The 72,089-nt window shown below is 38.4% G+C and overlaps 1 long non-coding RNA gene across 1 annotated transcript; it reads left to right on the top strand.

Moving 5' to 3' along the window:
* Positions 1–366: 366 nt before the first annotated feature.
* LOC135328294 (uncharacterized) lies at positions 367–32,533 on the top strand. The gene is made up of 5 exons (XR_010389111.1): positions 367–663; positions 9,995–10,072; positions 13,178–13,259; positions 16,263–16,327; positions 32,155–32,533. It is a non-coding gene; the product is annotated as an uncharacterized LOC135328294 (long non-coding RNA).
* The last annotated feature ends 39,556 nt before the right edge of the window (positions 32,534–72,089 follow it).

A 72,089-nucleotide genomic window follows, 5' to 3' on the forward strand; every position in this document is an offset into this window, starting at 1 on the left:
GATTTGACTTTGCGAATCCTACTAAAGCTAATGGAGGCTGTACATCTCATGTACATTGCACTGGAAATTTGTCCCCAAACGTCCTTTGTGTGCACGTCGTTTCCTCTTGAAGTCCCCAAAATCGCACGGTGCGTGCCTGCCTGAGTTCAGATCGCCCTGAATGCTGCACTGCCGCTTTGTCCCATTGTGGCACGGGCTGTTCCCCTGCCATCCAGAAACTGCTTTAGTGCTGTGCTGGTGCTTTTAATTGTCAGTCTCCCGGTGCTTGTGAATAGAGCATATATACAGATGCGCTGCCACAGTCAATGCAGCTCTGACAGACAAAGTGTGCTATTGTGATATAGGACAGGTGGCAGGTACAAAATCTGTGAATACAGGATTTCTCCTCTGTACACATCCTCGCACAGAAAAAGAGAGAGACCGGGCAGCACATTTCCCTCCAACAACCCCGTGAAGATAAAAAAAATCATAGTTTCTATCAAGGGGTCGTAATTCCAACTAAATACACAGGAGCAAAATAAACAACGCATGCCTAAAATACTCAGTTCCAGTGTAAACAGTACAAATGGGCAGGATATGTGTCTCTGAAGAACAAACGTGCAAGAACCAGGCCAGACCTCCCGTGTTTTAATCTGAACCCCGGAGCAGAAGGGCTACGTGGCGGTAAGCACACCGCGGTGGGATAAGCTGCGGCTGCTCCCTCGCCCGCGGCGCCGGGAGCGGGGTGCGAGGGCAGGGAGCCGGGGCCACGGCAGAGCGGCGGTGCCATGGCGCACCAGCGGGCAGGGGCGTTCTGCTGCCTGCAGGTCAGCGCCCGCAGGGCTCCCAGTCTTCACAGGGCTAATAAAGGATTGCTGTACCAGCCTTACTGCTTCTATGCCTTTTATTTCCACGTATATCTTTTGATGCTGTGAATTAAAATTAATCCCATGAATAATATGCATACAGTACTTTGAAACAGTTACATACGCTATCCTGTATCTGTGTTGTCCTACTATCTAAGGCTATCCAGATACTTTATTGCCCCCCAATTTTATTTCAGAGGATACCAGGAAATCTTAGCTTTGTGGTTAAAGAAAGCCTTTCCACGGGAAGTCTGAGTGCCCTCAGAGGGCTTGTATTTTCAGTAATTTCAAGTTACAGCATTCCTGCCTAGCATTTACTATTTCAAACCACTTTTACTAAAAGTTAATATGTATAGTAGTCCCAATATTACTGCAATCAGCTTTTTTTTATTTCAGAAAGAATATTGTAATTTATATTTGAAGAATGTTATTGATACCTAAACAGTTCTACCGATGTTGGTAGGGTCCCTGACCTAAAGTGCATGTCTAACTACTCATACAATTTTTGCTTAAGCAAATATTTTTTTCACAGTCAGGCAACACTTAATCTAACCGACATTTACTCAGATCAATATATTTTAATTGAAACTAATGGCAGATAGCTTAAACCAACAGATTTTTCACTGAACTAAGTACATTAAATCAATACATTGCTAAAAATTGCTATATCTTGTATAAAAGGTATTTTTTTCTTAGCTAAATTCATTTTATTGAAACACATGCATATTAACAGTAATCAAAATACTGATATTTAGACACTGCACTGATGACATCAGTACATTTAGAAAATTATAGACAAGTGTACACAAACAAGCTATATAACAGAAAGGGCTAATTTGCTGAAAGTTAAAGAAAAAGGAGGCTGTGGGTTGATTTCTTCTCTCTGCTACAAGCTATTCATTGAATCTTGGGCAAAGCACTTAGATGAGTAATTTAGGCCTGGATTCCTCCCAGCTAACATCACAAATGTAAGTGAGCACCTCTCTGTTTAGTCCTGCTCTCTGTACAATAGCCTGTTAGAGGTGATTCTCTTTACATTGATTATTCAGGGAGCTTACAACAACTAATGTGGCTATTTCAATGAAGTATTTAAAACTAGGTGAAACCTATCATTCGTGGCTGCACCTGCAAAGTCCGTGGATATAAGAGAGAATCAGACGCCTAGCTATCTGTTGAACTCAGCACACCTCTATCTCTTCATAGTTCAGGTTGTCTCAGGTGGAATGAGGGCAGTAGTACTTTTACAACTCTTATTCTCTTTGACTGTAAGCTTTTGGGCCAGGGGCTCTGTGCTGGGACAACACATCACAACAGGGCCTCAGTCACATATATCATAATAGCAAGCTGACTGCAAAGACACAATTGGAAGAACTGGTGGCTTAGTGAGAAATCAGTGGCATTTACACATCTGGTACATCCATATTTTCAGCAGGAGATACACAAGAGCTGAGATACCACTGTGTATATAAGTTAAAGCACAAAGACAACTGGGTGGGGTGGAGGCTGGTACACGGTCATCCTTTTCCTTATTCAGTCACAATTACAGCATATTTGGACAACTAATTGCATGCCCAAGTTTAGTGGATGAATTTGTAGGTGTAATTATGATTTATTGAAATGCATTGTGTTTGCAGTGTTTGGCTCTGTGTTTCCATCTGACAGAGAAATTTTCTTTCTCACTCCCCTTGTGTTAACTTCACATGCAAAATGCAAAAGATAACCATAACCAATACAAGCAAGTATGTTAGAGCATTGCAGAAATAGCAGCTGAACTGCAATATTCGTCCTGCAACCACATCTAAGAGAGTCCCTGGGCTGGGGTGGGACCCTGGTGACCTCAGTCAAAACCCAGGCAGTCCCAAGGGCTACCCTTGGTTACAGAATCACATTATGGGAGGCAGATCTGCTGCTAAAATATCATTTGTTGGAAATGTTATTTGCCTTTGAAAAAGCAACCTCCATTTTTCAATGAGGCACTTTCCAGAAGACAAAGAATCCTCTGCAACTGCTCCAAATACTTTGCAAAATTGTTCCCTCATCTTTTCACATGAAGAGAGAGCAGAAGCTGCTGAGCCAATGTCATTTCTTAAACAGGAGCAACACCATGCCTACATACCACAGAGAAAATGTTTCTTCCTTTGCTTCCCGTAGTTCCCTAGTATCCAGCTGAAAGACCTGAGCTAAGCACCAAGGAGAGGATTTATCCTTTAAGAAGAATCTTAGAGGATGCTTTAGACAATATAAGGCTTTGTTTTTATTTGATAAACCTTCTAAAAGGAAGCTCTTTCAACTTCTGAAGTGGTTGCCAGGACTCCCTGTCCCATGAGAAGGCAAGGTGGCAGGCACATGACATATGGGCAGGATTTTATGAATCCTGCAAAGAGGTTAGAGAGTCTGTCTCACTTTCAAAGAGATGCCACTGTGTTTATAAGATGGCCTGTACCAAGGGAGAATCGAACTGCAACATGCAGCCCTTACATTCTGTAGTAGTTTGCTTTAATTAAAAGTAGAGATGTTCCTAAATAGAACTCCACATCAGGACATTGTCTTTTGTGATCCAGCCTTTCCTGATACACTGTTCAGATTTCTGCACACTTTAGAGCCCTCATTATTTAGCAAGACCTTAGACCGTATCCTTTAAACAAGTAGCAATATCCATTTAACAAACAGGTTCCTTCTCAACTCAACAGTCAAGTGCCATTACCTATTTAACGAGTAAGTTAATTGAGATGTTGCACACAGCACATTCCTCTTATATGTTCAATTAATTCCTCACAACTGGCCCAGACTTGCTGCCCTTCAAATAATTGTGTAGAGATTTAGAAAAGGTAGTATATTTAGCCAGAAGATGAAAGGGAGGGAGAGATGACTAGTCTCTTTCTCATTAGTCTTTGTAAAATACTTTTCATATAGGACAATTCTATACGTTACCTTGTATAACATACCCCCTCTGTCTGAGCATGTGGGTATCTCATTCACCCACATGCAATTTGCAACTACTTGTCAACTGTAACAATTAATTACAGCTGTGGCATGTCGATATTTGTACAAAGCCTTGGGGTATAACATAATTTCAGAGTTTATTAATTATTACTAACAGATAGCAGTGCTTTTGCTGACCTGATATTGTGGGATTGTACGGTATCTTTTACTTTTAAGGCAGTCTGTAAGATACAAACTCACAACCCCGCATATAACTTACTCTGGCTCATTGGCTGGCCCCAAACAAGGGTTGAAAAGGGAAAAGTCTTGCTAGCACAGAACATCAGGGCTTTTTAATTACACTATTATGTGGTATAAGGTGGGCTGGTGAGATGACCTACAGGGGGAAGTCAGCAATTTTGAGTGAGTACCAGCATATTTTTACGTTTGCTTCCTTCAGCCTTCTATTCTCTTTCAAATGGATCAAGCTCCCTTTCTTTGGATCTTTAGCTTTTGTCCATTAGTACATCCCCAAAGACTATTTTGTCAAACAAAGGAAAACACTTTAAAGACGATTTTAAGTTCTTTTGAGAGTTAAAGCCAATGCTTTGTTTATGTATAGTGATTATTTACTGAGTTAGCACTCCCAAAAGGCAAATCTGGGTAGATACCAGAAAAATGCTTTAGATAATTGCTACTTGGTTTGATCTCCTGGTATTTTGTGGTATTTTATGCAGTCTTAATGGCATCCACCTGAGATTCTCTGGGTACAAAAATGTTTTAAACCATGGTCCCTAATAAATTGTGAGGGAGTGATTTTCAAATCCCCATAGTAAGGAGCTCTGCTGAAAATATGCTTATGTCCAGGCTGCAGTTCTTGATAACATAATAAGAAATGGCTACACAAAACTCACAGCCATAAGAAAGATTAGGCAAAGAGATCATGATCAGGGTAAGCCTAGATCCTACAATGAGCAAATGTTTCCATTTAGTCTCTTTTCTACTTATTGTATTTTGAAAATTAGTAGATAACTTGCTGTGTGATACTTATCAAAATTTTCTTAGTTTATGTTCTCAGATTTTTACTAAGAACTGATTCTCTCTCTAAATATTGTTACCTTTAAAAACTGTAAGAAGATCACCTTGGTTGACCTTCTTTAGCACCTCTATTTGAAGGACACCTTTTAAAGGGTATTTGTTGATAGACCTTTTTTTTTTTTCTCTTGGATTTATAAAATGTTGATGAGGATAAAGCCACATCTAAAAACTCAAAGGTCCAATAAGAAGTAACTCTTTTATTTTGAACAGATAAGTATCAACCAAGAAAACGTCAAGGGCCACAACTCCAATCATTAAAAAATGTATAATTTTCATTTTTTTTCTGTCCAAGACATTAAAATATTGTCAGCTCCTGCAAGATGCAGAAAAACTGCAGGGTAACCGGTATTTTGAGATCTGATGGACAAGGAAGAGTAACTACACTTCTGAGATGTTTTTAATATGAACAATGCTGGGATAGCGCATTAGACTGTTTTGACACCAAACTGATGCTATCGGTGATTTTTCATTACTCCACACTCTACACGCCTCTTTCTGAAACAGTGCTGACCACACAGCTTGGTATAATCGAGAAGCTGAGCTCTATTTCCATTTGATATTTTCCCTGCCAATTCAATGTTAATATTCACATACAATAGACTGAGATAATAATACAAAAACTATATTACTCTCTAAAATATCCTTTGCTGTCTAAATCCATTGTACTGCTTGGGAGCTAGTTGGTTAATTATTAAAACAATATCTAAAAATAATCAACTTCCAGAAAATCAGCAGGCCAAATTCTCCTCTCATTCATCCCCACACAGCACCACAACATATTCCAGTGTGTGAGGGCAGATTATAGAAAACAGTGTCAAATTATTACTTTTCAATAGTGGATAATTCATGTATGGGTTGTAGGAAGCAGCCTAACTGCTTTACAGATAGCCATTACATCCCTTACCCTCTCTTTATCTCGTCCTTTACCTGCCAGCTACAAGCACAGTATTTGTTATAGGAAGACCAAGGTATCCTTGCAAGATCTCTTTCATCTCTCATTGTAGATAGGTCTGGCAAAGAAAGAGTAACACATTATTTTTACACAAAGACAACTGTCAGATTATTTCCCCAGTGGCCAATCACCCTGCAGGGGACAGCTTCATCTATATTGTACCTGCTTAACATACTTCATTAACTCTGTCAATTACCAGCTACCTCAGCACCTTTGGTGTTGGCATTACACAATTTATTCTTTCCATGTCCCAAGCAGTACCATTCCAAGAGCCCCCTTCGCAATGCAAGCAGGGGGATATTAATCTTAAAAATGTATATTAGGGACAATTAAAATAGATTTTCAAGGTGGTTTATGGCTTGTTTTTCAATGGTGCTCAGCACCTACTACTATCATTGAATCTAGAATATATGGGAAAGCCGTTCTAAAAAACAGACATATGTCTATTAGGGGTGACTATATTTTTCTGTGACAGAGACTTTTTGGAGAAGCTTTCAGTGTCAAAGTACAGCAGACAACTTTTCTAACTTACCATTTTCTTTTAAGCTAAACTTGAAAGCTAAAGAAATAGAGCCTTAACTTTAGTCATTTTATTGAGGCTTCCAGGTTAGCAGCATGGTGTATTTACTCTGGGGTCCTTCTAGAGGCGTTACAGAAAGACGTGCCCTTCCAAAGAGAAATGCAGCTGGCCTAAGCACTGAGTGGGAGGTTGCTTAGATCCACTGACTGTGTGAGACATGCTACATCTATCTGCAGAGCCTCCATTAAGTGCCTTTTCTGTAAGTGCAGCACTTGGAATATCCTTGTCAGAAGCAGGACTTTTGGTTTTATGGGAAGAGCTAGCGAGTGGCTGCAGGTGGCCAACAGGTAGCTTCAGGTGGCTGCAATGGCCAACAGAAAGGTGGGTTTGGGTGAGGAGCTGAAATTTGGGGCTGGAAGTGAGGTGACATTAAGGCTGGGACCCCAAACTCAGGACTAGGTGCTCGGTGGGGAAAAAGGACTTCGGAGTGCTAGGGCAGCAAAGAGGCAAGGAGGCTATGGAGGGAGAAGGGGGAAAACCAGGAGGAGCGTTTGGCTGTGCTAGCACATGTCAGCGCAAGTAATTCTCTGCTTCAGTATTAATCTCTGTTTATGCAGTTGATGTCTGTGAATGAGCTTGGTTCACAAGAGGAAGGAACTTGGGGGAGCACCAGTGGGTAAGAAGGCCCCTCTAACAACAGGGTAATTGTGGGGAAAGAACAGATTTACAGGACTGCTGCCTGCCTCCCTGCCTGATCCTCTTTTTTTGCTGCCTGGAATGCCATGGGCTTCTTCAAAGGATACTTTTGCAACTGAGAAACCTGTATTTTCATAAAAAAAACCCTCAAACAGTAAATGACCTAATGCCTGTTACAAAGACACCTGATTAAAGCAAATTCAACAGACAGTTTAGAGCAGACTAGCATCAAACATTCTGAAAGGGAATAGATGAACCAAGAAAATTGAAAGTCAATAGAAATCATAAATACCTCCTGATTACGTGGCGTTTTCCCAGTCACTTTTCAAAAGAAGCCAGGAACATGTGATCTCTCTGCCCCTGCTCTAATTAGGCTGAAAGGCGAATCCTTCAAAAGAGGGAGGTATTGCTTGCAGTTACCCACTCCAGTTGTAGAGTCTGTTGCTAAGTTGCAGGTTTTTGCATGCTTCAGCTTTCTAAATAAATGCTCCTTACAACTGATTATATTATTGCTTCTGCTGTTCTCTTCATGAGTGTGTTTCTTTTTTTTTTCCTACCCACATCAGTGTATTTCCTTTGACTGTAGATGCTGCGTACTTCTGCAGGTATTGATCAGAGTAGTTTCTCTGATCAGTCTGAGAGCAAATGGCATTACCTGTAATCTTTCCCCATGCTATGGCACTGTAGAATATATTTCAGTACACCAGTTAGCTTTACAATACCATAATCCCATATTAAGAAACAGCAGATACCTATTGCCATATGCTACATTTGTACCTGCACTACCATTCAATACACCCCGGGGGGCATTATGGCATTCCAAGTACAGCTAAAATGCGAATATAGCTTAAACACATGAGGAAAAGAGTCTACATAGATGGGATCATCTCTGCAATAACTGTACATTCCTGAACACATCCTTACTTAATAATACTGCTCAGATTTCTTTTGGTATTAGTAGGACAATCATTTAAAGAGAACTCTCTAATTGCAATAAAAATAAAAGCTTGTAATTCTCTGATGTGCCTATAACTTGAATTTTTGAATTAGTCCAGGGGGGCTTCGGGAATTGCAGTACCCTGTGAACTAGTTCCACTTCTGAAAAAGCTGTTTGTTCATAGCCAGGTGTGGTACTATTTTTTTCCTTAAATAAAAATGAACACTGTGCAAACACCGGCTGACTCCTTTTTAATCTGTCAGCACATTCTTTACATCTGTGCATAAACATTATTATCACAAACTCAGAGTGTTACTGCAAAAATTATCGGAGTCCTCAAAATGTACTCTCTGCAGCTTCCATTGGAATACAACTTTAATGCATTAATGTGAAAACAAGCAAGCTTTAGGAGGGAAAAATAGGCTTTTCATTTTCACAGAAGATTAGCCAAGATTTCCTTCATATGTATGCGCTGGGTAAATATTTCATATTTAATACAATTTTGTCTTCTGACATATAGTTGGCCTTGATAACATTTTCCACTGTATTCACTTAAAATATTAACTGTTGATGAAAAGACCCAGTCTGATGGAGAAGAATACAGGATATGGCATATCTTCAAAGATTTTTAAAGATTAGCTTGTAATAATGGAACCTCTAGTTGAGGCTCTATCTGTGCGTCTGTTTGCAGGAAAAAAATACAGTCATCTTTTTCACGTTTATAGAGATGACCTTTTATGTTACAGTACAATGCTTGGAAGCACAGTTATTTTTAATTGTCTTATATGCCTGCTGAGACCATTCTGCACGTCAGTTCGTTATGTGTAGCACTGAGTCACATAGGTTTGGTCAATGAATCTTTTGGTGATTTGGTATTTATGTTAAAGTCTGAACAGGAGTTGTGGAAGCATTGTGTTTTGGGTTTTGCTGGGGTTTTTTCCCCCCCTTTTTTTTACTGTCAGTCTAGCTGTATACCTAATGAGGTGACAGAAAGAATTAAAAATGACAGACTGTTTTGGCTGCAGTGGGGCCATCTGAGATATATTTTCCTATAATACAGCTCAATAAACCCAGCTTGTGCAAAGCCCTCTCTCCGCATGTGATTCATTGCTGCAGTGAGGGTACTGGTGGCGGTTTAAAGAAGAGATGGTGGTGGGCTGGGCAGCAGGGAGCACGGACTGCTGTCAGGCGGCAGCACTGGCGGCTGCCCAGGGCTGGCCCGGCCACAAAGCCCCGCTCCCTAAAATACCTAATTAGAAGTTGCATGTGTTGGCTAACGCACATGTATTCCTGGCCAAACACCTTGTAAAACTGTAGCTTTCCATCCTCAATGCTCATGGAAGTGTGGCTGCACCTTCTCCAAGCCTGGAGGCAGAGGAGGCATGGTGGCAGGAGCAGCGGTCGCGGGGACTGGCGTTCGGCTCCCCGTCTGCAGTAATAAACGTCTCAACATCCACGTGCCATTTCGCTGCTGCATGTCTGGTGCAACAATAAAACATATCAGAAGAGATTCCTCAGGACAGGCTGGCTAACTACAGGTGTTAGATTGATAGCTGGTATAATTAAGAAAAAAGATCTGTCATTTCACAGACCGTGCAGAATAAATTCCAGATATCTGTGCGTAATCTTTCAAAGTACCTTTATCTCCAGAGCCAGTGAGGGTGACCACAGAATACCCCAAACTCAATTATGTACTTTCTGATTATCATATTTTTATTTCTCAAGACACAGGGCTAATAAGAAAGATCAAAAAATGTTTGAACCAGAGTAATTTCAAATGTCAAGAACTACTTATTCTTACAACAAGCTCCCAGGTCTTGACAATGTAAGCTGTTGTCTGTTTGGTTTGATTTCTCTTGGGGAGTAGAAATGAGGGACTGGGGGATTTAAAGTGACTTTGTACTGTGGAATCAACATATGCTTTTGAGACCTGCATTTGACACTGGCTTTGAGGTGGTTTGTTATGTTTCTTTTTCTTTTTTTTTTGGAGTGTGTTGAGGTTTTTTTTCCTTTTCTTTTTCCAGAGAGGAACCTGCAGAGGCATTGCAGTCTATTACCACTGAGTTTCTATTTAGTCCTTTGGATCAGAAGAATTTAAACAGGTAAGAGTCTGCAGGAAGGAGGAATCCAAAAGACAAAATTCACCTCAGAAATTTACTTTAGGAGAGAAAGTAATTTTGCCAACAATATGAGTAATGAAAAGGGAGGGAGAAGAAATGGATTTCTCTGCAACAGAAAATAAAAGATAAACTTCCATTTTCCAAAATGATTCTTTGAAAAAGGATTCAGAGGGTGCCCGTTTTTGTTCTTTTTACATTTCTTTGTGTTCAAGGAGCAGTACATGTATGGATGTTGAGGAAAAAATCGTGCTTCTCCACAGATGTTGTTCTGCATGTATAACTTCCTACAAGGGAGGAAACAGCTTGAGCCTGAAGGTCTCTAGTTTTTGACTACGAGGCATAAGGCTACCATTGTGGTCTGCTTTTTCAAGATGCTGAGAAGCCATAAATACAGTTGAAGTCAGGGGGAGCCACGTGTAGTAAGCGCTGTCAAAAATCAGATGCTACATCTGAGGCGGGATGAGGGCAGTGGTTCAGTTCCTCGCTCTCCTGCTGGCTAATCAAGGGAAGAAGTGGGAAGAAGCTGAGCGCTCCATCCTCCCACCCAGGGCAAAGTACTGCAGCAGTCAGCAAGAGGAAGGAGCTAATTAAAAGTCAAAACTCTGTAATGAGAAAGGTAGCCTTGTTCCCATTAGGACTTTGATGGAAAAGAGAAAGTGAAAATAATTTCTTTTAGATCTTATCCCTAGGCTGATAGTTCAACCTGCTAGTTATTTGGGTCTTGGACAAACTCGCCAAGTAAAAAAGATGGAAAAATATTGCAAGTAATCATGCAAAGTACAATTCTGAGGATAGCTTCAAGAGAACAAAACAAAACTCTTTTCACCGAGATCACTCATGTTAGTTTTCTGTGTGGGTTTTTTTTTTTTTTTTTTTTTTTTTTGTCCTAATTATCAGCGCCAAGCAGGAATCACAGATTAGACACTATTGCAGCTATTTTAAAGTTTAGCTTATTGAAACCTGTTCTTTTCAATGAAGCTGTTCAGAACAAACTCAGCTTTTAGATTCTCCAGTATATTGCTTGTAGTAGCCTAAAAGGAATGAAGCAGATGTGGATAATTCCTCCTGGGACCAAGACCATTGCAAGGAGTTTAGAGACTCACATGCGCACATTAAATTAGTCCAGCATTTGAAGGTGGGATGGAAGGGCTCTGTTTCTTGATTAGGCAAAAAATTGCTGTTCAGGTTTTTTTCCTAAAACTCTTTCTGGATTTAAGAGTCCTTTTCTCATTGTGAAAATGTCATTTGGATTGCCTTATGTCATTTGAAAATCGCTATGCTTTTAGGCAATTACAATCCTGGGCATTTAGATTAAACTTTCATCAAGAAAGACAAAGGCTGCATGAAGGCAAGCAGGGAGTCTGGGCTGTGCCTCCCAGCAGGGTGGCGTCCCAGGAAAAGTATTTCGTGACAGGTGACCATAGTCTGCCTGGCAGTTTGTAAGGGATGGAGAGATGGAAGGATCAAAAAAAGAGGGGCATATACTTTGAGAGCTCTTTGTTTTAATCTAAGTCTAGCCTACATTAGGTTTAGTAAGAAGGGCCTAGGAAAGAAAAGAAGTTAAAAGAGGAGAAGAGAAAGACAGGCAGAGAGAAAAATACACTGAGACATGTTGGAAAAGAGCAGAAAATATGAGGATGGCAACTAGACCTTATCCAAAAAAAGAAAGCAAGCATAGCAAGTTGTGAAGTGCTACAAAATAGGATACAAGGAAGGCAGACAGCAAAAATGTGAATTACCAGAATTTTTACGTGATTCAATGTGCACCCATGCATGTATATGTGTGTAATCTCTTCACAAACATAAAATGCCTACATTTAGTCCAAAAATGCAAATACATATCTTCAAGAAGCTATAGTAAACTGAATGCTAATCTCATCTGCGCTTGTGCTGTGAGAGAGTAATGCTTAGTCTATATTAGCAATTACAGCAGACAAAACAGACAAAAGAGTGGATCTGTAGAGCAAACCGGTAGGCATTTGAGAGCCATTGACAGCATTATACGCATTTCAGGCAGTTTGGTTTGGGAAAAGTGCCAGTCTAGCCCTGTGGACCAAATGCCCATTAGGGGCTGCAGCCCGTGAGGTGTGCTTATGGGGTGCATCTTCCTGCTTGGTTTACTACAAAGGAGGCCAGATTGCGTGATCCAGGCCCCCTCCGTGTTGTAAACAGAGGCACAGTGAGTGGGAGTGACAGAAAGACTCAAATGCTAATGCAGACTAGCTGCAAGAAGTCGAACAAGCATTCTGCATCCTTTCCCTGGTGCAGCTTGTATAGCTGTCAGTAAAACCAAAATCTGATGGTTTTGTACAGAGCTATTTTATGTATAAACAGGGCAGATTTTGAAACCTAGTCAGGATCCTACATTATGCTTGTATAGCGAACTAAGAGTCCGAAAGGTTAGTGCATTATTAATGACATAGTGGAAGTGCTCTAGAATCAGCTTTCATCTAAATAAAGGTGGAGATGTTTATCTGTACCCTTTGCATTCATTGTTGTCTGAGTGCACAGTGCTTCCTGTTGGTATGTATGTTATTGATTTGCTGACTAATCTTTTTATCTGATCATTATAGATTGTAACTCTCAGTCCGTAACCTTTAGACATAGTGATATTGTGGCTAAATAAAACCCAGATGCAAAATAATTAACAAGTTCCCATACTGATATATCCTTTCTGCAAATAGTTTAAGCAAATCTCATATTTGACAACTAGAAGCAGTATTTTTAGAGGAAAGTGTAAATAGAAGATGAATATACAATCTTTAGTTCCTTAATATAAATTACTCAAGAAGAAATAGTAAGTTGCCTTGGGGAAATCAACAGCTTCTTCAATTGGATTGCTTCTGTCACTGCATGGACACAGTCTTGTTTGATGTCCTCCTACCATTTGTCTTGTATGGAGTCTTTTATCTAAATCCAAAGCAATGCAGTCATCACTACTGCAATTCAATAATGGCTCCACAGGAGCTGTCATCCACAGTTTGCTATTCATCTTGTAAAGCCTTTGAGTTTTCAAAGTACCCACTAAGGTTGGTATTTCAATGCTGTGGACAGATCACTTAAGGTTCTTTTGTATTTTCAAAACAGGTCTAAATTGAGGATGAGCAGATATTGAAATGCCCCACTTATTGTGCCTGGGTGCCAAAGGAGGCCATGGAAGTGTCAAAAGGTAATTAGATAGTCAGACCCACGTCCCAGCCGAAAATGTGTAACTTTGTGGGCTTGAATCGCACTTTGACTCAATACTGGCATTGCCTGTGGGAATGAGCCCCCTGAAACAAGGGGAAAATACGCAAAGGGATGGAAAAAAAAAAGGGAATTATCCACAAGCAGCCCCAGGAAGTGAAAAATTACTATGTGATAACAACATGAAGTCTAAAGCATAGAGAGAACTTACATCATTTCTACTCAAATCTAAGATGCTCTTTATTCCGTTTGATATAGATTTAGAAAGCAGAGGTCATTTTGGATTTGTAGGTTAGTGGCAATCCTGAAGGAGTTCACATTTATCATGAGTCAAGAGTGTGGACATAGGCAACTGCTTAACAAGGTGATTTTTTTTTCTTTCATTTTTTTGAGGTAAATCCCTATGAACATTCTTACTATGTTATTTTACCTTGCCCAGCCTGAACATGTGTTTTAGTTGTTTGCTTTTGGGCACCCACCTGTGATAACTTAATAGTGACAGCTAGCCTGGGTAGGGAAGCAATATTCTTACCTGAGCTCAACTTTGGCCAGGGTACTTAATTTATATGTATAATTTTCTTATGGGGTGTACCATGCTTTCCTCAGTCTACCCTAGTTTGGAGTGTTACCTGAAAAAAATGGCCTCTGCGGGGATGCTTCATTTCGGTATGCTGGGATCTTTGCTTCCTCTGCCAGCACCAATGCAACATCAAATCCATCTTTATCAAAAAGCAAACAAAAATATTTTAGCTTTTAAAATTTCCTAAATTCAACCCTATGAATTTACGAGACTGCCTTAGATTCAGGGTTCTTTGGCACAACTACTGTTTGTCTTTCCATGTTGCCTTTTTAGGGACAAGTAGCACAAATTACTTCATGGTTTCTTAGAATACGTACTGGCCTGAAGTAGTCTGCATGAGGGAACATGGTCATATAGAAGACTTGCATTTTCCATACTCTTTGGTACAGAACAGATGCACAGATGGATGGCTCAGAGGTAGCATCGTGAGCTATTGAACAGGTCCGACCTTTGCAGTCCTATTTAAAAGGCTTCAGCAGCCTCATGCTGTCACAGAAATCTTCATACTCTTGTCAGAGTCCTATATTGATCTGGATGGATCCTGCGTGGCTCTGTAGATGTTGCTCAGAGCGGGGAGGATTTCTTAACACAATGGAAATACAGCTCTGCTCTGCGTCTGTATTTTGTTGTCTTTCCTTCCTGAGCTAAATTGTACCAATTTCCCTGCCCAGAGCTCGTTGCAGTGGCAGAGCTATGACTCACCTGGTAGTTTCTAAGACATCCAGGCATTCCCCTCTAAATCTCTTCATCCCCTTCAGCCTATTTTTAAATGCTTGGCCTCTGTTCTTAAGTGCTAGTATTGAACGAAATGTAAATATAGTGCAACCTCCGGTTTTAACCTTGGCCCTTTCTTATTCTAGTTAAATGTAATAAAAAGAGAGGTAACATGAAGATGTATATTCTTTTTTTTTTAAAGATGTTTATAATTCTTTAAAATACATGAGTCAGCTAAGCATTTGAAAGTAAAATATAGATATAAAATTATTCAGACGGGGTGATATAGAATTTAAATTGAGCATATTTTAGCAGCACTGGGAAACCTTACCCCAGAGCTAATAATGTAATAGATCTATCTCACCAACAACTTGGAAGTTGCAACAGAGTTTTATCCACAAAGGAGAGTTCTCTGGCCTACTTTATTAAATACCTTAGAGGACTTTGCCTGTAAGACTACATTTGAACAATGCAATTTATTAAAATCTCTGTTCTTATTTTTCATGCTTAAATTTTAGGCATTTTCTAAGAAAAAACATATAAACAAATGCAAGAGGATAAATAAACATCATTCAATAAATGTGTAGTGAAACAGGCATACAGGGAAAACATCCTATAGCTTATTTCCAACATCTCTTGTTTAGTCATACATACGCATCTGTCTCTATTGCCTGGGTGCTTCAGAGAAGCTGTGTTCTTGATTAAGAGTTTTTTTCAAGTAGAGCTGAGAAAATAATCGAAAAATGACCCATTAAATACAGTCCTAATAAAAAAAAAAGACTGAAGCAAATAGAAAAACTCTTATTTCTTTATAAATGGAATTCATTTCAACTTTAACAAATCTTAATGCACTGAGTACAGATTACAAATCATAGCAAAAAGATACAGACACAGGTTGAAGCTACATCATCTCGCAATTCACTTGGGATGAACACTTCCATATTTTGGTGACCCTCATACAACAATACTCTACAGTAACATACCATTGTTGTATGTAAAAGTATTTAAATATATCCACCGAATAGGATTTTCCATGATGTAAAAATAGCAGAATTCAATATAATGATAATATTAATTACCAGTTATAGCTGGAGTTTCTGCTTAGATTCAGTTATGTGTTCTAGAGTTTGACTTGGAGTTTTAATGTAATTCTTTTTGATCTGAGAAGTTTAAGTTCATTCCATTCAGTGGGAGCTATCAGATATCCAACAACAATAACTATTATTAATACTTTTAAACTAGGCCATTTATGTAAGTACTACTGTGTGGTGTTAGAGCCTAACTGTAGGCAGCCATTTTTGCAAAGGGTGTTAAGAATATCACAAAAACATTTTATTTACAGACACATGCCCTTCCCAAATGCTGCTGGCCTGCAAAGTTCAAAGAAAGCAAATTGACACAACTAAAAAATGTAGCAGGCTAATCGCAGGGAATGAGAGGAGGAAATTCATACCACTTATTAGGCAATACCAAAATCAAGGTACAGACATCTAAATTGTCACAACGAAAATATCTAATTAACCTGTAACTCATTCCCAGTATATGGAGAGGTGCTAATGTGATAAAGGACTCTGCCATGAAAAAGAAATGAAACAGATGAAATTTCCACAAGCCTATTGTCATAAGCAATCCAATTTAGAAAAAGAGAGAAAGGTATTTGCTCTGACATTAATAACATTCATTTACCAATAGCTGATGGAAAAAAACAAACCAGAACAAATCCTCCAGTAACTCAAGACACGAAGGAATGACTGGAGGTAAGGTGTGTGCGTGTTTGTGTGTGTGAGGGGGTCAGACAGGTGGGATTAATTATTAAGCAGGAAGACATGTAATGGAAAAGTGAGTGCTGCTTAAAACCCCACATAAATGATTATCTCATAGAAAACCAGAGAATACTTGATGTGGGAAACAATTAAAAATGCTGGAATTCCTTGTAAGTATCAGATGATAAACATTATTTTTAAACAATAAAGTTACAAATCTGTGTAGAAGAATATCACCAAATGAGAAACTATTGTGCAGGGAGAAGATTAAGGACAAAATCTAGGGACTTTTTAGTTTGATTGGGGGAAACTTTTCCTAGTCTGGACAGGCAAAAAGAAAGACCATAGGGATAGACGAGGGGTGTGCATATGCGTTTTTCAGGAACTAAAACCTTGACGAGGGCTGCTCACGTGTCTCCTCCACAGAGAGGGATTGCCAGCAGTGTGCCTACATGGGGAACCTGCCGGTGCTGGGTGCCTCGTGGGGTGGGAAACCGCTGAAGAGATGCTGCGGGAGCTGATTCCCCAAACACAGCTCACAGAGGAACGAATGAAACTAGGTAGTCTGAAGGCTTTGAAAGGGAAAAATGTGAATTTCCTCAAAGGTAATTCAGAATATTTCACAATTATAACCTCATAACAAAAGGAAGGTGTTTATGATATAGAAAATAATGTGGTGACCTTACATGAAGTTTGCAATGCATGAGAGCTTTGCAGAGGCAAAGCATAGGCAATATCGGAGCACTGGATAGTTTCAATGTGTTTTAGTCCAGATTGTTATCGTTTGTAAAACTTCTTAAATACAAAACAAATGTCCAAAACTAGAATATAGGTTGTTGGGTTTTTTTTTAAGAACTTCTAATGTATGTTTTTACATTAAAAAAAGAAAAAAGTTTGAAACTGGTCCTCTATTTTATCACAGACTGATTTGCACTGGAACAATTCCTCTTTGGATGCTGTTCTGATCTATAGGTCCAGTCAGTTCTGGGAACTCTTTGGGGGACAGTCAAAGAAACGAAGCCCAGAGCAGAGAGGGCAAGGAGTCAAAGCAGGAGGTAATGAGCCATGGTGGCAGCTCTGAGGCCAGATGCAGTGTCTTATATGTCTTCTCCTATGCAGTAATGGAAAAACCCCACACAAGCAGGAGAGAAGGGATCAGTAACGACATGCCCTTCCACAATCCTATATTGGCAGATCTTGGGCCAGGTGACTAAATATGTTTCCTCCCCATATTTACACTTTCTACAGCTAATGCCTTCCTTGTCTTTTTATTTCCTGTAGTTGGTAGAGTTGAGTTATAGGATTTAAAACTGGAACAAGACTGTTTTAAAATAATATTCCAGTGTAATTAAATGGAATGGTTTAATAGCTTACATTTACACAGGAACATGTGCACACACTCACACACATGTACTGTAAAGTGGTGCAATCAAAATTATTTTGTAACTACATATTTGTTCTCTCTCTCCTCCCTGTGTTTTCAGTGCCATGGTACCCAAACCAGGGGCTTCCTTGCCTCCTTCAGAAAGAGAGCAGTTCCTTAATTATAGCTCAGGTTTCAGATTCTTGTAGGTGCTAAAGCCAGCATGTGCTTTTCAGTTTTGGCACTAGCACCGTGCACAGGGACACCTTGAAATAACTGAAATTTCTGAAGTCAACAGAACCATCAGCTCTGAGGGCAACTCCTTTGGTTGCTCCCTTTTCTATACGTAATGCGCTGTCAGTACAACACCATCATCTCTCGCACTCTGTGCCAAGTGCGAAAGGTCAGATATACTTAATATGTTGGGTTTTGGAGCAGGAGCATTGCGTCACTGCACTGTACCTAGGAAAAGTATCTCTTAACTGGGATTGAAGCTGAAAGAAGTCCCACTACAAAGCAAATTCCTCTGCTGCAGTTTTTGCAGCCTGGCTTCTTGTTCCTGAGGTCATCCTCTCTGCAAGGCCTAGAGCTCCCTGCAAGGAGGAGGATCCATCTCGAAAGCAGGTTGCAGGACTTTGCCATTGCTTTCTGAAACTACACAGAAGCCAAGGAAAATATTCACAAAATATTAATGAATTTTATTATTTGGATATATTACATCCATCTCATGGTCTGACACTGGCCATTGTCAGGGAGTGGAAAACAGACATGAAATAAAGAGAACTTGACTGGGATGTTTGATCTCTAGATGTTATGTCTCTAAATGCTGCTAAGACATGGAAGTATAAAAAATATCACATTTATGAACCAGCACTTGATTCATAAAAATTAAATACAAGCTAGAGTGTCTGTGAGGCACAATACTGCAGAAGCAGCAAAGGTCAAGAGTAAAAGATTATGTAATGAATGCCATTTAGACATGATTTTGCTTTGTTTCTTTACCCTCTAAACTGTCTGCGACAGCACTGATCACGTTAGCAGTTTCCCATTGCCCTTCCAAGGGTTCCATTGCGTGTACGACTGCACACGCAGAGGCTGACTCCTACGTTTATCATTTCATACTATACGCACACATATTCTCTCTCAGCCCCAGCTGTAATATTTACACAACAGATTGGATTAGAACATTTGCAGGGAGCCTGTTATGAATACCCCTTCGGATAATTTTTGTGGGAAAACTTTTGTTTGCTGATTAGCTAGATATTAGCCTTCAGTGCAATATTTTTGGCTGAGGTTGTTTGGAGGCTGAAAGGCAGAAAAGGGAGTGCAAAAATTCAGATACTTGCAAGATTATGTCTACATGGTGGAACATTCCTTCTGCTCTCTGTACTGCAGAGGCAGAAGCCAGCTTCAGGGCAGAACCTACGTAACTGTGCTAGTGCAGTGCTGAGCATGAGACAAAAGGTCCTGCTAAGGATATTGTAAGGTAATGAATTCATTTGGTATCATTTTGGATTTAAAACATAACTTTTAAATAATACAAGCCAAAGGAGAAAGTGAAAATGATAGACCTGCCCTTCAGTAGTGTTGTAAATTTTATACATGATTGAACTGGGAGTGTTCCTTGCAGTTCCTCCTATTTCCTGCCAGTGTGTTTCTCGCCTCTTAAAGGTCTGCTCCCAGTCTCATGTCACACATTTAATTGTTTGTAATTATAATTAGAATGTAAGATCCTCATCTTCCTGTGTGTTCCTGAAGCCAGGAACACCTCTGATCACAGTGAACTTCTACAAAAGCATAATTACCTTTTTAAGGAAATGGATAAAGAAGAAAACTTACTTCCAGAGCGAAACCTTGTACAGTCTTGAGTAAACAATAAATGGGGGGAAATCACCTCAGATTTTAATAAGACTGGTGAAGTACAAATAGTTTAATCCAGGAAGACTAACTACAACAAAAAGCCTGATTTATGTGAGACAATGGTCCTGACGTACTGCCAGGGTGAAGCTCACCTCTGTGCAGAGGGTCTCACACAGAGCCTCTACAAATCCCATCCAAAACTTATTTTAAAAGCTTATGCATGATTCAGGCAGTGCCCAGCCTTTATGATGTCCTTATGCACGTGTATAGATTTCACTTCAATGAGAGAACTATGGAGGTTTGCAATTGGCTTCAGTGGCAGCAGAGCAGTGACATTTCTTAAACCTTTTTTTTTCCCCTGCAAAAATCTCTCTGTAGATTGTAGCATTTGGTTCAAACCATTCCCCTTTTTCTCTCCTCATGCAGATTTTGCAGGGGAACTGTACTGAGAATCATGTTTCCAGCACATAGAAAATTAAAAAAATACTTGAGGTGCTTTCTAAAGATTGATTTTAGTTATCAGGCAGCTTCAGGCTATTTGATCCACTACATCAGAATCCTGTGAATGTGAAAATTTAAACAAATGTTTTTGTCAGCAGAGATGAACACCTCCAGTAATAAAAGGCATGTTTGATGCCGGCATGTGACTCTTTTCCTCTGCGATCCATTTTTCTGTGGCAGATCCACACAGTCAGAAGGGCTGGATATCCTTTCTTCAGATTTTCAGCTTGCTGCATTGTGTAAAATAATGCCATGCCAAGATTATCTGTAGTGAAGATATGGTATGATGAAGTCCGATTCTGCAAAAAGATTCCTTAGGAAATGGTGCTCTGTAAAGTTTACAGAGCTTTAAAGCAGCCTGTGTCAAAAAAAAGAGTGCTGAGATTTTGTCCCGTTCCCCCCACCCCCAATGAAGTGGCTAATGTGAACTGCCTGAGTGTTAATTTTGATTTCTTTTCTTCTCTTTCATCAACTGCATGTCAAGATGATGTCTATATTTCATGCACATAAAGCAAATGTGGAAAGTTTCTCTGTGGATATCTCTTCTGCTTTTTAATAAATTCTTTCTTTTGCCTGAAGAGAATTAGAAGCTGGCTTTTGACCTCCATTAATTTTTTTAATTTAATAGTTCTCTGCATGCATTAATAAATATTATTAACCACACTCTGTACTGCAGCATTTCCATTTCCTCTTCCTCCAGTGCTTTCTCATCTGCTGCAGCTGGTACCCAGCTGGAGAACAGATTAGGAAAAGCAGAGGGAAGAGAGAGAGGAGACCCAGGCCCATTTTCCACCTCTTCCTCAGAAGCGAACATGCGGCATCAGCAAGTCTCTGCCTGCCCAGGCCGTTCCAGAACTGACCGCTTCTCAAAGCAAAGCTGTAACTATAAACTAACAGCTATTTAACAGCTTCCTGATGGCAAATAATGCCATTTAAAATCCCGTCAGTTAAAAATGGTGAGAAGTGTTTTCAGAGTATGATATTGTGCATGTTTTTGGCCAGACTCTGCTCACTTCCTTCACCTCAAGCAGTCACCTTGGTTTCGGTGGGGCTGCTCCTAGTGCCAGGTAAACACCATTCGGAGTAGCAGCCTCCAAATCTTGCCCTTAATATCCCAGTTCTTTCAGCAGATCTTCCAATTTACCTCAGTGATAAATAATGCAGGTCCCAAGCAGGAAGAGACTGCAAGCATATGTCCTGCAGTCAAGCTGCAGTTGCCACCTCTGAATGGCAGTATAACCCACAAGATTTAAAACATTTCTACAGGCTTTGTGAAGCAAGTGGGGTAAAAAAGGGCAGTAGCTCTCTGTTCATTTTCTAGTAAGGCGAATAATTTTTTGTTTGTAGAGACGGGAAAAAAGGGTGTCAACTAACAGGCATTGCCAAGAGGCTATGCACCTCCCAGTGCTGCGGCGAGGCATTTATCACGCAGGAACAATTGGCCCCTCTAGTGGAATCAACAACGTACTGCAATTGTGTGTTTATGGTTCCTTAAAATTAGCAATGCAAATAGAGCCACAGGTTTTAGCAAGATCCATAACACGGTGAATCGCTCGCACAGTGTCACAACATGAAGCGATCTTTTCGAAAATGTCCTATAGTGAATCCTTGAAATGAAGTCTTACTTTTTTGATGATGTCCAGAAAAGATAAAAAGCGGAGAAAAATGTCAACCCTCCTATTTATGACTTCCTTTGTGCTTCTCAAGGTACAGTGTCTATTTTGCAACTGTCTCCTTTTCAATACATGTTCTTTTTTCTGGAGGCTGTATGAATTTTGTACAATACCAAGTACAGCTACTGGCACTTCACAAGGACCCTGGGATAATAAATAAAAAGGATATGCCCCTAACCATCCAAAACGACTAATTCTTTTTCTACTGTCATTTACATCAATGATTTTCATTTTTTTTCTGAATGCAGATCCCTAAATATTTTCAAGTGCAGCTTGCCATATGACAAATTTGAACCCTTTGGCAATAAGCTGGCCTTTTTTACTTACCTTTTCTGAGCCCTTTAGAAGCAGTCTGCGGATTGAAACTCCTTTATTTACATTTTACCACATAACTTGTTTGGATTCAGACAGTTAGTGACTGGGAAATAATTAAAAAGTATTTAATGGAATTTAACAATAATAAAGGATAATTTTGCACCAAAGTTTTTACAAAGGTTATTGTCTGAGGCAACGGTTCAGGGTACTTTTCCATAAAAGAAATGGGAAATGTAGAAATGAATAGAATGAAGTAAGGAAGGGCAAATCACAGGCACAGTGCACACACCCCCTCTCCTATTTCAAAAAGCTCTTTCATGCAGCTCCTTCCTGGAACTCCTCCTTTGTTTATCTGTCACCACTGGCTTTGCCCACATCCTTCTGCATTTGAACTGCTGCCCCATGTTTTTCACTCTGCCTTCTTGCAACATCTGCTTTGGCATTTTGCAAAGCTAGACACACTAACAGCACTATCTAAAAAGGTAAAAGGTAAAAAAGAGGAGATAACTTTACTCACTCCAGAGAAACTTGCATCAACACAAACTGACGCACGTGCACGCACACACACGCGCGCACGCACACACACGCGCGCACACACCCATCCTTCTCCAAATACAAAGCCTTATTTTAGCTGACCATTAAAATAGTCCAAGGTTTCTAAGGCACCTTTGGTGGCTAACTAAAGAGCACATCTTGGTCAGGCAGCCAAGTTTTATTGGTCTTCTCTGTGCTCCTTAAGCCTGTAACATTTCTGGAGGAATATGATGTATGTCAAAAAAGGGCTGTGACACCTTTGCCCTTATGTGAAACACTTGCCTTATGACTAATTATAACATCAATTATTGCTTAAGAGTCAATATTAAAACCAGTTTAGTGTGCCACAAAATGAAGGCAGGCAGTGCTCATTAAAGTGGCTGCCTCAGTCTTGCACCATGCAGGTAGTGAACAAACTTCTGTGTTTCCCTTCACTGACCTCAGAGAAGGACATGGTGAAGTTGGAGGCACCAGAAGCCCACAGGATGGCTAAAATTTATAGATTTTTATAAACATATATTGATCAATTAATTCATTATTCACCCATCTAAGATACAAATGTCCACAATCCTCTTAGGAGGCGTGCTACCTGGGCACCTCTTCAAGAGCAACAGCACATGGTATTAGCTTTAACCACAGTCACCTTTGCAAGGGGAAAAAGTTGGAAAAAGGAGTACTAAAGCTGAAGTCACTTGTTAAATTATCCTTAGAAAACTCTCAGACTGCAGGACAATGAATGTGAAATAAGAATAAGGAGAATTTACAGGTTACTTGAATGCAGAAAGGGTTGTGGCTTGACGAACAGATGATTAAACATCTTGACAGGGGAATGGAAGAAGTTCAGAGATCCACGAGGTCTGGTTCAGCTGAGACTTCTGTGATCCATTTCACTGCATCTATCCCAGATCTTTGAGAACATGCGTGCATTGTAAAGAGTCCTCACATGGCCTTTAGTCAGAAGGGTGTTATAAAAAATTTCAATTCTGAATGAAGGCTTATATCTTAGTCAGTTTAGCCAACCATTTATTTTTGTCCCCATCTTATTTTGTCCTTAAGTTTTGTTTATGCCTGAGAAAGGTCTGTGATTTTCCCACTGACACTAAGGTCATTATGAACTCAATAGAAATGTCTGTCACATACTATTTTTCTACAAATCACAACATGATAGACCATAATGATGCCTTTTAAGATGTCAAATATGAGATGTTAACGAGTATTTTGGGAGATCTAAATGGCAGTGTCATTGGCAGGATGCTCCAGAACAGCACCCCGATACTATTAGAAAGGATCATGTCAATTTTTTTCTTTTTCTTTTTCTTTTTTCTTTTTCTATTTTTATTTTTTCTTTTTCTTTTTCTTTTCCTTTTTTCTTTCTTTTTCTTTTTTCCTTCCCTCCCTTCCTTCCTTTCCTTCCTTCCTTTTTCTTTCTTATCTCCTTCCCTTCCCTTCCCTTCCTCTTCTCTTCTCTTCTCTTCTCTTCTCTTCTCTTCTCTTCTCTTCTCTTCTCTTCTCTTCTCTCTTCACTTCTCTTCTTTTTTCTCCCTTTTGTTTTCTTTTGTTTTGTTTTCTTTTCTTTTTTCTCTTTTCTCTTTTCTCTTTTCTTTTCTTTTCTTTTCTTTTCTTTTCTTTTCAGTAAGTCATAAAGCTTTGCATTGCAGTTATTCTCATATTGGCTTTCTTCCTACAGTAACATCTGCCAAGGTACAGCATTAATACTCACATAAAATTCCAGTGCAGGTAAGTCCCAGTACAGGTGCAGGTCTCCGATAGGGAACGCTTTAAACAAAGACCTGTAAGTATGTGGCAACCCATAGTATTTGAAAGAAAAACGGAAACACATAGAAAAAGAGAAGGTTTAAAATATGTTTGTCTGATACTGGCTACATTGTGGATTCCAGCCAGATGATGCATTGTCTCCATTTTTGCTTCTGTAATTCCCACAACAACTACACCAAACATTCAAACACTACTGCAGTCTGGTTTTATACACATAAAAGGGATTGTCTCTCTAAGGAATGCATTTTGTTTCAAGAAATCACACTAAAGCTAAATATTGGTAGTTTTTGAAACACTCCTGAGTCCGGTCAAAGCACAGAGCTAAAGAATTCAATGTCTTATCTTTAAGAGATAGCTCTGAACTGTAACGACTGTATATATATTCTACAGCTGTCGAGAAAAGATCCGACATCAGTCCAAGATCAAATTAGAGATAACACCAAATCTGTATCAGGAAATAAAAGAAATACAAATCCTTGAAGGGCAGGTGTAAATTGGATAAGCCCAAATCCTATAAGACTTAGAGAATGCAAGAGGTATTCAAAGGCAAGAGCTAAAATTTAGGGTTTTGTATACCAGAAAAGCATTATATATATCATAACCACATGTAAGACTACATTTAAGCAGAAAGATTTGACTTCAGTGTGTATTCAAAGAGCCGAGGTATTTAAAAAAGTGAAAAGCAAGAAGAAATTCAAGCATAGCACTGAATTAGACTTATAAGAGTAGAAACATAGAAATTATAGGTAGGGCAAAATACTATTGTAAATCATGTTTATGAAAATGAAACTAGGAAATCCATCTGTTCTGCACAAATCAAAGCCAATGTTTGACATCAAATGTAGCTGTACATTTTAGACATATGTGTCTACAGTACTGTTACTTGTGTGTTTAGAAGCAGAAAATTCATCTATAAATTGGAACAGTAAGCTAGAGAAGTCAGTAGGATAGAAGTCTGAAACTCAGAATAAAAACAAATCAGTTTTGTTAGCCTCTAACAGATTGAAATCCTGGCAGGGTAGGAGAAATGCAAGGGCCCTGCTGTGAGACTGAGGCAGGCACCATAGTTTTCTCATGAAGGTAAATGCTAGTATACTAACCATTTGTGCCTGAAGGACTGATGCTGGAAAAGTTGAAGTTGTTTATAATGTTTAGCAGACCTCTACAAGGCCTGTAAGGGTTCTGCTGGGCACAAGGAGTGGAACTCAGCATCTTTACTCCATTCATAAACCCATGACTGAAACTAATACAAATCATATAGCTGAAAAAGACTTCATGAGACTATTTTCCCACTGGATGGGAGGATCACTGGTCTCTACCTGTCATTCTGGACAGGTGTTAGTCTAATCTGTTCATAAGAACTTACAGTGTTGGCCACTCCAGAACTTGCTCCTGCCACCTACTCCAATGTTCCACTATTTTTACCTCTTAAAAACCTTTCTTCTAAGGCTTACTTGGGATCTTTCTAGCTGAATTAGCTTTCTGTCATGTCTACCATGGATATTGAAATACATTGTTCCCTTACTCCATGCAAGGATACATATCTGAAGACTGGTGTCACAACCCCACACTGCCTTCCAATCTTTCCTTAAAGATCTTGTTTTCCTCTGGGCTCTGTGCAATTGCTCCACATCTGTTTTGGAGCAGGGATCAATATTGCAGCCATATATGCCTGCTGTGCCAACAGAAAATCTCCTTTAAGGATACAATGGGGTACATAGGCTGAAAATATACATCACACATACCTCACATTCCCCTTGTGATCTGCTATATCCTCCCAGATATCTTTTCTAAAAGGCAGTGGCCTAGGCAGAGCCCTTCATATTGTATTTGTATGGCTGATGTTTTATGTCTTTGCATTGTGTTATTTCATCATTTTATGGAATGTATCACTTTTCATTTCACAAAAATTTGAAATTTGCCTAGCACATTTTGGATTCTAAGCAGGTCACCAGCATGTTAGAAGTCTTTCCGCATTTGTTGTCATACAAATATGATAATCATTTTTTCTAGACTTCCAGTCACTCGTAATAGAAATATTCAGTGATACTATGCTGAGAACAAACCCTTGAGGAAGCATAACACAAATATGACAATAAGCCACTGAGATTTCCTCCCTCTAGTACAGCTTTCAAATCATTTCATCTTGACTGCATTTCCTTGATTTGTTTATGAGAAACTTGTGATGTAGTGTCTCACAAAACATTTTTCAAAGGACCCAGTGAAATTAAGTTATATGGTTTCTGTCTTCTTGCAGATGGAAACATGGCTCATTTGGTATGACTTCTTGTAAAATCTGTGTCAGATAAAATAAATTTCTGTTTTTCACCTAGGTGCTTACAAATTGATTATTTATTCTATTCTTTTTGGGGCCTGATCCTCTTTTCCCCCTTTTTGAGGCAGGCCTAAATTCTCTTCTTGTTTGCTTTACTTTCAAGTTTGAAGTCTCATGTCTGAATTCATGTTTTAGTCAAGTTGTTGTCACACTGTGCTTCACAGCTTTCCTCTGCAGTAAGATAGTCTGTGGTTTTGCTCTAATGTTACATCTTGCGCCTCCTAGTTCTTAACCATTCTTCCCAGATACCAGCATCACTGGAGACCTCACCTATCAACTCCCTGAATTTATTGGTCTGACTTTTTGAAATTCATTGTTTTTATTTTGTCATTCTTCTGCTATCCTGTCCTAAGCATCTTAAACTCTACTACTCCATGGTAATACTCATATGCTAATTTTCAGTTTCTCTTGTTGGTTAGAAACATATTTGGAAAAGCCACTCATCCCATTTCTTTCCTATCCTTCCACAGTAAAAATTATCTCACCAATGCATTTGTGGACTTGCTGGACAGCTCATGCTCTCACATATTACTTTTGCAATAGATACTTGGGTAGTTAAATCACCTACAGTTTGCACATTATGGTATAATAGAACAGACCTCTTCTGTCTATGTGTCTGGATGAGATGTTTACAGAGAAACAGCAGTCCTTGTATCTTGGTAGAATATGTGGTCATTCAGAAGGAAAATAAAGGAAAATTATTTCTGATTGATGCCAGTAGAGAAAATCAATAAATGTTTGCCTTTTACAATAAATACAGTCTAATAATATCCATGTCCAATTTGGATTGAATTTCTTAGTTTTGTAACACTGGCTTAGAAATGATTATTGTTATCATCTGTGTTCTTGGATAGTGACTAAGCTTGCAAGCAAAAGGAGTCTAAATTCTAAAAACCTTTACCATTTATTAGAAGCCAAGAATATTACTGTAGTCCTGACTTTTGTGAGTCCTCAGTCCTTAAATTGCTAAAATTCACTCTAACAAGAATCATGACTTAAACCAGTATTATAATTATTGGTGCTAATTTTCTGCTATTAACAAAGGATATGGATCAAATTAACCTCTGCAGTCAGTTAAATTCTCTCTCTCCTCTAAGGATCAGTGTGAACCACTGTGTAATGTAACTCAAAAAAGAGTACCCCTTAAAGGTAGAGTTTTAACTGGATGATAGTTTCAGAGCTGGAAAAATTGGAGTAGATCCACAGATTCAATTGAACTTTTTAAAGTGACGGTAATTGAAGTTCATTCAGTAGCATTCAGCATACAAAGCAAAATAGAAACATGGATACATAGAAACTGTATGTACATAGAAACAGAACAGCTGTTCTTGGAGGCTTAGACCTGCTCGAGCAACTGCCTTGAACAAAAGTTAATAGCTATAGCCAGTAAGGCATTTTGCAACCTTTTCCTTCTTCACTCAGGCCTGAGCACAGCCTGGGAAAAGATAGGAATTGATGTTATTCCTGGGAAAAAGTAAATCAGGCAAAAAAGATGGAAAAAAACCTTCATTTTTTTTGACTTTTGACCATATCGTCTGAAGTTAACATTGAAAAAAAATATTTTCTGTAACACTGATTATCAAGAATATTCATGTACAGGAGTTTGTGTTATTTTCTGATAAGTACTGGCCTCATGTAGTGCAAGTTTACACAGTGTAACATGCTGCAAACATGGGACTGATCACAACAGCAAATGATGTCTTCAGAGCCTTGGATATCCTTTTACCCCAAAACACTTATATCAGTTGACAGTGTTTGACAGAACAGGTTACTATTACACATTGATCTAAGCCAATGCAATGCCTAATGCATTTGCTGGACCTGATAGGAGTTATTGAGACTCATTTGCACTGTCTGTACTCCTGAAGGCCAGATCTCAATGCAGTTTGCTAGTAGGTACTGATAGGAGCTTAATGCTTCATGTGCTTTTTTTCAAAAGCAAAAGAATACAAAGAAAATCCCAATGTATCTCCTCAAAGGAAAGCATCTTTTTCAATCCTATGCACTTCCTCCTACGTGTTTCTTAAGGAAGCCAGTCACTCTGAAGAAGGAACTGCCTATCTATAGGCACTTAAGATCTATCTTTTAATCCTTTCATAGGCAGGTAAATACTATGATATGTTCACTAGTAACAGAACACACTATGCTCATGCAATACTTCTGCTGACTTGGAAAACCGCTAATTTGCTATTTGGTTATTTCACAACCATTTTTTGCCTCAGAGGTTCTGCGCCAGTAACACTTACAGTAACAAGCTTACAAGGTTTGATTGCTTTATATGATGAGTATGTGCAGAATTCTTTTATTAGCTTTCCCCAGGACAGTCCATATTCTTAATTTGTTAAGAAATACCTTTAAACAAAAAACAGAACAAACACTATCAATTGGTTTGCACTACCCGTTTTGTACAGTTAGCAGCAATGAACCACTTAAGTATAACTTTGATAAGCGCTTCTGCTGGAAGTGTATTTCAACCTACCTTTAAACTGTTAATGCAAGAATACGTACATTCCCTTTCGGCGACAGTATGAGAAATGGAATATATAAATCTATTCTTAGTAGAAAATTTGCCACAAGGTTCTTAAGCCTTCATTGGCTATTTTGTAAGTTCAAGCAGTTTGTGAACAGTGGCAGAAAAATCCCTTCGGAAGTATTTTCCTAACTCCAACCCAATTGTTTAATGCCAAGAGCAGTTCTAAGAAAACCCTCCTTTTTACCCCTCTTTTCATACCTGAAATCCAAAGAAAATGAGAATATCAGTAGAAAGAATTCATTATGTACTTATTAGTGTTCTGAAGTCAGGAAACAGGATTAATCATATCCAAATACCCAAAAGAAAGTGTGTTTATAATCTCTGTACATTCTCATTAGCCACTTGAAATCAGTCTGTGGAAATCTCTAATTGGGGAAGAAATTCTATACAAAATCTTTGCCCCAGAATTGACTGAATCAGGGCTCTTGGGGAAAAGCAGCATGATTAGCTCTGGCAGTTAGACTCAACTGAAAGTCTGAATAAGAAAACAGATGCCCTTAAAGAATATTGCTGCTGTTGGCCTAACTCAGAGCACACCTCTAATTGTGGTATAGATGTCCTCACTGAAATCAGTGAATCTTTTGTATTTTGGAGACCCAGGGGAAACGCTCAGAGGTCATATTTTGCCCTTGTGTTCTTATGAAGGTTACAGTAGTCACAGTCATCTATTAACTTATTTCTCCATATTTTAGCATCGACTGTACATAAGACAGACTCTAGTTGAGATGACAACATAAACCTTGTCTTTTATCTGAATTTTTTTTTTTTTTTTTGGAAGGGGCTGACTTTTTTTTCCCTTGTTTTAATGTGCTAGTCCTCCTGGTTGCTGCTCTTGAATCAATGTCTTCATCCAACCAGACTATCAGTAGGAATTTTAACAGACGAAGACTGCACCAAGTCTATTTAACTACCATCCCTTGCAGTGTTCCATCTTCGTTCTCCGGCATATCTCTGATATGTTTTGCTGTTTTTATGGTTTACTCAATAAATCTGGGATGGTAGCTGAATATCAGCCATCAGTGATAGCTGCTTTAGCCCAAGAGAAAACAGAGACCCTGCTGAAATTACCTAAATGGCACCAACCTAAAGATCTAGTGCAGCAAGTGCAGGACCATTCTCTTTGTCCTGCTCTTCTCTTCCACTTGCACAGTAGTAAAACACTTGAGAACACCTAAACTATGGAGGCAGAATGATACAGGAGATCTAGGATGGAGAAGGTGAAAGTTGAGGGAGTTTGGCACCAACTGGCAGTGGAAATGTTTCAATGGCTTAATAATAGAGAAGTGAGACATTTGTAAAGAATCTTGATTGGATGAGAAAGCTGTGTAGTATGGAAAGAGTCAGAGTAAGGATAAAAACTGAAACAGCATCAACTCTAAACATGGCTCAGCAAAAGCAAACCTGGGACACAGGGACAACTTGGAAAGTTTGTGGGTAAAACAGATGCCTAGAGGAAAAAAGAAAAAAGTGAGAGGCACACCAAAAGAACGGAGAACACCTCCATTAGCCCTCTTATGATGTGGAAATGTGAATGGCTGTATTTTCTGGCCAGGCATATGTATGCAAATATATGCAAATTTTATGCAGATTGTATCTTCAGCTTTTTTGATGCCCAGTGTAGTCAGGTCTATAATATAATTTATCCAGAAGGAATCAGTGAATTCTTGCTGGCGAGGCAGAAGCATTTGGGTATGGATGGAGATCAAGTAGTTTTTTCTTCCAGTTCTACTTTAATGATTGAAGCAGAGTGAATAACTCTCTGAATTAGGCCATGTGCTGGACTCGAAGTCATCTGTAAGGAGGATTAGAGAAGCCATGTATCTATGCATTGAAAGAAAGGGATATATGTCTTCTGCTGGGAATTCCAAATTATGAAACAATTGTCGTAAATCACACTTCAATTTTTGTGATGCATATAAGGAGTCACCAGGGATGCATTGTAGGGAAAATCCATCCAGAATTTAAATATCTATAACCTGTAAAAGTTAGTTAAATTTTATTTTAAGCTCCTTTAAAATACTTGTTTATAAGCAATAAGTATATACTGTGCAAAGTAAATCATGATTCTCTATTTTGGATGGGATTGGGGACCAGGAACCCTAAATTTAAAATTTCTATTTAAATATTATAACCTGAAGTTTCACTTTGGATATAGTTTTTTGACAAGTTCCAAAAGGACAACTGAATGCTAGCATCTGTCCTTCAACAGACAAAGAGGCTCAAAGACAGGAGAGGGAAGAAGATAACAGTGACTACCCTTTGGTGGAACACTCCCAAACATTTTTTGCAAATAGTTGCTCAAATGAATGAGCTGTAATTAACTATTCACATCCTCTTTGTGTTTGCTTTCCACAAATATTCCAGCATATTGGTTTATTGGCAGGAATGAACAATGCAGCAATGACTTTGCATTTGTAATTATTATTATTTTTACTAGCAGGCAGATTCTGAGAGATATCCTCAACCAATTAGAAAACAAACATGTGACTGATATGCCCAATCAAAAGAGTCTCTTTTGAATTTCTAATATCAGATACTTTGATTAAACTGCTTGCCAATAACCTGCATACCAAAGATATTTATAGAAATTATTCAACAAAAAAATACAAAATAATTGTATGTGAGAGTGACATATAGAAAGTTAAGCAAAAAGCCCCTCATCATAAATGCGTTATCATTTATCCAGCTCTATTGCTAGTATATGACTTTCCCCAGTATTTCGGCTATATAATCAAGTTTTCAAGAAACCTTAACTGCCCAGCAAATGGGTGACTCAAGATAATTCAATGACTGTATTTCATCACTACATCCAGAAAGTAAAGTGCAACCAACAGTCAAGTTCACCCCTGATGCTATCAGAGAAGTCTGCGTTAAGCTTAACACGGTATTTCACCTTGGCTGAATCTTCTTCATCTTATCTTTATCCAACAGGTCCACCACCAACTGACAGAAGAAGCTAAGATGCTGGAATAAGAAGCAGTGGCTCCATGTGTGAAACAAGCTTTGCATTGCTGAGTTTATAAGAACAGAAAACATTGAGTTTTCTGTTCTACTTACTGAGTAAAGTCCCAGGAAAAAAAATTCAGTGCCCCACTTGGGATATCCATTTTCCTAGCTAACATTTGCACATTGCAGAGTTTTCTTCTTGAGACTAAGTGCATCCCAGGGGCAGCTGCCTCCACTAGTCCCATTTCAGACTCCATTCATCACCATATGTGAAAGAAGTTTCAGCTAATTTCTTTAAGTATTAGATTTTTTTTTTAAGTTTTGGTTCACCCCTTCTTATTATAAAGGCTGCCTGTAGCCCTCTCAGGCAGTTTTGTCACGTCCACCTTCTCTTTATTATGGAAAAGCAGTATTCTCCCTATTGTTAAGGTTGCAACCAGCTTTTAAAGTCCTATTTTTGCCCTTCTTTAACTTTGGCTTGGAAATTGGTTTGGCCTGAAAATTTCCATACTTTGAAGGAAAAGGAGGATAATTAATTTTCTTCAAACAGTGTATAATCAAACTATTTTTGATTTAGAGGTCATTTAAAAATTACCCTGATTGGAAATTTACTTATTTAATGTTTCGCTACCTCTAACTCAAAAGCTGCTTATTATAACCTCCTCAAACTTTTCCTGTACTTAGATCCATTTGATAATTCTTGGCCATTTTAACTATAGAAAAAAATATTGCAGTTTAAAATGAGCATGAGATTTTTTCTGCAGATCATCTTCTGCTATATCCTTGTCCCATTTATTTCAGTAGATGCCTTTGTTTTCTGTTGGATTAAATACAAAAAGTAGAGTTAGGGTAGGTAGGGTAGTTTAGGGTTATTTGGTAACTGACAGTCAAGCAGCTCCTGGGAAAATCTAGATCAAGTAGGATTTTAGCCATTAAAAAGCGCTACATTGGTATTTCAGCTCAGATCAGTAATGTGTTCCGGAAGTAAATCTCTTAACTGTCCCATTTTGCTGGATGTGCCCCAGGAGTGCACCTGCTAAAGGGCACTCAATCCACAAGTCCTGGCTGGAGCTAGTCCTGACGAAAGACCCCTGAGAAATACAGTGTTAACACTGGATGCTCAGCACCCACTGCTTCCCTTTAGAGATCTGCTCCGATCACATCACTCCGCTTGTTACTGTTGATGTAGCCACAAGACTACAGAACTCTTTGTGAATGAAACAGAGGAATAAAAAATATAACAAAGGAAAGTAGGAAAGCATTTCCTTAGCTGCCTCTAATTCTAACAGGACACTCCATCTGGGAGAAGAGTGAGGCCCTGATTTGGTCCGTGCAATCTGTAATCGTTACCAAAGTCACCTCTGGATAAGAAAACATCCTGGAAGTTGAAAGCAGCTGTAATAAGAGCAGTAATATACACAGAAGAAGGGGAGCACAGAGAAGCTCATCCCAATAAGCCCAAGCCAGCAGTCAGAAAAAGCAGACAATTAACACGGAAAGCTAAAAGGCATGTCTGAGGAAGTTCTAACTGGTAGGGTTGAGAAGGAAAGTTTTAACTAAATCAGAAACAAATGAAATCCTAGAAATGGCATAGATCCAGTACTTGACCAGGATTGCAAAATTGTCAATCACTATGCAGGAAAAACAGAAGTATTCATCATTAGCATGATGTATTCATCTCTTACAGTGATTAATTAAATACATTCTATTCCATTAGTAACTGGGGAGGATGTGAAACAAAAACTATTAAGCATTTTAGAATCTACTGTGCCTGATAACTTGCACCCAGTAGTATTAAAGAATTGGCTTAGGAGCACTCAGAATATTAATGTTGATTTTGAACAAATCTTGAACTGTGAAAAAAAGTTCCAGACAACTAGTAAGAGTGTTACTATTTTAAAAAGAGTTAAGTGAGATCATGTGAGGAGCTACAAGCTACTTAGTCTGATATCAGCTTCTCTTAAAACCATGGAAGGGCTTGTATGGGACACAATCAGTAAAAAATTAAGATTTTAGCATAATTAATGCCAGTTAATATGGTTTTATGGAAAATAGGTCTTATCAAGAAAACTTATCATTTTTTCATAAGATCATCTAAGTCTGTGTGATAAAGATTAAAGTGTTGACATAATATACTTAGATTTCTGTGATGAATTTTACCACTTACGTTACATTATAATTTTAAAAAATAGCACTGTACAGACTCAATGCAGACCAGTATAAAAAAAATAAAACAGGTTAAAAAAAATCTGTTAATCAATAAAGCACAGTTAGCATTTGCAAGTGAGATCTAATATAAAATGAAACTATTTTAACTGAGTCACAGGAACTGAAGGAATTGTCTGAAAACAGTCTTATTTAATACTTGGTCTTCGATAGCACTTAGGATGATTCAGAAGGAGGTGCTCAGAGAAACGTAACAGTAGTGATGTGGGATAATTCACACCACAGCAGCCCTCACTAACTCATTTTCAAGTGGTTAGGCTTTGGCTGAAATAAGAACTATTTTAACAAGTTTTCTTTGAAAATTCTGGGTATCCCTATCCATGTCTAGCAGTTTCTTTGTAAATCATCTTCAACTGTTGGTCTCAATGGCTTCTTCGTTTTCAGAATCTAACTGCAAAGTGTATGAAGAAGTGTTCCTTTTTCCATTTTACACTGCCTAATTGCTTTCCCTCTCCCTTTGTGTGTGCGCTATAAGACATACCTTCTCTGTATCATTCATTACTGTTTGTAAATTTGACATCCCATTTTTCATGGTCAACAGACCCAGTGTCTTCAATCGCTTTTTGTAAGAGAACTTTTTAATGCTCTTGATCATTCTCATTGTCCTTCACTGAACCCTCTCTAAATCAGCATTATTGTTTATAAGATGGAGTCACTGGTACTGCACACAGTATTTCAGATCAGACTATAGGACTGACAGTTTAATCCTCTCTCTGTTAGTTTCCATTCTTTATGCATCTTAATATGTTTGCTTATCTGGTACAGCTGCACATTAAGCAGAAGTCTTTACTAAAGTAATTTACAAGGATAACTAGGTCCCTTTCTAAAGTTGGTATGCTCATTTAGAGCTCTGCGAGGTGCTGAGTAATTCATATTTTTTCCATCCACTGTACCTTGCTTTGCTTTTGTTGATAATTCATTTGTCAGAGTGACTAGGTCACACAGTTGTTTGTTTCAGAAGTTGCACATAATCATCTCTGAACCTAAGCTAAACTATTTTTTATCCCTTGCAAATTTTGCTACCTCACAGCTCTCCCCTTTTTCTAGATGATTAATAAATAAGTAGCTCAACAGGGAACCTTGGGGCCCACCACTGTTATCCTTTGACATGATAAAATTGACCATTTAATCCTAGTCCTCACCTCCTTTCCCTCCACCACTTTTTGATCCATCACTACTTAGCTTCTCATAAAAAATTTTGTCAGTGGCCCGGAGAGGTTAGAATAAATTATGCCAGCTGCTCTTCTGTATTAACACATTGAAAGAGTTCTAAGAGATTAACACAACAATATTTCTCCTGGCAGAAGCTGTGCTGATTGGTCCCTATTTGGCCAAGTGTTTTGTTACTGTGTTTTAAATTATTATTTTGACCAATTTGTTAGGTGCACCCATAAGATTTCCTGGTCTGTTATTCCAGGGCCTCTTTAAATACATGGTATTTGAAGACACAGGTATTTAAAGACCATTCCTCTATTCATCCTAGCATTCATCATATTTACCAACTGTTTGTAGCTAGTACTGTATCTTTAGTGGTGAAATCTTCAGGTTTGATGGTGAACTTAAAAATTATGAGGACATGAAAGCATTTAAGAATGTGATTTTGGGGTGGATAAGCAGGGTAAAAGCAGCTGGTAGTAAGGCAGTGCCATTGCTACTGAATATATCCTTCATTACTTAGCCTGTTACTGTGAATGCTTTAGTTGGTTCCTGGGCCCAAACTTTAGTGAGGATAAAAGGATGGAGGTAGAGACTGATACATTAAACAGGGTTCAGAGAAAAGCACTCCAAGGTCTGGAATACAAAAAGTTTAGCAGGGTATTAAGGAGATTTGGTCTACTTTTATATCTAGATTAAGAGATGACTTAATTGTGTTCTGCAAATATTTAAAAGGAGAAGAGTTTTTTGATCTCTGGAAATTGAGCAGAAAATATCATACAAAGAGCCACTGATTAGGACCTGAAGCAAAAGAGATTCAGACTAGAGTTACTGCACACTTTTTTAACCATAAGCCCTATTAGGCAGTGGCATAATCTACCAGTTGATGCAATTTCAGTCACGTGAAGTCTTAAAGCCAAGGGTAAATTTCTTGGTGAAAGATAGGTTGAAGAGTTACAGATTCCTTGCAGAAGTTTCCAAGTTAAATTGTTGGCATATAAATCCATTTATTAGCAATAATTGTTACTAGTTACTTCTTATTAATAACGTAACAGCATACAGCTGTTTGATTCTGCCAGTGGCCTAAGCTGCCACAGGGCTGCTTTGTCTAAAGAGCTCAGGAAACATATTTTGGTTCCTTTAACTAGCCCAGCAAATTTCCTAATTGCGCATAGAATATTATATTTCTTTTGGACAGAAATATACTCATACCATTGTCTGAGTTACTTTCAGCAACGTTTTCCAGGTGCCATGTTTCTTGAGGAGGCATGACTCAATGGAGTATCTCTCATCACTTTCCTAGCATGGTAAGGAAATGTGGTTAGGTCAAGTGAGAACTTACGGTTACAGATGGAAACACCATAGAAGAGCAGAGAATTGGTTTGTTAATGTGTCTGGGAACAATGTATCTTGTATACTTTGTTTGCCAGATGGCTGAAAATATAATTTTGTTTAGTTATACTGTGAAAGTGGAATGCATCTGTGAGGCTTGACTTTTTCTATTTCAAGAATTGAGGAATTGAAGAAAGTCCCAGGATATGCAGCTGGGTAGATGTGAGGCTTTTCAGTGCTAAGAGGAGACAGTGGGACCAGGCTGATTATACCAGACTGCGCAGACATCCTGCTCTGGAGGATGCTCACGGCCTTCACAAGCCAAGAGAGGATGGCGAGCAGCTTTGGAGGCTGCTGGATGTCTGCTGCCATTGCATATTCTGCTTGACCTGTATATTCCCATCCCAAACCTTAATCACCTCTGAAAACGGGGGAAAGAGCTGCTGAGCCCAGACCAGGGCCTCACCCCTAACATGATCATTTCACAATTAAGTTATACCTCTCCAATCAAGGATACCTAGATTGGATAATCATAATGGTCTCAGAAGACCTTCAGGTTGACTCAAAGGGAGTACACAGTGTACTTAATTCCTCACACCTGCAGATGTTTTCGAGATCAGACCCTGAGAACTTGTCAAAAATTACACTGTAAGTTTGTGGAAATGCTGAAAGCTGGGTCCTGATTTCTGAGCCAGCATTTGGGAAGGTGTTGGCTAGTCGCAGAGCTGCATAGGTATCAGGAAAGACGAGACGGCGAATTCTGAAAATTTGCTCAGACTTTTAGATGCAGCTTGTCTCAACTCACTCCCAGCTTCTCATTTCCACAAATATTCAAATAAAGAAATTGACTGGCATGAAACAGAGAAACTGTGAATTCTTACCCTTACCGTTGTACTGAAGAACAGAAACAGCGTATGATTAGAGTTACCGGTGATGCAAGACTACTTTGATAACTGACACAAACTGATAACCTGAGAGCTATGGATTAATAAGTATTTTCAGTTTATAAATGGATTTTGGGTTTAGATTTACTGAGTAAAATCTGAATTATTTATCCAGTAGATCTCAGCCACCTGATTCAAAATAGGCCGCACAACTAGTTATGATGGATTTTATTCTTTGTTTGCAGCTGACGTTTGTTTCTAAAAACATGAAGGAAAGAAAAATCTGTTTCATTAAATAATGATCTCCTTAGGTCAGTCCACTTATATTTGTTTGTTTATTTATGCATGTACTTTGTCTTATTGGTTTAGGATATGTTTAAAATAAAGATCTATTAGCTTCTCCCCACTGCCAATGGGGAGAATAAAATGTTCCAAAATTGCATAACCATAACTCAGACATTTGTTTTTGATAATATATTCTTAGAATGACTAACTTGCAAAGTCAGATTAGGCCAGAAGTTCATCTGCATGCACTTCCCCTCCCCCCCAATGTCTGTTGAAGTCAAGAGCTGTAATGGTAGCCTGGGGCACAGAGGACTAATGCTTAACTCCACCACAGGCTCCCAGTTTCCACTGAAGCAATGATGAGATGAGTATTTCTTTCAGAGATTGAACTTAAAGCCTATCTTGGTGCTGGACTTTACAAATGGAAGGTCCAAGACTATCTTCCTCACAGGATGTTAACCTGGGAAGATGGCAGGCAGTACTCTAGTGTTAACTTGGTCTGTCTCCACTTGAAGTAGACAGAATAAGAAAACAAAAAGGAGGAGGGAAAAGAGAAAGCACTGAGCACCTTGCAAACACTTTTTGTCCATGAAAAACGGGAAACTTATTTCACAGAATCACACAGAATTGCAGAAATGTTGAAGTTGGAAGGGACCTCTGGAGATGATCTAGTCCTACCCCACTGCTCAAGCAGGGTCACCTAGAGCAGGTTGCCCAGACAGCTTTTGAATATCTCCAAGGATGGAGACTCCACAACCTCTCTGGGCAATCTGCTCCAGTGCTCTGTTACCCTCACAGTAAAGAAGTTTTTCCTCATGCTTAGATGGAACTGCCTGTGTTTCAGTTTGTGCCCATTGCTTCTTGTCCTATCGCTGGGCACTGCTGAAAAGAGTCTGGCCCCATCCTCTTGACACCCTCCCTTCAGATATTTAAACAATTGATAAGATCCTCCTACAATCCTCTCTTGTTCAGGCCCAGCTCTCTCAGCCTTCCCTCATATAAGAAATGCTCCAGTACCTTAATAATCTGCATGGCCCTTCACTGGACTCACACCAGTCTGTCCATATCTCTCTTGTATTGGGGAGTCCAGAACTTGACACAGCACTCCAGGTGTGGCCTCACCAGGGCTGTGTAGAGGGGAAGGATCATCTCCCTCAACATGCTGGCAACATTCTTCCTAATGCACCCCAGGATACCACTGGCCTTCTTTGACACAAGGGAGCATTGTTGGCTCATGGTTAACTTGCTGTCCACCAGGACTCCCAGGTCCTTCTCTCCAGGGCTGCTTTCTTTTTTGTGGTCTTTCTTGTGAACAGTGTGCTCAGAAGTGCTTCAGCTTAGGCCTCAAGTTCTGGCTATCTTTAGGATTGCAAAGTATCATGCAAAACACCAGGACTCTCATCTTGAGCTTTGATCCAATATTCCCAGTAAGCCAGAGTACAAGCATAGACCCAATTTTCAGACAGCTAGTGATCTTACATGCCTCTAAGGCATATTTTGGAGCCTGAGAGTAGGTTAACTTGTCCATTGCTTCAGACAAGTTAAACCCATATCCTTAAAGGAATTTATGTATCTACTGAGAAACATGGGAATTGAGTGCCTTAATACCTGTGGTGCATCTACACTCTCAAATAATTTGGCTCTCCAGTTCAGTCTCAGTTCCCGATCCACTGATCATCAACACTGCGTGTGCGTTATTCTGCTCTTTGATTACTCCTTTGGAGTAATTCAATCGGCTCTCTTCAAGATCTAATTTGGCTGAAATCCAGAGGAGCTTCATTCAAGAGGCAGTTCACCACAGGCAGCGCAGACAAGACTAGCAGATTTGGCTCATTCTGTTTTACAAAATCCTTCAAATATATCTGTGCAAAATATCCAAAGCAATAAATCCAAGGCAATCTTGAGCCTTTATTGCATGCCTTGGAACAGCATCCTTGGGGTCATGCCAAAAAACATCACTCTAGTGGGCTGTGACACAGTTCTCAAATTTAGGCACTTTGAAGTATAAAATAACACAGAAAAAGATGTATGTATTAAGGCCATCGCTTTGAACCAAAAGGACATGCAGGGCCACAGACTAGTCAGTGAGGATGCATCCAGTCTGCTTTAGAGGAAGCTGGACTTGAGCAAAGTGAACATGAATCAGGCTACACTTTAGCCTGGGTCCAAGGGATCATTGCCCAAGACAGATTCCTCTAGCAGGATAGGTGTAGTCTTTCAGAAGTTACACCTTTGCCTTGGATCATTATCCTTGAAATGGGATAATGGCACTTTCCAAATTCACGGGAATGTGAAAATGGAAACACTGTGAGCTACTCATTCATGTGAAAGCAGAGCAAGTAAGTGCATTGGACAAAGGTGAGGCAAAAGACATGAGATTAGCTCATGCTCAATTTACCTGTGGAAATTTTGGGACCCAGATAGGATTATTATCATGCAGAAAAACCTTGGGTTGAACTCTGCCTTTCCTAGCATAGTGTGACATTTGTACTGGCACAGATGCTCCCCTTGTCTTGCCACAGACTGAGAATCTGTTCAGTAGCACCTGCCGATAACCGAAAGGGATGACTGCCGCCTGAAGGGGAATTGCACACAGTTGGTGATCAGATGTGGCAGCAAGGTAGGATGCGTGCCATGAGCCGGCAGGAGCAGCACTTCCCTGGGCAGGGGAGCTGCAATAGTCATGATAGCCAGAGGCAGCACAGTGAGGGCCAAAGGGAGCCAAAGAGCAAAGTCAGAGCACTTCTGCAAAAGCAAGTTGTGAAGGAGTCTCCCTTTCTTGTGAAAGTGCTGGCTGCACAAATCACCTGTCATGGAGTAAAGTCTGGTGTTACAGATGAGTTGCTCAGTGGAAACTAAATTAAACTGCTCTGGAGATCTTAGGAGTGGAAGATTTCCTAGGAAAACTGATTTAAAGCTGCTTATCCTACCTATCTGTCCATCTATCATAGGTAATTCCAGATGCCTATCATTGTCATCATCAGTCCTGTATTGGAAATCTCTTTATATCAATTCTTCTCATATGATATTATCAGAAAGTTCATCTAAACTGCAGTGGGGGAGCAAAAAAAGTTCCCTCAGTTCTGCAATTGCCTCTGATTTTAGCCAGATTAAAATTACAGGGAAGAGATGAATTTTAATTTACTTGAAATTCTGGCATAAAGGCCTAATTACGATGTTTTTGTTTTGAATGCATCTCATAAACAGGTGGTATGAATATATTCCTGAACTGCATGTACTGTACAGGAGTAGACAGTGGTAGTTTTGGCGTCCTAAATGTACTGATCAAGTGAAGCTTCACAGATGCATGGTTGTATTGTACTCACTGGACACTTTCTGAATACATATAATATTATTTTCAAGCATACTCTCATGAGTAATAATAAGAAGAAAATTCATAAGCAAAATACAAAGGAAAACTTCCTTTTTCATCAAAACTCAGTAATCTCTTTTTTTTACCAAGGATTACTATTAGGTGTTTTGTTAGTTACTGCTGACTTAATGTTGAAGCCAGCTGAATACATAGTTCAGTAATGCAGCACTTCACTCTATCTTCATGTTTTTTCTTAAATATTTGCATCCTGTAACATGAGAAATTGTATGGAAAACTATAATTTCATAAATTGTTAGGAAAAGGAAGACAGAAAGCTTATGTATCGGGGCAAGCAGTGGAGGGAGAAAAAAGAGGAAGAAAGGTTTATAAGACAAAATTAGGAAGCAAAGGGGATGCTAATAAGCGGACACAGACGTGGGAAAGGGAAAGTTTGAAGAAAATGAGATTTTAAAAGGTAAATGTTTTAGTACTGTGACACTGCAATGCTTCTTGCTGCGTTTTTTTCTTAAAAAAGAAAAGAACAAGAGAAAGAGAATGAAACATCTTACCTTTTCATTAATTCAGTCTTAAAAGAAAATGAAATCTCAAACATTGGCCCACTGCAGCCAACATCATGCCAGTGCAGTAGCTTGTTCATGATGCAAGAATGTCGTGACTAAACAAGGGAGTCCTCCCACCACCTCCACATGCCCAGGATGAGGCCCAGGTAACGGCTTGCAATACGATTGCTGACCTTTTGGCACAAGGAAGAACAGAGAACCAAAATACAGCTTCTCTGAGCAAATGTTTTCATTTTACAGTGCTCTCTGCAAAACGGTATTTTGCATACGGTTGACAAATCTGTCCAGTGTTTCAATTGTCTCCCAAGTCCTTCTAGAAAGAGCTTTCTTTGAAGTGCAGAAGTAAAATCCCTGAAGATCACTTTGGGTTTTCTCTGCACCAAAGAGCTGATCTTTTTGTAGCTGCATCAGTGGCAGGGAACCAGCTTAGAAATAAATGGGTCAGGCTGCAGTCAGATGCTCACTGAAAAAGTACAACCAGGGCATTTAAAATGTTATCTCTGGTTATTACCTATCTATTGGAGAATACGACCCCCACCACAGAGATAACGGAAGTGGCTGCATGAGCATTTTTTATGTGCTTCAGTGCAAAGTCAACCAATTTGGCTTATATGTCCTTTTTTGGTAAGCTGCATAAAGAGTAATATGCATAAAAACCTTTCTCCAGCAGTGTGTTGTGAGTGTAATGGACTTTCTGCCAGAGCAACAAAAAACAGGCAGCTGAGAAAAGAGGCAAGCGAAGAAAGCAACTAAAACTGCCTCATCTTTTTCTACAGTGGGCACTGCCTGCTCTCACCGTGTGTTCTTATTAGTCATGTTGAAGCATATTAGAGTACTTTTCAAGAATAATTTTGCATCAAAACTAGTGATGTCATTAATCATTTCAGCCCCAGTACCCCAGTAGCTATTCTGCAGCTTTTGCCTCAGCTCCCAGAACAGTGGCCTCTGAGGTCTGAACATCTGTTCTCTTCCAGATCCAGCTGTGCCAGTGGAATAAGTTTCTTTCTCCAGTTTGTCCATGGCTGCTCATTACTGACCTTCTGTTAGAGGTTATTCCTCCCTCCCCCTAACCTCACCTCTTGTCTCCTGACTCAGTTGCTCATGTGATCATTCCCTAACATGTTTCTGTGAAGATGAGCCAGGTTGGCTCAGACTATTGAAATCATGGGGCTTTGCTTTTCTGCCTTGCTGTAACTGAAATGGGTTCCTGAGAACTCCATGAGCAGTGGGGCCAAGGGGAATATTTTTTTGGCAGAAAAGTTGTGATGGACAAGCGGAGATTACTAAAAACATTCCCCTAGCAAATATTTTGCGGAGTACACCTATGCCTACACCTTTTAGAGATTTCTGCAGGTGCAGTACTGAAAAGCCAGAAACCTAGTCAAACTGGAAGAATGCAGCTATTCTGCATTTTCGGAACCTAGAATTATTGTGGTTGAAGTATTTAGCCCTGCTGATGGACAGGCTACTACAAAGAGCACTTAGGTTCCTATAAATCACCTGGGACATTGCAAGGAAAAGGAGATTTTATATTTCTTTTTAAAATGCAGATATTTGGACTAAAACTTTCTTGGACAGCGAAAGACCTTCTGAGAGCTGCTGCCCTCAATGATTAAAAACTCTTACTTTTGTATTTGTTTAAAAGATGAGAATGTTTCAGGGTAGGAGAAAGAACTAAACAAGCCCCAAGATATAGTCCTCCCTTCCTTCTTTTCCTGTAATTTTGAAATGGGAAACTGATTATCATATATTCACTGTTCCTAAAGGCAGAGCGCAAGATGCAGCACTGGAATTAAAAATAGCACTAGAGCCTAAGGTAAGCCCCAGAAGCTCTGACTATCCATGGTGCTGTGTGTTTTCATGAGGGGAATGCACACTGCTCAGAACCGGCAGACAGGAGAGTATTGAGTATGTATTTACTGGAACCTGCCTCACCTAAAACTTAAATGCGTATTAAAACCCCTCAGAAGGAAATCCCCTCCATTATTACCATTAATTTGGCCCCTATCTGTACAGCATTCCAGTGCATTAGAGTATCATAATTTAGTCTCGAAAAACAGCTATGTAACAGAGGGATACCATCATTTTAACTTTTATATGGGCTATGTAGGCCTAAATGATGGAACATGGAAGGCGCACAGGTACAGAACCGTGATATTCCAAACTCCAGCCTGACCCCGAACTCTGAGAACACCTGGTCTTCTTCACACCCACCACCCAGGAGAATAATAGCAGAAGGTGTCATGGAGAATTTATGTCTTCATAAATTTAGTAGACTATAACCCATTTCATCAATGCATGGTCTTGTTTTGACCATGATATTTTACCAAAACAGAAATAGCATTTAAAAATTGCTGTGTCACTGTTAAACATCAAGATGCAACTGTTCAAGAAAGACAAAGTACATCATAAGTAGCTTCTACCTCCACAGAAACCATTTTTCACCCTGGTTTTTGACTACTTAGCTAGTCATTTGCCAATAGCCTTAGAAGATTTTAAGATGAATGTTATTCTTCTAGAAAATTCACAGACTCATCAGTTTTTAAAGCAGTATTTTTGACACAAAACCTTTCCATTTGCTATAATCTACACAAGAGTTGGCTTTCCCATATGATGTTCATATGTGTAGGCAATGAAGTCCAGCACTAGATTACTTTGTTGCTTTTGCAAATGTCTGCTTGTTTGTCCTTCAGCTTGGGGAAGACAATGAAACACGGCTGGCATCGTTGTGGTTTCTCTTCACCCAAGCAAGTTCTGTTTTCAGTACTCAACAGAATTCCCCTATGGACTTTAGAAAGGATATTTAAGCCCCTGCTAGTCAAGGATTAAAAAACCTACATGGTGAAGCAGTGTCAGACTTCAGCTGACCCACTGCTGTTAAATAAAAGAAGATGGAGTTGGACTACACGCAGAAGCACAAGAAGCAATCATAGTAATCAAGCCTACTTGAGACATTATCTCAAATAATGCTGTGAAACTGGTAATACCATATGAGAGTTATTGCAAAATATTTCCCAGTACTCTGGAATTGAGTGATGCTATATAAAATCACAGTTGTAAAAAGCATTAAGTTGTGAGCCCACATATATTCTTCTGACATTTGTTTTATAACAGCAGGGTATAAACTAGCAATGCTTGCTATCATCTTTTCAGATCTTGTAATTTTTTGCATGTGGTCTGAAAGGTATTGAACACAGAGAGTGTGATGAAGCAGTTGTTAGACCAACTCCAAGATGACATAGAACGAGGATATAAATCCTATACATGCTCTCGATGAGCAGTCACTCAGTCTCATCACAGGGAATACTCATGTGAATGCTAACTGTTCACCAACATTAGTAAGCAGCAGACAATTGCCCTATTTGGTTCCCTGATGTAAAAACAATCAGTGATTTCCCTCCTTTTTCCCTGTTTATGATAACAAATATTTTAGAATGCCTCAGGTGAAGGTATTTAGGGTAACAGAATGACGATCAGTTTGTCTTTACAAGTCCCCTTTGGCTTTGCAAGTTTCCTCCAGAGCTGATCTGTGACTGTTGAGGTTGGAGTGCCACAGCAGACAACTCTGTAATGATCTGAGGTGTATTGCCAAATAGTTCCTATTTGATTTTCATTCAACACACACAAAAAAATAGTATTAAATGTACTAACTCTTGTATCATGCTGCTGACATATCTGGAATGTGATTAATTGTGCCCTTGGGGTCTATCTAATATTCTATTTTTGATAAAAAGAGCTTTTAAAATGTATCTAAGAACTATAATTATGAGTGAGGACAGAGAACCATAACTGCAAACTGGTGTTCTGTGTTTCTTATTTAAGCATCTGCCAACAATTGAAAGATGGAAAACTGAAGAGCATTTTGTACCAGCAAGCAGAATGCAGCAACTTTTCAGGATAAATTCTATCTGCTGTGAACATTTTTGTCTAGTAAGAACCAATGAATCTATTAATCTGTTCTGCAAGACAATGGATAGCAATGACCTGTCAGCCTTATGAGATACATCAATGTCTTTCCATATCTTTCTGAAGAAGGCCCATATGCCCTCTGCAAGCTCTGTATGATGCAGTAGCACCATTAACACTGTCATCACTGCTGCTGTAGAGCTTGCATTCCCTGTATTTCTAACACAGTTGTTTCGTTAAGACACTTCACACGGGGTTAAATTTTGCAAACAGATTTTTTTTTTCTGAAAAACTGATTTTGAATTTGTACTGTTTATTTTTAAGAAATAATTAAAATAAAAGCCGAAAATTCACTCTGAATTTGAATTTATATAGTTATAAATAATGAACAATGTAAAGACATTTGTATTCCCATCTTTAAAGGGAAAGGTATATAAAACAAAAGACAACAGTGGCAGAAGTATTGATAGCTTGACACTGATACATTCCTTGTGTTGCATCTATATTGATTTAAAGGATGCTAAAAGAGAAGTATAAATTTATGGGGACATTTTGGATCAAATTTTGCATTCATTTATTAAATGAAATTTATAGAGTACTAAACCATTGACCCTATCATCTGGTTTTACAGATTTATGGCTGAATTCCAAGCCTACCGAAGTCAATAAGGGTCTTTTCAACAGTAGGCTTCTAATCAGGACCACGCTGCCTGACTCTTCACTCACATTAAATGATGACATTACACCAGTGTGAAGCTATGAAGAAAGCAAATCCATTCCCAGTCTTCAAGAAAAAAGGTGCATTTAGCAATTTAAAATCTCTGCAGCTGTAGGTACACATGTTCCAGACTTCACTTCTATGATTTTAGGATAAAGGGTTCAGAAAGCAGAAAGTGGAGGGAGAGTTAAAAGATTATTGGAGGAGTAATAAAGAAGCTGGCTAACTGCCCATAATATTTAACATGGGACAAATAAAAGCTAATATACCTCAGGAAAAAATGATTTGTAGCTCAAATATTTAACTAGAACAGAAAATTTGGAAGTTTTTAAGGCTGAAGAAGTCTGAGCAATTAGAGGAACTGAAGAAGCATGTCTTAACTAGCAAGTTCTCCTGCTTTAGCTATACTGATATATATTTAAAGCCATGTAATTCTCTTTGAGCATTCATGATCTTACCAATACAAAGGTGCTATATAATGGTATAGATATTCCACACAGGATTAAGCAATATCTATCTAAAGTCCACCTATAGTCATATGTTCACATTAAGGTGCACACTATTTTTAAATAATCATATGAATTATAGCAATATAACTTTCAAGTATAGACTTGACCTGTAGATACAAGCTTACAATATGTGCCAGCAGAAAAGGCAAATGCAATTTTAGTCTTTGTGAGTTGGGTTCTGATGCAACAGCACCTAAAACACTATATTCATTTGCAAGCACTGCATTATAAGAACTGTGTCATTAAGTTGCTGGCAGTTGAGAGATAAGCAATAAAATTACCAGAAGGCCTGAGGTACTGACATGTGAAGAAAGAACTATGTTTGGTAATGGGATTTTACTCCTTAGCTAACTGGGTTTGCAAGTTGGTGTGTTTGTGTGGTTTGAAAGATATAGGTTGAATAGAAATTAAAACAAAGGATACTTTTTTTTTGCCACTTCTGTAGGAAGCACGTAAAAATGCATTGAGCGCTATGACTACAAAGTTCTCTAGGTATCTTTTGCAGCAGTACAGTTAAGTGTAGAGAAGCGGTGTTGATATTCTGCCAACATTCAAAGAATATCGGTAGAAGAAATAGGTGAAGATTTATTTTAAATGATAGACTCTATAGTTATAATTATTCACAGGATAATTCAGGGAAATATTTCATTTCAGTATCAGGCAACATTCCTGACGATGAGAGTCCGCAAGAGAGGACAAAAAACTTTGCCTTTAAAACTAAACCTAAACTCAAGCTTGAATGCAATTGTATGTTGTAAGGAAAAGGAAAACATGACAAAAATATTCATCTCATACCTCAATTAAGTGCTTGGAAGTGCTTAGTAACTGGGGTTTCCTATTCTCATACCAGATTTGTTGAGTCTCTACTGGCAAAAGAGATTTTGTGGCATGGCCACTAGTCGTAGCAAGGAAATATTGATACTGTCTCAGTGCAAGTATTTGCCCTTATTGAGAAACCACATTATGTCAAGTCCAAGTGTAAATTTCCAGGATCTGTGAATTCTAGGGCTTTCAGTGAGTAAAAAACCCTAGACAGGATGAAGCACATCATCCACTGTGCACCTGGGATGAGAGTCTGTTTATCCTGAGAGAAGGTAACATACCTTACTAGGGATCACTTATTGCAGTGATCCCACAGAATAAATTGCAGGCCAAGTATTCTTGGGAATTTATCTGCACTTTACTGTGGCTGCAGTCTGGCACATACACCTGAGTTGTTTTCCATGCCAGGATCTCCTCTTATTATGAAGCTGCAATGTAAAAGAACTTGATCTGTGTCCCTGACTATATATGCAGCCATCAAAGGTAAAATGCAAATAAAACCCAAATTCTTCTGACTTAACTTTAGGCTCCTGAAAGACCAAAGTAACGCAACTAGTCACTTTGGTGATAGGAGGCTAGTGTGGAGACTGAGTGCTCCCAAGGGCGGTTCACTCCAGCTGGCTTTCTCTGCAGACTACGTAGGAAGCTCAGGGCAAGAAGGCTGAACTAGATGCTCCAGATAGGTGCTGAAAATTAATATGAGTTCAGGCCAAAGTGTACCTACTGCTCTGAAGTGGTATTCTTCACTCTCCTCTCTTCTCTGTGTTTTGGGTTCCTGTTCTGTCTTCTTTTAAATTAGACACAAAACTTGAATCACTTACAGGCAGGCCTAACTTTGTGTCCTATTGACCTCTGGTAAAGACTGCAGTGTTTTTTTACAGCACTCAGGGTAATAGGAGCTTACCTGCTTCAGTCCCATGAGCTTTACTATAATTCAAATAATTATTGTACCATTAGTATAAATGGTCTTTTAGGCATCTGAGAAAATTATTTTCCAAAAAAAAAGACAGCAAAATAATAGAAAAATAAGTACCATTATGTAAAGAACATTTGACGAGCATATATAAAGTAAAGGAAATTAAAACAGCATGGAGGATGGGGAAAATAATGAAAAAGCAAAGAGTAAAATATAGAAATCACTTGTGAAGAGGGAGAGGCATGAGAAGAGCAGAGAATAGGCTTTTAAAATTTAGCGGTCACAGAAGAAGGAACACCACAATGTATCACATTAATAAGCATTCTAAGTAGGGATGTTGATTAACTCAGGAATGACTTATTATAATATAAATGACAGGACATAATGGAACTGAAGTAACAAGGTAGGTAATGTGTATTAGAGAAAGTAAAATGAAAACTAAATTCCTGTGGGACAAGTAAACCTTTAGAAAAGTTTGTAACAGATTCATTACAAACTGATTTTGGACATTTGTAGCATAGGGAGGTCAAGGAAATGGAACAGAATTTGGGGGGAAGCAAGATGGTTACTATGCTGCAAGTGAGCCTAGAAAAAAGTGCAAAAATAAGCTATTAAAATTAGATGAAACTACAGGGTGGAAGGATGAATATATTATCTGAAGGAAGAGAGGCAAACTCACTTTTTCTATGGGCAACACTTATTCTACTTTAGTCAAATACTTTAGTCTACTTAGTCGACTTTACTCATCTAATAATTGAGCCTCCATAAGCCTAAATCACACTACCAGGACTTTGAAAGACTCACATTCTTAAGATTAGGAAATTGCTATCACTGACAAAAAATCAGGCAGTTATATCCAAATGTACTGAAATACATATACTTTGATAAGTGTTTTTTAAGGGTTACTACACATTCTCTCTGTGAGTTTAGGATAGTTTTTGTATGCCAGAGTGATCATGACTGCAAAATATATCCTATCAAAAAAGGACTGCCTGTGTTCAAGAAATGAAAGGGAGTTTGTGATAGCGTGGATACACATCAGTTTCCTTGTTCCATAAAACCATTGGTTTTGATTAAATTACAAAATCATCAGAAGTTTTGCATTATTTCAGTTTTTGCAGATATAGGATAACTACGATTACAACTACAATGATAACTTCAGAAAAGATATCAAGAAGGCACACCAAAACCAGTGCATTTGCATGCTTACTGCAAAGCAAGTCAGGGCAGAAGAATATATACTGCATTACATGATATGCTGTGCCTCGTGAAAAGAGCACAAATGGAGTGGGAAAGGGAGAAGAAAATGATGAAATGGAGGAACTGAGGAGATGTGTTCAGACAGAAGACTGACTGCAAATGAAGCTGCAAACACAGGGCTCAGCAGTGTGAAATGAATGTGTAGGTTAAATTATTTTGATGGCGGAACCCTGAAAACTAAGAGCAGACATTTTGAATGTGGCATATTCAAGACTAGTATAAAAACTGAGTATCTTAAAGGTGGACAATAAAGAAATGCATAGAAGGCAATAAAGAAGAAAATATGCCATGAATATCAGCTGGAAAGATTAATGATATAATGGAACCAATGAGAAAGTCATCTTATGTTAGATGTCATAGTATTACTATTTTCTTTAGCCATATTTTTATGCTTTTGGACTATATACGCCAGGTATTTGAAATGTTTGTTTTACATACCATGTTATGTGAGAAAATTATAGAATGCCTGGATAGTCATTTATGACACATGGCTCACCATTTTTATTGTCAGTAAAAATTAGAAGACATTTATACTGACTCAATGTCGTAAGTATTTTTAGTAAAATCAGAGACTCTGGTATAACACTCTGATACAATCCTGAGACCACTAAAATGCTGCCATTGGTAGCCTGGCAGTCAAGAGAACTTTTTGAGAGCAAGCATATATGCATAGCACAGCATTTAGACAGTTAATGCAAGCCACTCAGAGGAGCATGGTACTAAAATATAACATCCAAAAGGTGAACAGTTTAGTACATTATAAAAGCATGATACCTCCAGAGCAGGAGCTAGCCCAGCTAAGTAATTATTCTTTTAAGAAGAATGATTAGGACAAAAGTGCAAAAAATTTAAGACCAACAGAGACGATTTAGAAGTTGGAGACAGAGCATGCCAAAAAAAGCGGGGGGCGGGGGAGGGAAAGGAGATTGCAGCTCAAAAGAGAGAACTTGAAAATTCTGAACTATGACTAATGAGGGCAAACATAACTGCAGCAAAAAAAAAAAAAAAGCCAATTTCTGAAAATGGACAGTATCTGCCCATTCAGAAAAGTCTTTCAGCCGAGAATACCGTATTCCAAAAAGCCTGTAAGAAATTCTTTCAGTGCCAAGGGTCTTGAGGGTGAAGAGAACTGACAATCCACAGTACGAGGTAGCAAGGGTAGAACGAGTCAGAGTAATAGGAGGGAAATTGTACAGGCTAGACCAAAAACACAGGAAAAAATTCTCTAAAGACATAAGAATTTTAAAATGTTGCACATCGCAAGTGCTGAAAAATTGCAGGCAGATAGCTTGTGCTTGAGAAAAAAAATGAGCAGCAAAAATACTCAATAAAGTATTCATGTAATATGCTTGGGGGAAGAATTCAGTGCAAAAAATATAGCAGTTCTCAAGAAATTTCAGTTGTCACCATAAGCAAATACGTGTAGTTTAAAAGGGAGGAAGAAATACAATGTATTCTTGTTTTAAATTAATGTCCCATGGTGGGAAGAGCTCTTGACTAGTCCACACAGCTGATGTCTGCCCTGCGATACTGAGTAGACTCACAGGAAATAGGAAGCTGAATGCTAAGAGGTTAATGAAGGAATAATAAAAGCAAGTTGACACACAGACCACTCATGAATGTTATCTCAGAGCGGAGTTATTCTGTAGCTGATACTCAATGATTCATATATCCTATAGACAAAGTTGGGCGTTACGCTAACTAAATATTCCTCTGCTTATACAAGGAAAGAGAATTTTAAAAGTTTAATTAATTAGAAACAGTATTTGCTTGACAACCTGAAGCACCTTTCACAGAGAGTTTGAAGATAAGTCAGGATACAGACTCAAGGCTGAGAGTAAAATTTGAAGTGGTTTTCCAGGGATTCAGATAACAAACTTAATTAACATTAACAAGAGTTATGTGGTTAGACAAACATGCAGTTTTAAGAGGTGAATTTTAAATCCTGCCATGGGCATCTGGAATTGGGCAAACTAGGAATGTAAAGAATAATCAGTTTAAGTGAGTAACTAGATGTTAAGTGGTTAAGTTTGGAGGGAATGAGCAGTTAGGGTCCAGCTCCGCCACAGACAACTGGGTAATTTCATACTGACACAGACAGGCCAAGTGAACTACCATGACTAGACTTGGAATAGGTCCACAACAAGTATTTCCACAGTTGGAACAATTGTTGGACAAGTCTTGTGTATGCATTCAGTGTTAAGGTCTGTGAAGAGATGATGACACAGCTAAGGAAAGGAAAAAATATACCTTAGAGACCTAGAGCCCCTCTGCCCCACCAGTCTGACAGTTTACTGAGAATCTACAGCCTTACAGCTGAACTGATCTGTTCACTGAAATCAATGCACAATTTTCTATCTATTTGAATAGAAGAGAGACATCTATGTAGTTTGTGATATGTGAAGAGATGAGATCCATCAGCTTCATCAAACTTCCTTTTCTATTCATTTACATTTTTCCCTTTTGCCCCAAAGATTTCCATTCTCGTGTCCTTTCATAAGTCCTCCATGCATCACTATTTATCTTTTCCATACATCCAAAATTCTTTCCTTCCTCAGAAATGTTTTCTATATCCATTTGTCCTCGAAGCCTATTCTCTCATCCTTTTAATAAAAAGAGAGCCAGTCTTTTCTCCCTGTTCAGATATCCTTTGCTTGGTCCTCAAAAGTTATCATCAACCCTTGTTTCACTCAGATTACACTCTCATCCTGCTATTCAGAATTTACTGGCTTTTAATCCATTTGATGCCCCTGTGTGCTATGTACCCCACTCTTCGGTGAACTTGCCTCTCAGCTCCTTTTCTTCCCTCTCACCCTCGTGCCATCCACCCTTTTCTGTAGCTGCTTCTTCCACGACTCTCAAGCTCTTCCTCTCCTCTCTTCTCCTGGACAGCCCCCTCTTCCTGCCTCCTCATCCCACTGCTTCTCCTCCAGTGGGGCTACCTGTCCATACCTCTTGCTCAGGGTTGTCTTCCACTTCAGCTCTGCCTCATCCTGTCTCTGAAAGGGCATTTTAACCACCCATCATCCCTTTCTGCAAGATTCTTTTCCACTGCCAGAAAACACTTCATCTGTCTTAGTTTGTCCCTTTCTCTCATATTCACTGGAATTCCTTGGGAGCTGTTATCTATTGTGGAAAACCAGGAGCTGTTCCTGTGTGACTTTCTGTTCCTCAGCAACTCAGCACCTTTTTATTCCTCAGCTACTGAGCACCCTACTTGCTAAGCCAGGCTGCTCCCATTATACACTGTGGTGGGAAAGCTTTTCATTCTAGGTCAGAGTTAAAGTTTTCACAGTGAAATATTAAGTTGTATGGGGGAAGACAGTGACTCATATTTTACATAAGTGATATAAAATATATGTTTACCAAACTATGCCTTTCTCTGATGCTATATATGTGTTGACTCAACAGAAAATGTTATAGACGTTGCTTACTTTGGAATTTTTAAAGTTCTGTGTATCTCTGATTGCAAGAAGGCACAAATTCGAAGTAGCAAAGAGCAAAATATTGCTTCTGGCCTGCACAGTTTTAAGAGTGAACCCAAATCACTGATTAATCAATCAATTTAAAGGGTGATTAATCCTAGTAGCTTCACCAGACTGCAAAAGGTCTTCTTAAAATACAGTCTCCCTGAACTCAATCACAGTGGGAGGTCTCCATTCCCCCTGAGCTTCTAGGGCTGGTAAAACATCTTGAGTGCTGTAAATAAATTAAATGTGTGGATACCTAACATGATGTTGAATGGACTTATTAATGATGCTGTTATAGTCATGATTGCGGTGTATGCCTGTTCCCCAAAGAAGTATTTGAGAAACTATATTTATATATTCCCTCTCAAATTAGTTCATTGGATTGACTCAGTTGTTCCCCATTTCTCCAGTTGTCTGATAGCATGCCTGTTGTGGCTGACACTTGACACCTGTCAGAGATATTTCTATCTTCTTTACTGTGTAACTTTCGCAAATCTCAGCATTTGTTCTGAATTCATTGTATTGAATGAATTGTTCATATCTTTGTTCTACTTTTCCGGTAGGTTTCCCAAGTTGTATCTTATTCTCTTTAACAGCACTACAAAAGACTTTGCCTGTCTTTGAAAGAAGCGTAATAACTCACCAGGCACTGCAGCCAGGTTTTCCCACTGTGAACTATCTTCTGGATCCTTTCTTCACTGAAAACTTTGGGAATTTTCTTTGGAGTCTTATCATCACTTTGCCTGTTGCTTTCCCAGACTTTAACTAGGTGATAAAATGTCTAATTCTGAGCATCTAATTTCTTTGTCAATGTCAATCGTTTCTTCAAGTGACGGTCCATTTAACATGTCTAAAAAGTACTCTGCCCATCAATGCCTCAACTCCTTTTCCATCTTTAAAATTTTGAATCTTAGTGCTTAAAAAAACACAGAGCAAGATAGGTGTCACAAAGTTGGAACATGTTTCCTGGTTCTGTATTCAAATCTAAACCAGGAGACTTCCACAGAGAAGTTACATGTATTTTTTTGTCATAATTTCATGTTACATGTGCATTTTCATTTGCACACTTAAATACTCTGCAAGCTGTGAAATCATTTGTAAAGAATACATGCAGTCCACAAGAAGCAGTGAAATTTTATTTCTGCAGAGGTTAAAGTCTTACTCCCAGCTCTGCCACACTTGTACAAATTCTGCCAGGTCATTTTGTGTTCCTCAGTTAATCCCTAGGAAAAATGAATCTGTATCCATTTCCCTAGTCAATAATAAGCACAAACCAGTTTTCTAAGCAAAGTTCAAGATGGGCTATAACAGAGCTTTAGAATGAGAGCTACTTGTACCAGATAATGATAATCACTGTAATTTACTGTGTCGGATACCAAGACATATATGTATAAATGTGATACAGACCATGGTGGCTATCTGTACAGCACTAAAATTGGACTGCAGTATGAGAAAATTAACTTCACTTGCCTGTGTGCATGAACAGAGCACAATTTTCAGTGCTGTCAGCACTATCAGTATGAAACTTATTATGGGTAATAATATTATTGCAAAATAGATGCTTAAAAATAAAGATGATGTAATATTCATATACATTGTAGAATAAAACATGCTTTAAATGAAATAGACTAATTTTATTGTTGGTGTCAAGGAAATAGATGTCTTTCTTGATGAAAAATCTGAATAGAGCCCAGGCAATGGCCAGTACTGTATCCTGAAATTTAATACGTCAAGCAAAAGTCTGTGCTACATTTTTAAAAATTTGAATTTATTAGCTGGATCCCTTGACATAGAATGTGCATAAATCACAACTGTTAAACTGATTTTAATAAAACGTAGCCAGTGATTGAGAACAGCGTTATAAAATCTAGAAATATAGATTTATACCTAAGACTATGTTTCTAATTCATGCTATCAAGCCTTTTTCTCTCATGTGCGTCTACAAAGGACCACTCCAAACCTGATTTGGAATTTTCTGTCTTTTATTGGCCAATGACAGATCCCTAATGATACTTAAATTCACTTTTGTATTTAATGGATTTAAGCAACCTCATAAGTATAATCTGAAAACCAATAAGCCATCTAAGCCCGCATACAATCAACTGACCTAAAATAATTGGAAGCTAAAGGTTCCTGGCAGTTAAATAATGCTCCCTATGTTAGACTGGACTTTTAGCAGAATGTATAAGATCTGGTCTATACTAATTTCTTTACCTATATAATGACAATATACTCTGTTGCTCACATACTAGGTTAAAAGAAAATTTGATCTGTACTGGAGACAAAATCCATGAAGAAAAACACCTTAGGTACACAGGTTGTACCAACAAAAAAACCCAGACATCTTACTGGTATATTACAATTAAAGCACATTTGTCTTTACAAAAACAATATCTACCATGTTCTAGTAGAAAAATGAATGTCAGCTAACAATCTAAAAGCAATAAACAATAAACTTAAATTATAGTAAAAGTCAATTAGAATGCCAATTAGTCTATATTGCAAGCAACTTACATGAAAATCTTATTTTTCACTGTCATTCAAGGTGTCAAGGAACGAACTCTGCCATTTAGGATTCACTAATAATTATAAAGGGGAGTTTGACAGATTATGATGTGACTCCATAAAGAAGTAATGTAAAATAGCTACTCACCAAATGGTGAAAGCTTTTATCCTTCAGCAGCTTTTAAAAGGGTACACATGGTAATAGAGACTCACTTTGCAAAAAGACAAATAAATCTGGAGATGCATATGCTTTGTGTCAGTTTCATGTGGTTCCTAAACAAGATTTTTACTGAAAATGTTCTTAGTGCAAAAAGATAACAACACGGAGAAAAACACATTCATCAAGCACAACACACAAAAAAACAAGACCTCACTTATTCTTCAGGGATAAACATGAAAAAGTTAATAATGTGTTCATAGCCATGGAGTTCACCACCCCAGAATACAAAAGGTACTGTGAAGGCAAAGTACTTTCAGACTACATTATGCAAATAACGCAACAATCAGTTTTCTTGTTTAACTTCAAAAACAGAAGCAGGAGACTGCAGATCTATCTTACTTCTAGAAGATCCGGCATCCAAAATTTCAGCCTACATGTTTGTTTCCATTTATTTCTTCCAGCTTTTGACTGAGATTTTGTAATGCTTGCACATGCAAAAATTGAAATCCACTGCTTATTTTTGGTTGGGGTTTTCATCTGGCTTTTTCCTATAAAAAGCACAAACAACCTCTGTGGAAGGCTCAGATCAGCAAATCAGGACACGAGAGCATCTAATTATTAATCTGCATGTAGCAGTTGTATGCATTTATATGACCACAAACCACTTTGGCTTAGATAAGTAGGAACCTTATGGTCCCCTAAAAGCAGCTCTAACCAAACAAACGTTGAGAAGCTCACTTCTGGCTGAAAAGATTACAGCTATGCTACGTTACTGCATCTGGAAATTGATTTTACACAAAGGGTACATCACATCTCATTTTCATAAGCAGTGAATAGTCTAGCTTCCTTGAGTCCAGTACAATGTCTGATCTCTCTTCCTACTTTGAATTTTGCTACAGGTCCGTGCTTCAGTTTAATCCTCTCATGAACTTAAACCTTTGTTCTGTAACCATATGCAGGATTTTTTTCATTTGTAGTAAGTAACTCTTTGCTTTTCATCATGGAATCTGGTAAGGGAAAACGCAAACATAGTAAGGAAAAATAAAGCAAAATGAAGCATAATAGAAAAAATCAAGGACACTTATCTGTGATAAAAAAATTCTAGAATGTGCAGAATGTCACAAAGAATGTCATAAGTTCTAGGAATGTCCAGCCTTGGAAGGACTGATTACAGTCAGATGTTTTTGGAAAAATACACTCTTTTTCCATAAACTTGATTAAATTGTTTCCTTAGAAATTATTACCACTTGGTTTCCTGTTGCATTTATGATTATGGATTACTCTGAGGATGCATCCAATATGTAAGTTTTAAATGCTTTGTTTGAAGTATGTGAGTCTTTGAAGCACTTATATGAGTACAGCTTTTAGGACATGTGAAGTGTCTGGGAGATCTCAACAACAACTCAGGCCTCCTGCATTGACTCCTGTCAGGATCCCCAGGACTGATAGAGAGCATGAAGCCAGTGTGGTGCTTGATCATGGCATCCTTTGTGTCTGTGATATATTCAGTATTTCATTTTGACAGATAATGGGTTACAATTGGGCAAGCAAGTTAGCAGATAAGCTGTGATCCTGTGTGTTTCTGTTGTGCATGAATGTCTGGAAAAAGTCCACAGTCTTCACAGTTAATATAGTAGGTTGAGTGTGTTTCTAAGTGTAAAGATAACTATTTTTAAGAAGGCAGAGCAAGAGTTATGTGAATGCTCGCTGCAGTTTTCCCCATTCAAAGCTTTCAGGAGAAAAGTGAAGCTGCTAAAAAAAGCAAACAACCCCAAGTGAATGCTTTATACTTCTTTATGATACCAGAGCATGGCAGTGGGGAGCCCTAATTTTTTCTGTTCAGTACCTGTCCACTGCTGGCATAGGAGTGTTTTTTTCAGACATGTCAGACTCAGTTTGAGTTTGACCTCAAGTGCATCTGACTGAAATGCTTATATACACCTCAAGAATTGCCTCATAGTCTGTATACAAGGACTCAAGGAAGAATCTGGAAAGCGTACCTTCAAGAAAAGGTGCCTCAGAGTGATAGTACTAACTTTATAAGTCAGCAGCAACCTGGTACTGTAAGTACAACTATAGTCATAATTTGAGATAAAGTGGATGTTCTCAGCCTAGCAACAGAAATGTGCTCTGGCCTTGTTATTAACAGTTTCTTTAGGATTTAATATTTGCCACAGATTCCAACTAAATGTTGAAGAATGGGTTACCACATAAAGAAAATAGTATAACTATATACAACCAGTTTTTAACTCTGAGGACTGGAATGGACTAAAGGAAAGCAGTATGAGACCCAAAGCCTGTGATGAAATAATAAGGAATGTGTTTGGTTGCATGAAGTAATATTTGCTGCCAAATGTTGCTGAATTAATTTCCAGCTGCACATTTTGCAATGTATTTCTAATGTGATCACTTATTATTTAGTTCTCTCTCTGTTTGATGAAAGCATAAATTAAGATAAAGTGCATTAAGGTTACTGATGCTTTCCGATAATAAACTAAAAATGTTGATTAAGCAGATGATGAGTTTAAGTCATCATCCTTTGTATTAAAATGCTTGATGTTGATTTATGGACTAACCTCACAAAAGTTTCACAAGTATAAAAGAAATGTTAAATAACAATAAAGCATATTTTACTTTAGCATAATTTAATATCTACAGTTTTAATATAGAAAGTCATTTAAGTAAGAAAAGACCTAATTAAGTCCTATCAATACACTGAACTGTTTATTTTTCAGATTAAAACATCATAGGCATTCTTGTTCTTTCATCTTGATTAGCAATGTATTTGTTTTGGATTTCCATGGATATCTAATGAATGTTATCTGTTTAAATGAATCAATCTTTTCTCTTTTCCTTTTTTTTAAAAAAAGAACAATCTAAGTACTAAGATTTGCTGTTTCTGTAGCACTTCCAGGTACAAACCCAGCAATATCTGTACTAGGCATAGAGACTCCTGTCCTCCCTTTCTTGGGACACTAGGATGAAAAATGTAATGGGAGAATTTCCTATGACTAAACACTTACTTTAACTTCTTTTGGTGTTTCCCACCCTCCTTCAGCAAGAATTTTTCCACCATCTTCTCCCCAGGCTGTTATTTAAGCCAGATGAGATACTTTCAATATTACTTACTGAAAGAAATGCCTTTGGGGCCAGTTTTGGAACAATGCATGTGCTTTTTCCAGGGCCTCTTCAAATGGATCCTCCTTATTTTGGAGCATCTCAATTTGAGGGCAGAGAACATTTGTGGACAGCCATGTGTATGCACTGCCACCCTGTGTCATCTTCAGCTGTCCCGCTGGCCCTTCGCTGGTAGAAAGCTGATTCTTACGGAGTCTGAAGAGTCCTCCCTAGATTATTCTTGATCTTGCCCGATAAAGTAAAAAAAAAAAATTGTGGTCTGAGCCTAAACCAAATTCAGGTGCTTACATGGCACCATGTGGATCACAGATGCTGGCCTCAGCTTTTGCTACAGAGCCTTCTCAGGATGGGCCTATCAAATCCATCTCTGCAAGGCAGGTTCCCTGCTGCTCTGCGATACCTGGAATTTTAGTTTCCTTCTGAGCAGCACATTCAGTTCACCATTGTTTAGAAGGTTATGGATTTCAGGTAGAATAAAGTTGTAGATTTCATTCAACTCCAAATAAGCAAACATCAGCAAAAAATATTGGTCCTTTTATTTGCATGGACCTTCCTTTGTATCTAGGCCTTAGTGTAGGGTAGCTCATTAGAGCCAAGATAAAAGGAAAAGAAATGGTTTGAGCCTACCAATACCTGTTCAATATTCTTCAGCAGTCCCAAAAACAATATGAAAAACAACAACACTCTTTGCATCATAACAAGACGTAAGGTTATTCAGTATTGTTTAAAATACAAATAATACAGAATTATTTTACTACTAAACTGAAAAGCTCACAGTTGACAGCAGTTCATTTTTTGGAGTTGTTGTATTAAGATCCTGTAAATCTACTTGTAATGCTGAATAAGAACGGTCCATGGATTAAAAATCAGTGAGAAGCTCTAGAGAACACAACAAATAAAGGAAGACAGTACCCTTACACTTCAGATGTGGTAGGAATATAATCTGCACAGCAGACAAGATGGGCAAGATCTACACAGGTTAAGAGAAATTAGTCAAAGTGTATCGCAAAGCTTGGCCTGAAATCTGGAAATGCTTTGCCAAGTCAATAAAGGAGGCCTTATCCCCAGCAGGAGTAAATGCATCAGGCAAAGTGCTTTTAGCTCCATCCACTTACAGCAGTGAGGAACTGCCCCAGTGTTTGTAAAATTAATGGACTACACTATATTGCTTTCATTTTTCTGCTGGTGAGCTGGAAAGGTAATTAGTACACAGCTGCATCCCCAAAAGTATTGTCTAATAGAACTGGGTTTTGTCTTGCAGCAGAATATAAAACATACAGACAGAAGCTAAGAGACAGAGGGTTTGATTCTCCACATCCTTGTCACTATCATGTATAGCAGTGCCAAATAAGTGTAAACTACCATTTTCTCAGTTTGGTACATAGAGCAGAGAACAAAAATCTGGAAGACTGAAATGAAGGCACACATGGAAGGTAGGAAAGGAAAAACCAAGCTCGCTTGTATACAAGCATTGGTATTTCTGAAATTTTTTAGCTCGGAAAGCAAATAAAATGGTATACTCAATAAATGAGAAAAGTGAAGGATGCAAAGAAGAAAATACACTAGATACTATTAGATTTCAGGGATAGAAAAAATTAGACATGCAACTCTATAACACTAAAGTGTTCCTGTTTTGTTTTGTTTCATTTTATTTAACTTTCAAAGTTAAAAAAATTCACCAAAGCAAGGAATATAAGGAATTAATGCAAGAAGTTTCTTTAAGGGGAAAAAAGAGAAAAAATACTGTTAACTCCAACTTACTTGAGAGGTGAGCAACTCCTATCAAAGCAGGAAACAGTAAGTCCTTATCTCATAATTAAAGTGCTTGAGCAGGAAGTACTAGGGGAATATTCTAAATGCAGTAGTAAAACTGTAAGCTAACCAAAACAAAATGGAAAATAGTATGGGTGTTCACTGTATAAATCAGTAAAGATAACAGCCACACACTTCTGATTCTAATTTTGACCCACTGACCTCAGCTGGATTGGGCATGTTCATCAGTCTGAAAATCAAGCTTTTTGAAACAAAAAGTGTGGAAAATAGACCGGTGTCTTCTTCGTGAAAGTGATGTTATGTGGAACTGGTGTTATACCTTAAATATGAAATTAAAAATGGAATTTTCAAAAGAGCCTAAGGGAATTAAGGTTTCCAACTCCTGTTGAATTTTATCAGGATTTAGGAGTCTGACTCTTTCATGTTTTTTGACAATCTCAAACTAAATATTTACCTCCTCTCTGCATCATATGCCTTTTATACATTATTTTCAAAATCCAGAAATATCGCTGCTCTCAGGAACATACTGTGATCACGCAGTTTGGTTCTGTTCTCAGCCATGTTATTTGCTTGTGCCCTGAATAGTTAGCCAGAATTTGAAGATCTTTGTAGCAGAGAAAATGGAGACTGGCACAACTGTCTGCAGCAGACAAAAAAATTAGATGACAAAATTACTGCATTTTAAAATTTGATCTTGTTATTCACAAAGAACATACATTGCCTCCCATTTCCCTAAAGACAGTTGGAATGCAGCAGAAGCCGGTTCCCTCCCTAGAATTCTCCTAATCCCTCTCCAGCAGGACCCTGCCAGAGGCGTCACCTCAAGCTTTGTGCTCCAAATGCTCCTGTCTCCAGAGCTTTCTTCTGCTGCCTACAGCTGCAACCAGGTGCTGACACTCGTTGGGTACAAATACTCTCTATGCAAAACGAAACTACCTTTTTGTGGGTTTATTCAGCCCACTTAAACAACTATCTATGTACATTTCTCAGCTTCTGGTTTTGCATATGATTTGTGCTCCGGGTGTTGGCTCCTTTACAAGATATTAACTGCTTTTAATATTTATCCTGAATAAATAATGTCTGAAACATCAGTTGCAATTCATGCAACTAACAGCATAACAAGGACATCTTCACCTATGATCTATTTTCTGGATAATGTCTTCCACTGAGTAATCTAATATAAACTTTCCAGAGAATGGAGGTGCATCTGGATCAAATGGTTTATCCTTCCCCCAAACTTATCTTCTCATTAACTGCTTGATCTGTTAACCTGTCCTGTTCCTTATGTTTTTGACTACACTCTTCACTATCTTCTTGATCCAAGGATTCTTGGGTATCATACTCAACAAGACCATGAAAAGCAAAATGCTAAGTGCTCAGATCCCTTGCACACTACAGGTGCAAGAGGAAGGCTTGATCTAAGTTATTATAAGCAAAATGAATAGACTCTATCACTTGCATTAAGAAAGCAAAATGAAATGGCCCTCTAATCTGAACACTCTTGGTCCTGGGCATTTGGTGCATACAATAACAACACTAAATTATATAATATTTCCTGTAAAAATCTAGATGCCTACTTTTAAAACAGTTTAAGGGCATTTGATCCTCAAATACAACTGTCAAATGGATACTGACTTTCTGTAGACTTCTTTGAACACGGGAATTCCTTTGCTATGTGTTACTGTCCAAGCATATAACTTGGACTGTTACAAAAACTAGTAATGCACACTATTAGTAAAACTTTAAAATAATAGAATCACTGTCTACAACACACTCAGATCATTTCTAAACTCCTTGATCTCAATTTATAAGCATACAAGCACAGTAAGTATACTGGCATTTTAAATCTGCAGCATTATAGCACACCCCTGTTGGCAGCTATCCACATATATGGGAACAAATTATTATTAGCTCTCCACAGATATGGCAACAAAATTACAAAATGCAAGGCTGATTCAAATCAGCTTTTGAAAATACCCCAGTAAAACTCCACATAATCCTTTTCTTTCTTAATAATCTCTTTAACTGTATGGCATGGAACTGACATCAGTAGCTGATATCTAGGACCTTAATAGGTTTCTATCCTGTTAGTTCCCTCTGGATAGAGGTCAGCTTTTCTGTGGCACTGTCTTCCTCCAAGAAGCAGCTGGGAGCTGATATCAAATGATCTAACTTTTTGTCATTTATCTGGTAAAGACCTGGAGCTCTGGTCATTTTACAAGTAAAATCTACATTTGTTTCATTGGGCCCTAGATGGAATCTGATTTGAATCTCTTTCCTTAAAGAGACATCATACACTTAGCTAACTGTTATAGTTCACAAAATTTAATGTAGCGTGTTTTGTATCTGATACACTAGAGGCAACTTCTCAAGTTCCTGCAGCTGTACAACCTAAATCTTGGCACAATCTCCTAATATATCTTAGACAGAAATATGACCCCATAAAAGTAGAGTATTATGAGCACTAAAGCTCTGCTATGTCTCAGTCAAAATATCAGGGTTTTTTACTGTAGTATTCTACTCAGTATTCATGGAATAGAGTGTGATTAAAGAACCACTCTGGCTCTTGGTATGCCGATTCAATAATTATTGTCTTTGTTTCTTTTAATATATGCAGAAAGTCTCATCCCACTCAAAACATGATATCATAAAGCTAAGATAATAAAGAGATAATCTTTCACAATGGTAGCAACAAACTCCTGGTGTTTTTTTGATGTATACGAATATCAACAGTGTGTTCTCCAACTTATTCCAGCATCCCAGAAATGTTTCTCTCCTACATTAGAAAACAGGAAAAAAAAAGAATCCCTTGAACCAACTAAGGTAGATCAGGATAAAGAAAAAGTTGCAAAAAACAAAAAAGAGTTCTTTTGATTATTATAATGCACGGAGACCTTAAAGAATAGAACACAAAATGTATTCTGTAATTTTTGGTGGACAAAGGAGTGCTCTAATTGCTTTAGCGCTATGTGCGTTTCTTACAAGTAAGACTACCCAGAGCTGCTTCATTGCTCAGGCTCTTCCACTGTCACATCCCTGACTCCTTTATCGCCATCCACAACACTAACATGTCCCCTGCCCAGGGGCTTACTTGCCAGTGTACACAGCTTACCCAGGTCCCACATCAAGGTACCTCCCTCCGTGTTACTAATGCTATATGCAGGAACCTCAGCAGAAGGGACAGTCCTACCTCAGTGTTGCATACCCTGGCTGTTACAGCCCAGGTAACATTTTGAAACAATATGCACGAAGACAGCAATACAAAAAATATCAAAGGGACTTGAAATGACAATGCTTATCTGTTTCACTGAAACTTTAAAAGGCTATTTTAGAAGAATATAAACCAGGATGTTTTATAAAAAGAAATTCTTTGTGTGACACTACTTCATAAACGTATGGTTTTAATATCTAGTGTTATGAGTATCTTCTTGTTTGATTACTGGCAGTTCTTCTCCTAAATTGATTGATCATGGTGGGTGAGAAAAAGTGCCCTCTGATTCCTATGTGATAAGGTTCTGATCCAGGAAGTCAAACAGAGTCCAAATGGACAGGCCCTACAGCTGCTTGCCTTTTCTTCCTTCTTTCTCAGCATGTACTTTATGAGATCGGGAGATGCCTGCAATGATTTGACTCTTCTGGTGTCTTTTATTAATTACTCTTCTCACTACAGACTTCTTTCTGCTCCAGATGTTTGTGAAGACTGATGCACACTAGGAATATCTTGTTACAATTAAACCACACAAATCAGTACACACATCAATTACTTGGCCTGAGAGCTCTGTATATGAGAGTTCTCTGTGTAGAAAAGTTAAAGTAAGGCTTTGCCTTTTTTCTTTCTTTCTTTTTTTTTTTTTTTTTTTTTTTGTCTGTCAATCATGTAAGGATAAGGTTTCATGAGATAAACTGTGGAAAGTTATTGTAACATACATATTTATTACACATACTGCATTCTCTTTCACTACTAATTTTCTTTTATTATAAAAGCAATTGACTGTGTCTGGCAAGACTTTGTATTGATTTACAAATAATAATGAAATACAAATTACAGCAGTTTCTGAGTTAGTAGCACCTTTGGCCCCATTTTTGACTGCAGTAAGGTTGTTCCAATTAGTCTTAGGCACCTGGCCACGAACCTTCTGGGATCAACACTCTTGCCCTAGACTCCTCTGCGCTCCTCTTTGTAGACTAGTGACAAAAACTGCAAAGGACTTAAGATCTTTCTATTCACTTTGACGACTCAGCAAGCTTGGTGTCAGGTAAGCATCCACACTCTTTCTCTCAGGAAACAAAAGCATTAAATAATGATCTCCAAAACACCATCTGATTTAAAACAGAAGCCTTATAGAGAAAACAGATATTAAGAAAGTAAATACATCTAAACATGTCCTCTTTGTCTGGGAGCTGACAAAAAACAAGATTCAGAACTTGACAAGGTTAAGGCCAAATCCATAAAAGGATTTATGTGTCTGGATCCTCTTCAGTAGACTCTAGTACACAGGGGACGGAGTCAGCTCTTGACATAAAAACCTTGCTTAGTGCCATCGGGAGTGACATACTTCCACTGGGATTCAAAGCCTGGTGCTCTTTCCTGAGTGAAGAAACAAATAAGAACTGGTGTTGGCAGAGATATCTTCCCACACCCTCTCCATATTCTAATAATTCAACAGCTCAAGAAGATTAAAAAAAGAAAAAAATACTAATGAAGGAAATAGGATCTAAGAGTTTAAATCTCTTGTGTATTTACCAGTTCAGTAATTTTTCATCTTTTTTCCTTGTCTCTGTTTCACTGAACTGGCAAAACTGCTGTTGGAGGGCTGGCTAAGAAGTTCTTAGCTCCCTCCTTCAGCCCCAATTGACACAATATGGTATGACACAATGCCATTTATGGCCATTGTATTTGCACCACATTTAGTAGCCAGCCAGTCAACCCATTACTAAATGTAAAGCTGCATGTCTCCCAAAATCAGAAAATCAGGAGTGTGTGCCTGCCCTTTGCTGCAACTCTGTGTTGCTGGCCTGACCTCATCCTAAGCCCTGCTGCAGGAGGTATGTGGCTCTACTGCTTCACAGTAGGGCTGTATTTATCTCTGAGAAGCATACATGCTTACAAGAGGAATTTTGCCAGTCACCGAACAGAGGTAGTACAAAGAGACTGCCATACTGTTCTCTGAGCCATAGGCCTCAAACATAGTGCATGAATCCTAAGTAAAAAGAAAAGAGGGCACACAGTAGTACAGGATGAGAAGACAGCTCAAAACCTTTCTGTTACTAAACTGATACCTTTCTTTCTCCTTTTCTGCATTCCTCCTCTGCATGTGACACTTAGGGACAGCAGGAGGTAATGCCTTGTTGCAGAATGGACAATACTTCCTTCCTTCCGGAAATAACATCTGCAACAGAAGCCTGTACTATATAAAAGCTTAAAAAACGTATAATGTATAACTAAAAACAGCACACTCTAGTATATACCAAGAATGGGGATATTCTTAGGAGGATTGAGAGGCTATATGAGTGTTGAAAGAGCACTCACACTTGCAAGATTTGGAGTGTTACAAGTTATAATAAAGATGGACATTACCTAATAACTCTTCTGAGAACTCTTGATTGGAAACTATGACACCTTTCATTTCCAGAGCATGGGAGGCAAACAATCAAGGGTTTTTCTTCATGTCAAAAAAAAAAAAAAAAAAAAAAAAAAAGCCTAAATTCATGAAAATTCTAAAGAGTGAGAGGTGGTCAGTAATGCCTGGATTTAGGATGTGCTCTGCAGAAAACATAGTCAGGGTGATATACAGCAGACTGACTAGAAGCCTCAGTTTTTTTCTGCCTTACTAATATGGATTCCATAGCTGTAATGAAAGCTATTTAGAGTCAGGTTAGGTAGTGTCTAACTGAACACATTATTTTTGTTAGGTTTATCCCTTAGCATTTGGTTACAAATTTTTAAAAGCAATCACCCACTAACATGAGTGTAGGGTTACCATCCTTTATTCTTGAAATCTTTCATCTAACTGCAGTGGGAGACAAGGCCTACTTCAGCTTGCTATCCATCAGGATTTCCAATTTTAAGTGCTTACAAAAACCACTCATTTAAATATCCATCAGATATATCAGCATTTATCATCTGCATTGGTAATACTATAATTAAATCTTAACCTTGTAGAAGGCTTACTAAACAACTAATGCAACCCAAGATAATGCCATTACCTTTTTAAGTAATTTGGCAGTTTCTATACATATCGACAATTCACTGATGTACTAAGAAAACTTCCCAGACCTAAATTTTCCATTCCTACATTTCTAAAAATTAGAATAAGGCCAGAAAGCAAAGAGATTTCACAATGTATGTAAGCATAAGGTTACATGATGGTATCGATTTTCTTACTTTTAGAGAAGAAGTCATTTGAGAAATTTGGCAGTGAATGGAGATGAAAATTCTAGATGGAATTTCCAACTAAGGATAGAAACCTTTTATGTTCCAATAACTCTTAGAAAGACCTTGAGATTTCAAAGACACAATCTATTTCCACGTATCTTGTAGTGCTGACAGATAGAAAGGAATGAGATGGATGACAATTGCACCAGGACTGACAGATTTTTCCTTTAGAAGTGTATCTTTTCCTTTCAGTTTCCTTCCTATCACTGGTTGAAGTGCATTGGATGTGCAGTGAGAATGCAAATCCCAATACCCATTCCAATGCTTCACTGTCAGATGTGAGTGAAAGAAGTTATGACAGTGTGCTGATTCAGAAAAGATCTGGCATGAGAAGTAAATATAGAAGTGGGCTGACAACTAAGTGCAAAAGGCATAACTGCAGGCTGTATTCTCTGTCCTGTTTGATTTCCTTTGAGACTTTTAGTATTAGTGGTATGCAGCGGATGCCCAAGTTGCTCATAATTAAGCCATTCCTGGAACAAAATCTGTAACATTTACTCTCTGCATTGTTTACAAGCAAGCCTAAGCATGGAGAATCTCTGTGTTCTGATAACTGATTTAAGGACTGATCAAGCATTTAAGAGGCACTAGACAGAATTTCATAATAGACTGAGGGTGGGAGGCTCTCCAATTCCAAATGAATATTGTCATCACTGACCTACAGAAACAGGTTGTCCCCTATGTTTAGTCTTTCCTTATGTTAGGTCCCTGAACTACCGGCTAGACTGACTTGAACATAAGGAATAGAAAGTGCCAGACCTGACAGTAGCCTGAAGATTGCTGGTTTCTCCAAAGAAAGTGTAGAAATTGTCTGAAAACTCCTCCAGCTGAGGAGGCTAGAGTTCCAGATGCTGGAAACTAAGAATTCCATGCATAATCTTTTTCCTGATCCATACTGCATCCAGAACAGAGAACTAATAATGTCCAAAATTAAGCAAAATTTAACTACTAGTATCCAAAAGTTTTAATTAATAATCTCTTGAGGGTTAATTAGATTAGCTGTGGATACCGGCACTCCTTTACAGAGAAACAGCTGTAGAAAGGAACTGAGTTGGGGTGATCCTGCACCATCCCTTTTAGTGGGGGTTGGTGCCTGAGTACAGACAGCATACTTTTACAACCAAACCGACTGTCAAAATTTCAAAAACCAGGAGGCAGATGCAAGCAGGCATGAAACACCATTGACAGTCTTGATCCTAAGACTGGAATTAGTTGTGGGGTGCATTGTGTATTAGAAAGGAAAATGGCTGGATCATTCAGCATATTTTTCATCTCTAATTCCAATGAGTTTCTGAAAGAAGTGAATAGAATGGTTTCTTTAGATCTCAGAACTACTGTTCAATGTCATTAAATATGCTTAGTAATCAGCTGGTATATATGATTGCATCTTGCCCTCAGTTATGTGACAACAACTTCCCCTTTAATTAACCGGGATTGCACCTGTGTAGGTAATGATACAATTGGGCCTATAATATATAATAAATACTCCATATCTTTGCCAAAAAATCATTTAGTTGCATAATTCAGTGAATGTTAAATAATTATTAGGAACATATTTACTGAAATTCAGTTGTTCAACATCTATCTTCATGCAAATTATTGTTACACTTCGATAAATATTCATAGTAATCAGTGTGTATTTAATTAACATACAATAACTTTCTCATTAAGTCTAAGTTAAATCCTTTTGAGGGGGGAGCATTTCATTTAGAGCAAGTGGAAAGCTCTCTTTGGAAGATTACATAATTAATCTTATTTTAGGTTCGCGACCAAAAAAATGGCAGTTGATGGCTATGAGGGATTGTCTAGTCATAAAATACAAGTCTGTGCTTTGATAAAAATCTAACCAAAGTATTTGAGCTCAAAATAAGAAAGAATAAAACACATGTTTTCGTTAGCTTGCCTGTGATTTAAGTGTTTGCAAAACTATTTGAAAATCATATAATCTTCAAAATGAAATGACAGAACAGTACAATATATAGTAAGTAATAATGTTACAATTTTAAATTACATCAAATTGCAAATCAGGACAAAGATGAAAATTGATGTCATCTTTAAAAACATTTAAAATCATTCAGTCACTCTCCATTTTTCATTCATTTTTTCACCTTGTTTTTCTGTTTAATGCTTTGCTTGAACTGAGCTGTTAGCAAAGTGGCTTACTTGTGTAGTAATCTGTGAAAATACACAGTAATGCCATACGCTTCAGAGTTTACTTACTGTTGGGGATTTAAAAGACACTTTCTTCCCCATTCTAGCACTTTCTTTCATGGGCCAGCTGTGAGCAGGGTCCCAGGTAAAAACCAGCTCCAACCAGCTGTGAGGCACCAGGGACGTAGAGCTGTAGCGCTCCATAAAAGGAAAGGGCTTTGGTGATGAGCTTTGATTGGTTGGAAGCTTCTGGAAGAAAGTACATAAAAGGCCTGGTTGGGGGAGGTGGGTTTAGGGTGTTGTGTCTGCTGTTGTGTGGTATTGCAGAAGTAAATCAGGGATGGGACATTTCACTTTGAGGTAATTTTCAAATTCTCCTGATTGGGAGGAGGACATTTAATTTACTGCCCCAGTCACAGTATTGTACACTCAAAACAATAGAGTCAGTCCTTCTTTCACAATGAAAAAGTAGTAATTCCTATGAAGTAGGAAGTTGCTGAAAAATGCCAGTGTGGGAAGACCTACCAGCTATGTGGTGGAGGCACTCTCCTGGGAGTATCCTGGAGATTGAAATCCACACCTGCAATTAGCCCGCATGAAGAGTTAATTATATCTCCACTAAGTAATGGCCTATTTGAGAATGTGTTAGGTTACACCAGAAGTTTCATCTTATGTCTGAGGAAATATTTTGCAAAGAATGCTTCACTGAAACTGATAAACATGCAAGAAATTGAATTTTTGCTAAACTGGTGTTTTCTGACAAAAAATATTAATTAGAAAATCCATAAAGAGGTGATAATAGCACCTTTTAAAATCACTTCTCCGTGTTCTGGTTTTTCCTCAGGAGATAGCAACAGTGCAAGCCGATGCAGTTGGGGAGCGATACTATAGCAGTACGCAGATAGATTAAGAGGAGCTGCACATTCGGCTTTGTGGATTTGTACCTTGTTCCTGGACTGTTTCTGTATTTCACGGTGACACAAGTTTTACACCGGCAGAAAGAACTCCACTCCCTCTTATCAGCCTGAGGCCCTGAGCTGTGGGGCAGAGAGCTGTCCTTTCTCATGCTCTCTCATTGCATGAAACTTTGAATCTCCAGGTTTCTCTGCCGTACAGCAGATTCAGCGGGAAGCCATGTGAGTGTGCTCTTACAAATAGCTTATAGCCTGCAGCTGGAGAAATCTTTCTTTGAGATGGATGGGGAGAATTTGAAACCCATCATGTAGAAGAGGGAATGGGGCTTAGATTTCATATTTTCCGGGCAAATGTTGAAACCACTCAATCCATATAAAACAGGGAGCACCAAGATCTTCCTCAGTTTAAAAAGGATAGTGAATCCAGGCCAACATGAAAACTGTTAGAAAAAGGTTTATTCATTTTAAATTAAATTAATTTAGAATTAGGAGCACAATTCAGTTGTGCAAACATAGCCATACAGTGACGTCTAAAATATAGCTTACAACTGCCAGTCCAGAAAGGTGCAGGTCTCCCTCAGGTCCTATGTCGTACCTGCCAGCCAGAAGACATCTCGGCCCAGGGTGTGTCAAGTGATAGTAGACTTAATAGTAGACCGATAGATAAAGAACTCGGCTGAGTTCACACTATGTTTGGAATAGAGAATCTAAGAAGAAATACTTATTCTGCATTATATTTGTATTTAGAGGAATCATGATCTCACATCAAATGAACACATGCTCTGTAAGGTACAAAAATTTTGAAGGACTCTGGTGAAGGGAAAAAGGAGAGAGGAAGAAAACTTTTTTTTTCTGGTAACTCCAACAAGAAAGCAAAACTTGGGACTTGTGTGATGAAGGCAAAAAGTCTGTTTTGTGAATGGCCAGCCGCTTACAGGAGAGCTGTTTTGTACCCATAGAAGAATGATACAGGATCCAATTGGTCTTTCTCAGAAAGGCATGGTCTTTGTTTCCTAATCCTTGTGCATTCTCTATATTTAGAAAACAAAATGGATAGGATAAAATGCTTCTTTCCTCTGCATAGATAAGACATTTTTGGTATAAATTACTTCTTTGTTCAGGAAACCAACTTCTACCTATAGATATTAGTGAACGTTGTATGTAATTTACATTAGAAATCTATTTTTCAGCTTATACTTCTGCTGGTAGAAGTATTTGTGGGGAAGAAGGGATTACAAGGAGACTACTTTTCACTAACTCTGTATGGATGCTCTGAAAGACTTATGACTCTTTTCTCTATGTTTATTATACTTTATCTTCCTTTGTGTGGGAGTGTGTGTATATATGTAGAAGGACACGCATTTGTGTGTGTGTTTATATATTTATCTATGCAAATAACAATCACATACCACCAGCTTTTCCTCCTTCTTGAATCAGTATATTATCGCTTCACCAGACGAATAAATT

This window comes from Dromaius novaehollandiae, chromosome 4, assembly GCF_036370855.1.
Source record: "Dromaius novaehollandiae isolate bDroNov1 chromosome 4, bDroNov1.hap1, whole genome shotgun sequence".
NCBI classification, from domain to species: domain Eukaryota; kingdom Metazoa; phylum Chordata; class Aves; order Casuariiformes; family Dromaiidae; genus Dromaius; species Dromaius novaehollandiae.